Below are 64,939 nucleotides of genomic sequence, written 5' to 3' on the forward strand. Positions count from 1 at the left end.
CTGATTAGGAGCTAATGCTTGCGGCTGCAACCCAGCATCATGAAAGAGGATTGCACCGCATATCACCAGCACAGGACAAGGTAAAAATTCAAACTTTAAATCTCAGTTTGAGGTTGTGGGGGTGGTGTAGCTTAGAGGTAGAGCACTTTCCTAGTACGTAGGAGGCCCTGTGTTTGATTACCAGCACCACAAAAATAAGTAAATAAAGTATAATTTCTACTGAATAGTTTTGCTTTTGTACCATAATAAAGTTGAAAAATCATAAGTTCAACCATCATACATCAGAGATCATCTGTACTACAGTTTTGCATGATGTTACTATTGGGCAAAACTAAGTAAAGGGTTCATAGGCTCTCTCTGTATTATTTCTTAAGACAGTGTGTAAATCTCGAAGAGATTAGTTTTACTTAAACTTAGTCCTTTATCACATTAAAGAACCAACTGAAGTCCAGAATGAGGCTTCTCGAATGTAATTCTTTAAGTACAGCTTGCCATATACAGTTCTCAATCTAGAAAGACAAGTTATCTGCCCTGCCCACACCTAACATACCATCGTGGGACATTTGCATCAATAGAGATATGAACACATCTGTTCAAAGGAAAAAAATGGGAAGCACGTGGAAATGATCAGTTCATAACAATTCTGAAATCCAATAGAGTATAGGTTGGAAATTCCTTGATTAAGAGTCAGTCCTACTCCTGCTGGGAAATAACTCTCCTCTCTTATCTCAAATCTCTAGCAAGTTAGCTTTGCCTTCAGATCCTTCCTTCCTTTTCCATAAAAGACAGTACTGTTTTCAGTTTCCTCAGATTGCTTCCTGTCATAGAAGTTGGGGTCTAAAGACATTCTCTTCTTTTGTATTAACACTATCTCTTTTAGTACAAGATGGTAGTGTTTGTTATCTTCAATTTTTTTTTTTTTTTTTTTTTTTGTGAATCTCCTTCTAGCTTTAGTGTAGTTCATTTTATTAGACAAAATCCAAACCCACAAATCTCTGAAGTTAAGTCCTTTCTACCTTGGGTCTTTGCTGAGACTGCTGAGATACCAAACCCTTATAAATTCCTTAGAATAGTTCTCTAGAACTTCTTTTGATCATTCTTAACAAAGAATATGACACTCATACCTATGGAGGCCTTAACCAGGAATTTGACACTCACACCTCTGGTTTATTTGTAATGCCCTGTATTTGACCTTTGCTCAGAGACATTTATTAATTTTCAGTACCATTTGGTTTTGGACAGGCTGTGCACAAAGAATGCTTATTGCTACTGGGATGATCATTGTTTTTAGGACTGCCCAGTAGGCAAAACTAAGAAATATATTCAAATACTTAATACATCCATAATAATAATTCCAACTACTACTCAAGATTTTATGTAACCTGTTTTTTATTATATCTGTATTTTCTTTCTTCCATGTGACAATTTCAGTGTTCAAGTATTCAAAGAATGATAGAATGATATCTCACCAGTCATGGTGGCATACACCCATAATCCCAGTGTTGGGAGGTTTAGTCAGGAGGATTGTGAGTTCAAAGCCAGCCTCAGCCAAGGTGAGGCACTAAGCAACTCAGTGAGACCCTGTCTCTAAATAAAATACAAAATAGGGTTAGGGATGTGGCTCAGTGGTTGAGTGCCCCTGAATTCAATCCCCAGTACCTAAAACAAAGAAAGAATTAGTATATCTCATAATTTTTCACTTGTAGTATCTCATACAACATAGAAGTCTTCAAATAATAATACTAACACTACCACTAATATTATTACTTAAAACATTTTAAAAATCCCTATGCTCTCCCTATTCCTAAGTTGTGCTATATTTACTTATCACAGCTATTACACACTGTACTCCATACCTCTTAACCAGTGATATGTTATAGCCAGTTCATATCAGCTCAGGAGAGTCAATTGCTAAATTTTGGGAATTTTATAAGCTGGTGTTAAACATATCCATTATTAAAATCAAATTATGTAAACTTATAATCAAATTATATTAAAGGCATAGTTTCAAAATATCCAAACTCATCATTTCTAAATTATTTTATTACATATTATTAGTAGTATACTTTTAGGTTATTTACATCTATTATAGTAGACGGCATAAATAGTATAATTATGGTGTGGCAGTGTACATATCTTCTTAACACCACATTGTTATTGTGTTGATAACCTAAAGTCATCCATGGTGGAAATATTTACACCATAGAAATCAGCAAGTATTACAATCAGGATTTGATTTGCAGTTTTTGATAATTGTCTTGACTTAAGAAATTGATGAATAAAATGTTAATTATGCAAATAAACTTAAGTGGGTAGAGTGAAACAGACATTATTACCTCACGTGCATGTATGACTTCATGACCAATGTGATCCTGCAATATGTATAATCAGAAGATCATACACTATTTATGTATGATCTATCCAAAATGTATAACTGCATTCTACTGTCATGTGCAACTAATTAGAATAAATTTAAAAATTAAAAAAACTTAAATGGGTTTTGTGTCTATAGTCATTACATTTTGAATACTACTCCAAAATGAGAAAATACTTAAAAACTATTTCCAATTCATCAAAGAATTCTCTTATGTTGTTGGCATATGAGTGAACTTCTGCACATCTTTATTGTTTCACCTTTGTCTTACTCATTAACATAAACAAAAATATCAATCAACATTCATATCAAAAGGAATCTCATTCATCAATGACATGAATGACCTCTTTGCTAGATCAGGTAATAGTTAGATATTAATAATAGATTATGCACTTATTCATAATCTCTTTTTTTACACTATTGGAGATCATTTTAAAAACTGGTATGAATTTTTGCAAGAAATAGCATTTCACACTAAAGTTATAGGTACAGATTGAAGAAGTATTTTAACCTAAAATCTATGTTATTTCTGCAATAACATGAAGCCATTCTTATCTATCCATTAGTCTTTGATATAAAGTTAACAATATAGTCAATGCTCACCAGTTCTTATCCTAAAGTCTCTCTAATCATTTTGGTTGCCTGAAGTTCATTCTCTCATAGGTATCATTCATTAGAATACTGTTCACTGAGTTTCTATTTTGTTGACAACAACTTGTGCTCTTTATCTCTACAAGTCAGTTTTGCAGAATATAAAATCCTTGGATCACACTTTGTTTCACTGAGTGTCTTTGACTCTTTATTTGATGATTAGATATTTTAAAATATGTAAATAAAACTTCTCAAGTAAATTTACCTTTTAGAAAATCCTTTACTATCACACAAGTTCTTCAACATTTTTGTGAAGACTATTAAAAATAATTTTGCAGCATTTGTATTTATAAAAAGAAAATATGTGCAGGTACCTAGCCAGCAATATTATTGGAAGCAATCTTTTCAACTAGAGTTTATAGATTCTACTTAGTAGTTTACCTCTTAGCAATCATTTGGTATGATATAAGGAAATAAATATGGCTGACCCCAATCTCTGAACAAAAAGTGACCCCTGATAGCAAACCCTGAGGCAAGGATGTGAGTGCAAGTAACCTACTTGGCAAATGAAAATAGGGAATTGGGAAATTGAGGCAAAGATGTGAATCAACATCATTGTATTATGTGTTGCTAGAGTTAGGATAAATTAGAACAGTCAGTTTATAAAATAATTTGGGCTTATCTTGTGAAAATAAATATCAGTATACCCAATGTAATCAGAAATTCCACTATATAAACAAGTGGAGATCTTGCATTTGAATATTAAGAAACATATATAATCACTGATATTTTTTGTTCTTTTTTAGATATACATGACAGTATATTTTGACATTATACACACATGGAGTATAACTTATTCTAATTAGGATCCTATTCTTATAGATGTACATGGAGTTTCAGTTGTGGTATATTCATATGTGAACATGGGAAAGTTATGTCTGATTCATTCCGTTGTCTTTCCTATTTCCCCTCCCCCTTCCCTTCCCTTCATTCCCCTTTGTCTAATCCAGGTGAACTTCTATTCTTCTCTTCCCCACCCCTTATTGTCTAAAGCATCCACATATCAGAGAGAACATCCAGCCTTTTGGTTTTTTGGGATTGACTTATTTCACTTAGCATGATAGTCTTCAACTCCATCCATTTACCAGCAAATGACACAATTTCATTCTTCTTTATGAATAAGTAATATTCCATTGTGTATATGCCACAATTTCTTTATCCATTCATCTGTTGAAGGGCACCCATGTTGGTTCCATAGCTTGACTATTGTGAATTGAGCTGCTATCAACATTGATGTGGCCACATCACTGTAGTATGCTGATTTTTAAGTCATTTGGGTATATATCGAGGAGTGAGATAACTGGGTCAACTGGTGGTTCCATTCCAAGTTTTCTGAGGAATCTCCACACTGCTTTACAGAGTGGTTGTACCAATTAGCTGTCCCACCAGTAATGTATGAATGTACCTTTTTCTCCACATCCTCACCAACACTTATTATTGCATGTATTATAGATAATTGCCATTCTGACTAGAATGAGATGGAATCTCAGTGTAGTTTTAATTTGCATTTTTTATATGCTAGTAGTGATGTCAAACATTTTTCATATATTTGTTGACCATTCGTCTTTCTTCTTCTGTAAAGTGTCTGTTCAATTCCTTTGCCCATTTATTGATTGGGTTATTATTATTATTTTGGTGTTGAGTTTTTTGAGTTCTTTATATATCCTGGAGATTAATGTTCTGAGGAGCAGGTGGCAAAGATTTTCTCCCATTCTATAGGTTCTGTCTTCATGTTCTTGATTGTTCCCTTTGCTGTGAAGAAGCTTTTAGTTTGATACAATCCCATTTATTGATTTCTGACTTTACTTCTTGCATTTTAGGAGCCTTGTTGAGGAAGTCGATTCCTAAGCCAATGTGGTGGAGATTTGGGCCTATATTTTCTTCTAGTAGGTACAGGGTCTCTGGTCTACCGTCTAGGTCCTTAATCCACTTTGAGTTTTGTGCAGGGTGAAAAATAGGGATTTAATTTCATTCTGCTACATATGGATTTCCAGTTTTACCAGCACCATATGGTTCAAGAGGATCAACACTGAACTTAATAACAAAAAACTGGAGATGCCCTAAATGTTTATGAACAAAGGAATAGATAGAGTATTTATAGTAGTAAAACAATTAACTATAGGTACATGTAACAATATGGATTAATCTTAGCTATAATGTAGAAGGATAAGAAAGCAAGTCTTACTACAAAACTATTTTTTGAAACTCTGAAACAAAAAGTATACCTATGTGTACATAAAGAAGTACATAACACGTCTGTAAATAATGTATATGTATATATTATGTATATATAAATATAAATGTATGTGCATGTGTATCTGTAGTGGGTATGTAATGTGCATACAAGCTTTTTAAAAAAAAATGGAGAATAAACAAAATTGGTTGAATGATTTCCTCCTGGTAGAAGGCAGGGGTAGTATGGACAGACAAGAAAGGAAAATAAAGGCAGAACTCTTGCACAGGAGGCCTACACACCACCACTGCTGCCTCCACATTTTGCAAGTAGTCAACACTAACATAAATGACCAGAGGAAAGCAGCCTTTGCCATCACTGTCATTAAGCATGTGGGATAAAGATATGTTTATGTGATATTTAGGAAAGCAGACCTGAGAGGGCAGGAGAACTCACCAAAGATGAGATAGAAAGTGTGATCACCAGTGTGCAGAATCTTATATCAGTACAAAATCCTAGAGTGGTGCTTGAACAGACAGAAGGATGTACACGGTGGAAAATACAGACAGGTCCTGACCAATGATCTGGAAAACTGTCTCCATGAAAACCTGGAACAACCAAAGATTCCAGACAAAAAAGAGCTATGCCACTTCTAGAGCCATCTTGTCTGAGGCCAGCACACCAAGATCACTGGCCACCATAGCTATATCATTGGCAAATCAAACAAGGCCTCTTCTGCTGATACTTCTGCTAATAGAGAAGAGGGGGAGAGGAGATTGACAATGATAAAGAGAGAGAGGAGGGGAAGGAGGAGGGATTCGAATAAATTATTGGTAATTTTCCAGTTCTTCAAAGATAATTTCCTTTAAATTTACTGTTTACAAATAAATAAATTCAAAAGGATCATGTATAAACCAGGCATGGTAGCCCATGCCTATAATCTCAGCAACTCAGGAGACTTAAGGCCATAGGATTTCAACTTTGAGGGCAGACTAGCAGCTCAGCAAGACCCTGTCTCAACACAGCCACATCAATGTTTATACCAGCTCAACTCACAGTAGCCAAGCTATGGAACCAACCAAGGTTCAACAGATGAACCTTCAACCCTTCAACAAGGTTCAACCCTTCAACAGATGAATGGATAAAGAAAATGTGATACACACACACACACACACACACACACACACACACACACACACCATGGAATATTACTCAGCCATAAAGAAAAATGAAATTATGTAATTTGCAAGTAAACAGGTGAAATTGTAGAATATCATGCTGAAATAAGCCAGTCCCAAAAAATCAAAGGTCAATTTTCTCTCTGATATTTGGATGTTAAACCCACAACAGTGAGAGGGAAGGGAAGCACAGAAGTTCATTGCATTAGACAAAGGGGAATGAAGGGAAGGGAGGGGCGGGAATAGGAAAGACAATAGAATTAATTAGACATAACATTTCTATCCTAGTGTATGAATACACAACCAGGGTAACTCACTTCATGTACATCCACTAAGAATAAGATCCTAATTAGAATAAGTTATACTCCATGTATGTACAATAGTCCAAAATACACTCTACTGTCATGTATATCTAAAAGAACAACAACAAAGAAAAGACCCTGTCCCCAAAATAAAAGGGATGTGGCTCAGTGGTAAAGCATCTTTGAGTTCAACCTCTGGTATCACCAAAAAAAAAAAAAAAAAAGAAGAAGAAGAAAGAAAGAAGAAGGGATTCTCTTTACATATCAGTTATAACGATTAGCACATTCGAATCAAAGATTTTAAGCAGCTCAATTTTTAAAAAGGTAAAAAACAAACAAGCTCAACAATAAAACTTATGTGTGTATGGATTATCTTATATGCCCCAGACCCAAATAAAACTTGTAATTAGGCAACATACCTAAACATTAAAGTATTTTAAATTTTGTTTATAAATGTTCTTCTATTCTTAAATATTTAAAATTATATATACATACACACACACACACACACATACATAAGTATGAGGGTAAATATTGTTTGAAAGGCTTTGTTTGGAGCTTGGGATATAGCTCAGTGGTAGAGTGCTTTGCCCTGGGTTCAGTTCTCAGTACCATAAGAAAAGAATACAAACAAGTAAAACAGAATCTAACAAAAAAACTACTTTGTTTCAGGTGTGTATTGATGTATGCCTGTTTGCATATATATGTATATATTAGACTGTGCCAGTCAAAAGTTTTAAAAACTACCCTAGCTCACCCAGAAGTCTTCCTATCAAGGAAGACTCCATTGCTTCTCTCCAACTTCATCTTTTACATTTAGTGTTAACTCATCATTGATTAAATTAGGCCATTATAAAATCACAAGCTTATATTCTTGGGCTCCATTCAGGTCTCTAGGGGAGAAATGCTGACAGTGGTAATGGAGGTGAAGGGCTAGAAGAGAAAATCCAGGGACTTTCAGCTTCCCGCAGATTTAACTAAACAGGATCATCCCTGGATAGTCTAGGAGTTCGTAAATTGAGACAGGAAGTCATTGGGGTATAAGAAATGTTAAAAATGTCTTTACTCTTAGGAAACAGCTTGAACACAAATAGTCTACACTCCTAGAAAACCAACATTGTGGAATTCTAACATATAAAAACCTCAAAGTGCCCTCTGCTGGCAGCCAGTGTTAACTACCACTAACCAGTAATGAACAAAATAATGCAGACTTCACTGGCACTTAACCAAACATCAAGCTGGTGCTTATACATCAGGAGTTGTATTTTTATTTAATATTATGTTCTCCAACTAACAAAATGGAATTCAAGCCCTATAAGTTAAGATAGATCTAATTTCACAGAATCTGTATTAAAAGACATGCTGTGCTGTAAGTTTTCAAATATTACACAATAAATCTATATACTATTTGAAAATGAAATGCACTAGTAATTTTTAATTGTTGAGAATAACTATTACATTAAAAATAACAATTTTAGAAATTATGTATCACAAATAGATATTCTCCTGATCAAAACCAAACAAATCTATGACTGTCCTTTCAATCATTAGAAAAAATTTCTAAAGAAGGGGGAGGGAAGGATAAGATTACATAAAGAACCAGTGAAATACAAATTAATAGATAAGTAAAGGAAATCTAATAGAGGAAGGAGAAGGTAGGTCAGGAGGGAAAAGTTGGGGATCATGAATTGGGACTTCCATGCATGTATGAGTTTGTTGAGATGAACCCAGCTACTTTGTATAAACACAGAGCACTAATAAAATAAATAAATAAATTAAAATTCCTAACTAGTTAAAAAGATGACTATAAGAATAAAAGTAAATTCTGTAGTTATTAAAATTAATTTACATATATGAATTAATAATGTAGTTTATTTTGAAGATGGATTTAAAAGAGAATTTAAAAAATTAAGTGGAGAGATAAAATAAATCTAGAAAAGTCAGATCACTCAAAATAATTTATAAATTGCACATTTATTCCTGTGTGAACATAGTCACAGAAAGATAAAGTTTCAGTATCATTTCTCTCTCAATAAAATTAGCTACTTTATGTATTTACACAATAACACATACATACCTGCTTAAATTTTGACTAGAAAAATTATGGAAATCCTGTTTCCTAATTCTCAAAGTTCTAACAACCTTGTGTCTATATTTTGAAGTCACTAAAACCTTCCTACACTTCGGTATAACTCAATCAGACAATGACAATGTTTATTCCCCAATTTAAAAAAAAACATAAACAGTTTACTTCTAGATCTTTATGTAAAAAAAAAATGAAGAATTTCATTTTCTAGTATGAATTAATAAATTTGCTATCTGTACATTTCCATATTATCAGTTAGATCATTCTTGATAAATAATATTCTAGAAATTCTAAGTAGATAATTAGGTAAAAACATAACCATACGAAATTTCATTTAAGGTGAAATCAGGAAAGTATGAGGCAAAAACTCATACAACATGGTTATTGATTTCATAGACAAATGTAAACTGTATATTATTTCTATATCCCTTCAGAGCACTTTGATCTGTATTAAAAGTTGTTTCTACAGTAACTCTAAAGCATATAATCAGTTGCAATGTCCCTAAGCCTTTTACATGGTGAATTATTTTCAGTTAGCAAACAGTAATAAAAACATAATCCTTGTTTAGAACTTTATCTTCTTTCTGATATCCCTTAATTAGTATGCAATAGGATTAAATACAACAGCCTCATTATGCAATTTCAAATAATTAGAAAAAAAAGTACAAACTCTAAACTAAGCACTTAAGTCTTGTAGGAATTTACTGCCACCTTCAGGTTTTAGTAAAAATGCATTTAGACTACAACTTTTTCATTTTTAGGAGAGAGCCCCTGGTTAGTGTAGTTGAAGTATTAGTATTATTTTGTTTGGGAAAGTAAAGTACTATCTACGTTATATTGCAGTCATTCAGGAAATGCCCTTTCACTTTTGTCTCTTACGATCTTTCAATAATGTGTAATTGAAAATTAAAGCCTAGGGGCTGGAGATGTAGCTCAGGGGTAGAGTGCTGGTCTAGCATGCTCAAGGCCCTGCGTTCAATCCTCAGTACCACAAAAAGGAAAAGATTAAAAAAAAAAAAAAAAAAAAAAAAAAAGACATGAGGAAAATTAAAACCTAAGTATATTTTATCAATCATAATTATATCCTGGAAGCCCAAAGAACACTGTCCAGAACATACTAAAGTATTTCTAGGCTACATCTAATGAAAATTCTTAAAGCAAAACTATTATAAATATTCCATATGTCAATGCCTTCCAACCAAAGATGACCAGGAGCAAACCTGTGTTGAACAAGTTGGGTTTCTGGCTCATTGCACTGAGGAAGAAAGAAAGTTCACCATGGGCAACTGTGGTGTCTGAGTAAAAAGGTGTTAGGACCAATGAGATTTGGCTTGAATTAGGAGATTTTGAGTAAGGTTCAAGGAAATGGGCTTTGCTTCAAAATCATGGATAAAATACTGTCAGGAAGTGGGGGCAATACTCTCATGTAGTATCTTAATTCTTATCTATAAGGCAGGAGGAATGAAGTGAGGCTAAAGTTTTAATTAGTAAAGAAGCAGCAGTTGTTCACTGAAATCAAGATAGGGGAATACTTAGTATTTTTGTGATCTGCAGATTGACCTTGTTTATGCCTCTGTTACACAAGATTTGAGGAGATGGTATGGATCTTTATTGTCTCAATTTATTTTGATCACAGAGTGGCTTCGTTTGATGTTGGCATTCCATGCAACTGTTGATGCTCACAAGGGAAGACCAAGGAAGGCCTAGTTGTGAGTTCTAGGTAGTTCCTAGTAGAGACTGCTTTTCACTTTCTCACATGTAAATTTGCAATTCTCTGAATGTTTCATTCCTGAATTTTTAGTGAAATTATTATAAAATTTCTGTTAGATTTCTGTTGCTTTAACTAAATAAATGAGATATACAATTCATGAGAAAAATTTTTATTTTGGCTGTTGGTTTTGGAATTTTCAGTTCATGGTGATTTGGGCCTCTGGTGCATCATCTTAGGTGAAGTTCATGGCAGAGGAAAGGCTCACTTCGTGGTGGTAGGGAAGTAAAGAAAGAAAGGGAGGGGCCAGAGTCCCCTTCCCAATGACCTAACTTCTTCCCACTAGGCTCCACCTCCCAATAGCCCCATACACTGGTGAACAAGCCTTTAACACGAGTCTTCAGGGGACATTTAAAATCCAAACCATAATGGTTTACTATTATTTTCAAGATGGAAATCAACAGAATATGAAACACTAGTATTTATCATAAACATTACAAGAGAATGAGACCAGCTCAAAGTAATTTAGAAAAAGATGAATTTATTAGAAGACCCATATAACATGGAGAAGACTGTAGCTGGACTAGAGGTCAGCTGATATCAGGAAATTAAAATGCTAAGAAACTATCCATCTCTCATCTCTTTAGATCTCTCCACAGGGCAAGAAAAACAACTGTGCATGGTTCCCATGTTTATTTACCCCAATTTCACATCAAAGTGAAACTGATTCCTTTTCACAGTTAAACAGTTTTAGAAATTCCAGGAAAGGGCTCTAATTGGGGCAACACGAGTAACATGAACACCTACCTCAGTCAACTGGAACAAGAATGCTGAGGCATTAGGACCATCTGTTAGGTCAGATCAGGAAAGAAACATTTTCTGAGGAAGTAGAACCAGAGCACTAAGTGGTCAAAGGAACTTAAGTAAAGTTGAGAAAGAGGAAAAAAAAAATCAGTTCTGGGGTTTAGAACCCCAAAATAATCTGTGATCTTTACTAACAAATGACATGGTACCATATTGCTTCCTTCTGGACTAGAATGATGGAACTTCTCTCTCTAGGAGAACATAACAATCTGATAAGGTCACCTACCTCAACCCTATACAGGAAAATTGGAAAGGAAAGAGAAAATGACTCTAGAGACTAACACTATATCTAATTTTGACCTTCCTTTAATAAAATGTGTCTTGAAAAAGAATGCACTAGTTTTGACTTTAGGAGCAAAGAATTTCTAGACTTACATATTATAAGTTTTCTATAAGAAAAAAATATAACCAGAAGGTTCTAATACATAGCAAATAAGTAAAGAATAAACATGCCTGAATTCTTACATTTATGTTCATTTCATTTTAAGCATAAAAAATGTTAAATAACAACTTTTCAGTTTCAGTACGGAACAGGCAGTTAAATCACAAGTATTATTATCACTGGCTGCCCATCAGTTAGGGGCCACAGTGGTCCAATAAACTGACCAAAGTGTCAAGGTATATGGCCTAAAAAAAAACTTGATGATGCTGTCAGATGACATGACGCTGGCCCACAAATACCACCTTCAGTACCAACACAACTTCTAAAGTTCATCCACAAAGAAAATGTAACAGACATGCATTTTATCTAACCCCATTCTGAACTTTTTTAGATCACTTCATCTTCAGCAAATAAAATAGTTTATATTCCAGTTTGGCAAGAAACAACATAAATCCTAACTAATGTATTCATTCATCCTACATCCACTTTCTTTATAAAAGAAATTCAATACCATTCAATTTTATTGTACTAGATCCAAAAGCAAAATCTTAGAATAGTCAACTTCCCTGTTCTTCTTTTAAATAATTATCAATGAGGTATATGTGGTTCTGTAAGTGGAGTCCTGAGTAATAACATGTACATCAAAACAACTTTAATATGAAAAGACTGCATGAAAAATACTCAATACCCAGTTCACCAACATGAACGACGAAAAAAGGTAGGAATGAGGAGTATGTCATTAACATTTGTCAATTATTGGTTGATGAATTAGATTAGTGATGATTGGAATACATTTTTTTTTAAATGGGAAATGGCAGGAAAAAGCGAACTGAACATGAAAAACTGGAAGTTTTGCCAGGAAAGTCCCAGGAATTGATTCTATGACAGCTGATCATAAATAGCAGCAGGCTGCTGCCACTACATAACAGCTCAAAATTTCTAACAATTTTCCTAAATTAAACTTCTGACCAGAAGACTAAGAGGAAATTGCCAAAAGCAAAATACATTATATAGTATTTTAATCAATGATGAACATATACTTACCTGAATCTTATATTATGGTAGAAGAGTATATATGACATAAGTATTAAAGTTTGAAAATAAATATACTAAATCATAGTTTTTAAAGATTTTCTATTTATAATTTTAATAGTACTTTAAGTTTTTTTTTTTTTTTTTTTAGTTGTGGGTGGACAAAATACCTTCGTTTCATTTTTATGTGGTGCTGAGGATCAAACCCAGGTCCTCACACATGCTAGGTGAGCACTCTACCATTGAGTCACAACCCCAGCCCTCAACAGTACATTTTTATTAAAGTATAATACATAAGCACATATATTTTTAATTAAGTATAAAGCTTTCTTTAATCTAAATATAATCCAAAAGAGGGTTATATTGTGGTTTAGGGAAGCAGAAACACTTGTACAACTCTAGCACTCCATATCTATTAATGTTAAAACAGTACAAATCCTTCTTAGAAGGGGACAGGTTACAAATAATAGAAGAACTAAATGTGTATAAGTAATTCAATACACTACAAATGACACTCAAGCACATCTTTTTATTATATACTAAATTTAAAAATACAAATCTTATTAAAAATGCTTATCAAACATTGTATACATAAGAACTGTCAAATACTGGATAATGACATTATGTACAGTTGCTAAGGTTAATTAGAAATAAAACAAAGTAGCATAACTTTGCTGATATTGAATTTCAGAAGTCAAATGTTTTAAAATTTGGCAACTGTAAAGTAGTGATCTGCACAGGATGTTTGCAGAGGTAAAACAATAAGAAAACAAACGGAATCATGCAGATATTCCTGCACTAAATGTTAACATGTAGATTTCTTCCTCATCCTCTTATGTCTTGTTGTAACAGAAATTAAAGTGCATAAGACCACCAGGAATACTTGATTTGGTTGTACCCCAAATATATATTACAGCCAACTGTGCTGTCATATTGAGGGTTTCAATTCTTTGTACTGTTCCTGAGGCTTTGGAAGTTCATTTTGAATGTGGCTAAGGGAAGGGAGACCAACATTTTCTAAATTGCACCAAATGGCCCTAAAGTGTAAAAACACCAAAAATAAAAGTATCAATTTGGGAACAAATTCAAGGAAATTATCCCTATTCTGCCCTATGAATAAAATTAGAATAAGGACCTAGTTTTTACCTCTGGAAAATGCTTACTAAAAATCTGTTTCAAAAGATCAGACATGTACAGCAAGCACCACAATACTGTCAGTTACTATTCACCACTAACATACTGCATCATAAATACTAGGCATGAACACCTGCCCTCAAAAGGGTCACAAGAAATACAGGTAAAAACATGTTATCACTTGACACTAATTTTACTAATTAAGTATAATTCATTAAAAAAGGTCACCATCATACAATCAAGGAGAGGAGAAGGAAAGCTATTCTAAAAAGTGCTCCTTTTAGCTTTCAAACCCAATAGTTTAATTTTGGGTAAAATAAGATTGTAAGGTAAGGCCATCCATCAGTTCTAAATAAGCTGATGATGCCATATATACATACTCACATATATATGTTTAAATTTCAATTGTGATTTCACACTAATATACTGGTACAAACCATTCATAGGAAACATTTTTGTCAGTCTTATTTACAAACATGATGAGTGACAAATATGGAAAATTTTAAAACTGCAGATAAATGTAACAATAGTTTGCTAAAGATGAGACAGATTTGCATAATTTTTTAAAAACAAAGAAAAAAATTTTAGAAAGAAATCTCTTCCATATATACTTATTGATCATTTGACCTAAGAAGCAAATAAATGTACTGATCATGATTAAATTGTAATTACTATTTCTTTTAATAACATATCAATAGGAGATCTACTTACAGTACTACCTACAAATACACATTCTCTCAGGATTTGATGAGAATATTAAGTTATTGAATACATTTTTTTACTCCCATGGCACATCACACTTGGTAACACTAATAAGGTAGATTTAGATAACACTCAAATCATGATTACGAATGTTTAATTGAATATTTTCCTTTCTGTAGCTGTGAAATGTAAAGCTTAGATTTGCTTCCATCAGGCCTCTTAACCAAACTTCATCATGGTTAATTGTTGTAATTACGGCACTAAAAGAAAAAAAAAATCAATGAATGAATGAATTACAATCTTCCTTCTTTCATCATTTTAGATTATTAACTGTCCTATCAATAGGGCATGGAGTCAAGAATATCACATTCAGTAACACTTAATAGATAATAATCTTTCTTTTCTTAATAAGAGTTGGTAAGTTTTACTATTAGATCTAGTCATGCCCTTCATGACATTTCAGTCAATAATGGACCTCATATACAGCAGTCAATTCAGTAATATTATAATGAAGCTGAAAAATTCCTATTCCCTGAGGATCATATCTGTGAAAATAGAGCATGATGTATCGCTTGCCTGTTTGTGGTAATGCTGATTTATAAAAACTTACTCAGCTGCCAGTCATATAAAAATAGAGCACGGTTATGAATAATACATAATACTTGATAATAAAGGACTTCGTTACTGGTTTATATATTTACTACACTATACTTTTGTCATAATTTTATAGTATACTCCTTCCACTCACTTAAAAAGTAAAAAAAAAGCTTACTGTAAAACAGCACGTTGTGTTACAAAGGCAGAAGCCTCACACATCTCAAGTATACCACATCTCAAATGCACAAGGCCACTTCAAGTGACTGACCTATACCACCTAAGTTGTGTAAATGCATTCAGCTGTATTCACACAACTGGAAAAATGCTTAATGGTACATTTCTCAAAACACATCCCTGCTGTTATGCAACATATGGCTGTATTAATTACACATCATTACCAATCTATCTCTACTCCACCCCCCAAAAAAAAACAGTGAAACTAAAATAATTACTTATATGGTAATTATACCCCCAACTCATATCAGACTTGACTACAGATAATGTTTCAAATACTAATTCCTAATTGACAGTGTCAAACAATCTACAATATTAAATTGATTTTTTAATACTTCTAACATTTACATAGAATTTTTTTGAAAAAACAGGTTTTATCCTATTTCATTTGTCATCTCTTTTTTAACCACTTTAATGCTACATAGTAGTAAAATGTCTCACAACCAATAAAATAAAGAGAATCCTGGAGAGTTACTACATGATTTAGTAATTAGCTCAATGATTTTCTATGAGAAAAGTTGCTATACACTACACTTCTGGAATCCTAAAAACTAAACAATGAAATTATAATTCAATTAAAACCACTACACTTGAAAAATAAGTTCAACTCAAATGTTTTATTTACCATTGTTACCTAGAAAAAGATGTTTTCTAACTGTAGAAGGTTACTATGAGAATTAAATCCTAAACTACTAGAAGAATGAAAGCAATGATTCACATTAATATTTTCAAAAGGTCACAGCCAGAAAAAATGTAGAAGACTATATAAATAACTAAATAAACTTTATTTAAGCCTAAAGAATGTCCAATTCTTATATTTTGTTTTGATGTTTATATTGGCATGTTTAGATGTCAGGTTTAGTTTTCTGAAGATGAAGTTCAGCCATTTTGTATCAAACAGCACAACCAGTGTCTGTCACTTTCCATGCATACAGTTTAGTGAGATGTTCTATATAAGATCTGATTTGCTAGTTCTTCCTTGTAGAGTTATAAATGGAAAGATTACACTATCTGATTAATAGTTTCTTCATATTCTGCATACAATTTGTAGCTGCAGAATATTGTAATTTGTTGCACACTATGTAACAAAACAACTGAAAATATGTTTAATAAATATTGTACTTATTGGAAGTAATATCAAACTGTATGGTGATAAGTATTGTTTTTATTCGTATGGTTAAAGGGAAATAGAGCCTTGCATCATGCTGAAAACAGCCATTTGTGTGTGCAACCAAGGCACTTGTAGGCCTACCTATAGTGCAGCATCCAGTTATTTGCTTTCTAGATAATAGACCTAATAAATGACCTAGGGCAGCTTCTGTGCTGTGTAGGGATTTAATCAGCTTCAGTGGCTCAAGAAGCTCAAATTGTATGGAAAACAAGTTTAGAATGTATGCTGTCCAGCCCATCATTTCTGATCCTTCTCTAAAACCATTTGAAATGGCTCCAATGATCAAGAGTTTGTTAATTCATCTGTGTAGCAGTGAAGAGCGGCACACCCTTCCTCATTGGCAGATGATCAGATAATGTGCTAAAGTTTCTTCCATGCTGAGTCAGATGTCCATTTTGTCCTTCACAATTATATACTCATGTTGCAGAGTTTAAGCATTAAAGTAGAAAGTAGGAAACTTGAGTGCCCTAATTTTAGAAATTATATTCCTAAAAATTAACTGAAAACATGAATGCTGAGTGGGAATTATAAATGAGAGAAATATATTTATTTCAGTGAAATTTTGCATGTGTGAAAATTTTGTTAAATAGGACCTTCAAGATTCTAGGGTTTGTTTTTATTTTATTGTGGGAAACAAGTCTTTTGCTGACACTGCCATTATAAGGTGACAGAAGTCAAGGATTGTTTCTTTAGGTTGAAGCAGCAGCCAAAACATTCTTCACACAGGGGCTTGGATGTGGCTGTTGGCAACACATTTTATTGTGGGGGTCTTTAATGACAAAATTTAAGTTAAAAACAAGCCAAAAATTATAGGTTTTTTATTTTTCACTAAACAGGCAATTGAAATACATGGTACAAAAATAAGTGGTAAGATTATTATAAAAATGAAATGGACAGAATATTCAATTTAATTTTCCATCTATGAGAATTTCACAATAAAATCATAGTTTACTTCATATTATAAAAAAAAGAATGTCCAATTCTTTATGAAAAGGCAATTTCTAGTTTTCAGTCATACTTTATTATTACTCTTAAATTTTCATTAATTTTCCGTTTCTACTTGATACACATTCATTTCACCCAAAATATTGTAACAGACTCAAAAACTTAAGGATTAATAGGTGTTGTGGTTTGGACATGAGGTGTCCCAAAAAGCTCCTGTATTAATACAGGTGAAATTATTAGATTAAGAGAGATATAATTCAATCAGTATATTAATCCATTTCATAGATTAATAATTTGAAAGGACTACTATAGTGGGTGGTAACTATAGGCAGGTGGGGTTTGGTTGGAGGAACTGGATCCTAGTGACATGCCCTTGGGGATTTTATCTTGACCTCCTGGCTCCTCCTTCTCTCTTATCTCTGCTTCCTGGCTACCATGAAGTAAGCAACTTTCCTCTGCCACAATGTTCTCCCTCACCTTGGGCCCAAAGCAATGGAGTTAGCCACTATGGACTGAACCTCTGAAACTGTGAACCCAAAATAAACTTTTCCTCCTCTCAGTTGTTCTTGCGAGGTGTTTTGGTCACAGCAACAAAAAGCTGACTAACACAACAGGTCCAACAAAAATTCCTAATAGTCTGGTTTAAAGGTCATTATATTAGAATCGCAACAATTCATCTAATGTAAGAATCAACAAACAGTATTGCTTATCTGGATAAATAATTCCAATACTTCCACCTGTATCAATGCTTGTGTTCATGAACATAATATGTACTCTTGTGTATACTCATGTAATCAAATCATATGTCAAGTGATAAAAGGATCCACAAGCAACTAATGATGCATTATAAATACTCTATGAAGGCTATCAATATTTATTGACAATGATACTTTAATAATACTAAGCAACATTAAAATGATAAAAGCTACTTACCTTGTAGGACATTCATCTTTTTTATCAATACATATTGTCTGTCCACGTATGTACCATTCACCATCATAATACAATCTTCCCTCTTCAGATCTAGCACTGTGCAGGTGTTTTTCTAGTTTCACGGGTGCTAAAGGGATCAGTTCAAAAACTGTTATATTAATAAGACATTGTCAGAAGAACAAAAGTGTCAGGACATTAAATGCTAATACCAATCCATGCACATATATGAAAAAAACACTAAAAGTATTTCTAGTTAACAAACCTAAAATCTAATAAAAACAAGATAATCTGATTTCTATATTTTCTTCATAAATTCACTAAGTTTTTAGTATAAATGAAGTTAAAAAGTGAACAATAAATCATCAATTAGATAAGTGCCAGAAGAGGAAGTAGGTGCATTACCTAGTTTTAATTACTAGTTTTAAGTAGTAATTGCCAGTTTTAAGTAATACTGAAAGTAACAACTGCCATATTTCCACTGAAAATTGTATTTTTTTATATTTTCTCTTTTGCAAGGCATCTGATCTGACCCTTCCAAAGAAGCAAAGTTTAATATATATTCAAGCGTTTCCAGGAGCTTTAATTCTAAAAAGAATTAAAGTAGAATTTCCATTTTTAAATCCCAGAAATGGTTTGGCATTAGTCAGATAAACTCATGCAGGGGAAAAAATGCTCCTTATAGAAGCACATGGTCAAAAGCACATGAAGAAGGCACTTCTTCATCATTCAAATGTCACCTCCTCAAAGAGATCTTCTCTAACCACTCTACCCACTCCTAAGCTAACTGTCATCACAACTGTATATTTCCTTCACAACAATTATTAACATCTGGAACTATCTTAATCATTTATTTACATATATATTTTTCCACCTCCCCCAAGGAGGTTCCAAGAGATCTATCCCTTTTCCCATCCTATACACATAAATTAAAATGGTTCCTGTTATATAGAAGGTGTTCAGTAAGTATGCGTTCTTTTGTTAATTCATTCATTCAATAAGTGTCTGAGCACTTCCTATACACAATGAACTGTGCTGGGGGAAAAAACTGACAAAAAGAAACAAGGTGATAGATTTCATGGAGCTTATAATTCCATCAGTAAACAATTAATTTAAAAGTAAAAACTGAGGTAAGTGCTATCAAATAAACAGGATGCAACAAGGAAGATAAGAGGGATTAGGGGAGACCCCAAAATATTGGGAACCACTGCTCTAGAGATTTAGGAAGTTGCCATTCCAGTTAATTCCTAAGGGTGGTACTTCAGTATAACACTGCTGCAATTTCTTGATGTGAAATGAAGCTTACAGGATTCCTTGAGTTAAAGATAAAATGGAAATCGAACTCTTACAGATTATCTGTTAGAATGTGACTAGAAAGACCTTTCCTTTCCTTAGTATTTGAAATGTGTTTTTTAAAAACCTAGCTTCATTAACCACAAAGAAAATCTTCCCTCTAGTGAAAAAAGGCAGAAACAAAGAAAGTTATCCTAGACACTAACGCCCTTTGAAATGCTGGTAGTGATTTTAGACTTTAAAAACAAGTCAAGTCAGGCACAGTGACTCAGGCCCGTAGTCCCAGCTACTGGGATGCTGAGGCTGGAGGATTGTGAGTTCAAGGCCAGTCTGAGCAATTTAGTGAGACCCAGTCTCAAAATAAAAAATGCAAAGGGCTGGGGGTACAGCTCAGTGGCGGAGTGTCCCTGGGTTCTATCCCAGGTACTGTCAAAAAAAAAAAAAAAAATCAAGAAAATGTAATTTGATATAAATTTCACTAAGGCATATCCAAAAGTATAAATCTTGGTGGAGAATAAATTTCTTGGATGGACTCTGCTATCAGCATTCTAATCTCTCTCTCCCTTTGAAAACACACACACACACACACACACACACACACACGAAACTTTGTACACAACTTCAGAGGATCTAAGCTCCCTGAAGTCAATCTGCAAATGCCAAACTTCTCCCCTAAAAAAATCACTAGCCCATTAAAAAATACAAAATAAATACTTTTAAATTACTGATTCATTATTAGCAAATATGAATATTAAAAGAAGAAATATACTGCATCCAGAAATTCTGAAACTTTTACATGAACAAGAGATTCCAGACTTCTTCCTAATTTCAGGTATAGTGTTTGTTGATGAAATGAAACCACTAACGGGGGAGTTATATAGTATGCAGATGATTTAACATCTCTGATTCAACAGGTTTTCTCAAATCATGACTTACGTTCTGTTTTCACTCTGTGTGGACCCAGTGTAGCCATTGCCTTAATTTTAAAAAGGGGGGAGGGGAGAAGTTGTCTGAGTTGAGATTGAAAACACATATTAGTATCTACTTCATATAAATAACACTACTGATTGGCTCAATAACAAATACAGTAAATTGTAACCACCAGCTGCTCTAATAAATTCTTAATGTCTAGGACCATAAAGAATACACAAAGGATAACAATTTTTCCTAGAAGTATATCAATATCTGAAATAATTTCTAACTCTCAAATAAAAAGTTTTTAAAAATGGAAAACTTTGATAAGGAAAATAAAACTCTACTTTTAAACAAGCACAGAAAAGTCTATAATCCTTGACTATTGAATGACAGAATACACAACATATAATAAGGGTTCAAAGTTCACTTTTGTTCATTCAACAAATATTTATTGGGTGTCTTCTATGAGCCAGGACCAAGTTAAGGACTAGACACAGAATGATGATATTATTATTATTATTGGATAAACTAAATGCTCTTCTATATCCTTGCATAAATTATTAGTCACACATCATAGAAAAATCACAAACTGCTGACATGTTTCTAATTCTTAAAATACTTTTGCAGTCCACTGTTATTTGTAATAGTGTTACTTGCCTTAGAGAAAATGTTGTCAAAACAAAGCATATTTACAGTAATTCTATTTTTATATATTAGTGAAAAAACATAAGATCTTTAAAAGTAGACTATAAAAATAAACTTGTGTTCCATCATTCTTTAATCATACCTTCCTAATTGTTGTCCAGTCTTCAAGAATATCAAGATCCTGTAGCATATAAACTATATATGGACGTTGAAAAGTCAAGGTTAATTTAGCTGTAAGAATACCATATTTTGAATTCTATTTTCAAAGTTCCTATTTTTCAGAGAATGGAACAATGATTTATGGACATAATTCTCTGGCATTCTGAATTATGACTGCAAATTATTTTTTAAAATCTTAGTATTAAGATAAGTATATTCTAGTACTTCTAATGCCATAAGCATACACCCTTAATCCTAGGCTATCATTGATTGTAAAATACACCACCAACTAATCACTGTTTTTAAGGTAGAGGGGGAAAAAGGGGCAGCAGGAAGGTATCACAGGAAATGCCAAGACTGATGTATACATTAATTATCATTTAAAGAAATTCCAATTTAGGAAACAATAAATATGTTTTTAAAAAGTACATAGAATTAATCATGCTATACACTAAACAACTATTTCACATCAAAGCCCTGGTGAACTATAAAACCATATTACTTTTCAAAGTTGATAACTAAATTTCTTCTCCCATGCCCCTTTTAATATAAATCATATATTCTGTCTCCAATCAATTTTATAAGTCACCTTCTGTTTATTACATGGCCATTTAAATAACATCAGTGTGTACTGGTCAAAGTTATAAAGGTACACACAAAGCAAAAATGTACATCAAGGAAAAAAGCCCAGAAAATTTGGAAAAGGATATCGGAGACAACAACTGGCTTCTTTTTGTCAGGACTGAAAGGATCCTTCCTCTTTTTTCTTGACTGAAGCTCATCATTCCACAACTCTGGCAATCAAACAAAAATTAAGTATTAGCTGACTTCTAGCACAAAAACAAGAAAAAAAGGACTACATACTTTCATGTTTGTTATTTATCTACATATAAAACATATCCAAAGTTTATATACATAAGAATGCATATAACTAATGAGCATCTATATAGTTATGAATTGTCCTCTGCTTTTATTAGAGTAAAAATCAATTTGGCACTTAGTAATTAATGAGCATGTCAGGTACTTTATCAAATATATGTTACATGCATTGTTTTGCCTAATCCTCAAAGCTCCCCCTAAGGTAGGTATTCTTACTATTTCACTTTAACAAACTCATAAACTGGTTTAGAAAAGCTAAATAACTGTCCATGGGCTACCAACTAGTTGGTGAGGGAGCAATGACATCAGATCTCAGGATATCTGATTCCACCATGCCTATTCTATACCAGAGAAATAAAATTTATTATGGATAAAATTAAACATACTCAGGAATTACAGGATAACCTAGTAAACTATTATGGTTTGGATATGAGGTATCCCCCAACAGCTCCTTTTACTACAGGAATATTCAGAGGTAGAATGATTCAGTTGTGAAAGTTATAGCCTCATCAGTCCATCCTAGATTGCATGGATGACTGAGTGGTAACTGTAGGCAGCTAGAGCATGGCTGGAGGAGGTGGGTGACTGGGGATGTACCCTAGAAGGGTGCATCATTCCTGTAGACCCTTCCCCCTCTCTCTTTCTGCTTCCTGACCCCACCATGAGCTAAGCAGCTTTTCCCTTGATACCCAGAGCAATAAAGTCAGCTGTCTGTGGACTGAGATTTCTGAAACCATAACCCCAAATAAACTTTTCCTCTTCTATGTTGTTCTTGTCAGGTATTTTGGTCATATCAAAGCAAAAGCTGATTAAAACATAAACCTTCCACATAATATAGAAAACCTTTCTAAAATACCCTTGAAATAGCAAGTTTCACAGTGGACTATGTGGGCATCTCAGGAATTTGTAAGACCACATCCACTATAAGGCTCCAGAGCATAGAAAAGAAGTTTCCTTTGAGAACAGATCATGGGGAGTATCTGCTAGCAGAGGTGGTTTTAAGAAGTTGTTTCATCATATTGAGCTGGTTCTGCAGGCATACAGGATGTTTAATTTAGGGTCATGGAGGCTTCCACTGAGATTTCAAAGGAAGGTCTGGGGGGCCAAGCAAAGTGTAGCAGAGTCAGAGTCCCCGTGGGCTGCTCCTAATACAGCATGCATGAAGCTGTGAATGGAGGTCTCAGGAATTAAGATGGCCAGTAACATGAACTGACTGCTCAGAAAAGATGCTGACTGTAGAGAAAGGACAAGTGCGTTAAACAACCAGCAAGGACAAGGGGGTGAAGCTACCCAAGTCCTCTGGAAGTAACGTTTAGCAGCCAAGTGTCCTAGACATGGTATGTGAAGTTATGGGACCTATTTGCCTGGCTGGGTTTCAGTCTTGCTTTGGCCCCCTCCTTTCTTATTATGCCCTATTCCTCCCTTTTGGAATGGAATTATTTACCCTGTGCCACTATATATTGGATATATGTAACTTGCTTTTGATCTTTACAGGAGTTCATAACTAAGAGTTTGCCCAGAATCTTGGGAGACTTTAGACTTGAACTTATGGGCAATGCTGAAAATGTTAAGACTATGGGACCCTTGGAGATGGACTAAATGAACTTTGCATTGGAAGATTTACTTGAGCTTTTAGGGACCAGGGGAAGAATGTTATGGTTTGGATACAAGGTGTTCCCCAAAAGCTCCCGTTCATGTAGAAATATTCAGAGGTAAAATGATTCAGTCATGACAGCTGTAACCTCATCAGTCCATCCTAAATTGCATGGACTTACTTGGTGGTAACTGTAGGTAAGGGAGGCATGGCTAGAGGAGGTAGGTGACTGGGGTGTGCGTGCCCCAGAAAGGTGTGTGTGCCCCAGAAGGGTGTGTCTTCCCTGTGGCCCCTTCCTCACTCTCTGCCTCTCCTTCCTGATCCCGCCGTCATGAGCTGAGCAGCTTTCCTTCACTGGGCCTCCCCCACGATGAGCTACCACACCTTGGGCCCAGAGCAATGGAGATAGCCACCTGTGAACTGAGATCTCTGAAACCATGAGCCTCAAATAAACTTTTCCTCCACTAAGTTGTTCTTGTCAGGTATTCTGGTCATATCAATGCAAAAGTGGACTAAAACATAAACCTTCCACACAATATAGAAAACCTTTCTATAATACCTCTGAAATGGCCAATTTCATACTGGACTGATCTAATTACAAATACATGTTTCCTTTTCCTGAGACAAAAATCTACCTCCCTGTAACATTTTTCCACTCATCATAGTTTGATCCCAAAGAGAAAAGATTTGTATTCCTTGTCTCACATGACAGTCTTTCAAAATTCAGAGTGAAGAACATAAACTGAAACTGTCTACTATATATGAGAATAGTACTACTATACCATTCTTAAAGTAGGTTCTTGTCACACTTCAGTCTGTCAGCACTTCTTTTTGTGTGCTCCATTTTTTTTACATATATCTAGAGTTAAGTTCAAATCAAAGTAACAATCATAATCATATCAAATTCTTTAGAAATCACCCTCTTTCCCCTACTCTTGGAACATTCTGTTTACATAAAATTAAAAGAAGACAAAGATTTTATGAGATACTATAGTAGGTTTGGAGTCACAAACATCACCATCATGTCACTCCTGTCACCTGAGGTAATGTCAATGCTGTGCCTGTCCTCCTCAAGCCTTCTTATCTTCTCCTCCAGCTCACTCTGGACTGTATCATATAACAAAAGCTTTTCACTCTGGGAAAAAATAGATTATACTTAAGTAGAATGAAAATGTTTGTCTATTTCACTTAAGACCAAATAATTTATTCACGAGGTACTTTAACGTATGATGCTTCATTTGTTTGTTTGGTTTTGGTTCTACTTAAATATTTTAAAGAAGAAATGTCAAATAGGTGAAAGAATCAAAATACAGATTTAACTACATGAAATTATATTCTACTTAAGAATATCTAAATTTATATGTTATAAAGAGGTAAATATTACTTTATTAAAAAACACAGCAAGCCCTCATGGCCTCTCACCTGCCACCATAGTGGAGAACCTGACATATAAAATATATCATTATAAAATGGATATTTTCTCATAGGATGATAACTGAGCCTTTACTGTTACAGAATTATATAAAATAGCCTAATATATCACAAAGAGAAAGATTCAAATACAAATTTTAATATAACCATATAAATAATTCAATTCTAGTCAAAATTACAAACTAATTATATTCAAATCTGTCTACAAAACCATAGACAGATTCACTTGCAAAGACAGACAAGACTATTTACTGGAAGATCAAATTAAAACCCAGGTCTATGAGGTCCAATCCATTGGTTTTGATTATATAACACTATATCCCTTATTATAAAAGCCATAAAATGTACATATAGTATACAAATCCACTACATGAAAAGCCTATGACAATTTCCCAACCCACCCACCACATGTTTATCTCTAGTAAGGATATTAGCTATTGGGATATAGCTAGATATAACTGTCTTATGAAAGTTTCTTATAGTTAGACTGAACTTTTTATGGAAGACATTAAGTTACACTCAGGAAGGAAGCACGCCTCCTACCTTGCTTTTTTTTTAATTTTTTTTTTTTTTTTTTTTTTTTAGTTGTCAATGGACCTTTATTTTATTTATTTATAGGTGGTGTCAAGAATCAAACCCAGGCCTCACACATGCCAGGCAGGTGCTCTACAACTGGGCCACAACCCCAGCCCCCATCTTGCTTCTGAGTTTGAAATAATTTACAGTCTATATATGATTGAAGGTTGTTCTACATGGTAGAGAAAAGATAACCTTTGTCAATAAGAGGCAAACCAAGAGCTAGAGAGAAAGCAAAGTTGGAGAAAACTAAAAGTAGATATCATGTATCATATAAAAAAACTATCTTATTAACGTTGCTTTCTATACTTCCCTTTGCTTGTGCCAATTTTGGAAAAGTTTTATGAAATATTCCAGCCTTATGCACATTGTTCTATAAGAACCAGAAAGTGCTATTTATCAGAGTAAAGAAAAGTGTAAGCCGCCTCCATGGTCAAGACCCTATAGCAACTATAAATAGATCCAGTTTCCATGCCCAAAATGACTCTAAACACAAAACTGGAGGGATAAGGCTTCTGCTTTTAAGAACATGAACATTTTACTGGTATATATTCTCTTCCCTTCCTAAGCCAGGCAGAACTTCTATAATAAGTACACTAATCATTCTTATAATTTAAAAAAAGTACACTAATCATTCTTATAATAAAAAAGCCACAATGAGACTGAAATGTTTAAAGCTTTGAAGGCATTTATAAAGTTATTAAAGGTACACATATGAGTTCCTTTAATCTATTCCCTTTCTTGTTTCTCTCCCTTTCTTTTAGAAAATTCTCCCCACCTTACAAGACTTTCAAAAGCTCCCTAAAGAAGAAAGTAAGTCAGAATAGAGCAGCTAGAGGCTAGCTAGAAAAGAATACCTAAACTCCCTGATTTGGTGCCTATAGAGGTTTCTATGTTCAATAGGTAATTTAGTCATTTAAAAATACTACTTACTGGGCAGTGGCACAGATTTTGCCTAACATGCACAAGACCCTGAGTTCAATCCCCAGCACCACAAATAAAACGAGGACAAAAAACTACTCACATATATGTATTTGGATTCTAGATCCTACTACTTTCCACACGTACAACCTGATCACCAGCCCTTTCCCAGACTGACACCTACACTGCTCTCCTCAGTGAAGCTTTAAAGAACCCCAGGAGAGTGGCCCCAAGGTTCCATTTTTGTACCAATCTCACAATAAGCTATGTTCTGAATCAACTCCCCTTTGGTAGTTAGTTGCCTGACTTGAGATACCTCACAGTTCTCAACTTCCCTCAGGATTAAAGCCCTGGAAGATTTTGAAGAGTCGACTAGCATTATCAGAAAGTAACACATATTAAAAAGCTACATTTATTTAAAGTATAATGCATTGAAATTTTTTAAATATGCAGATTTGAATAGAAATCTCAGAAACAGACACTGATTATGGGAAAATGATAAAGATGATTTTTTAAATCATCTGGAAAGCTAATGACACTAGATAAATGAATTTAACTATATCCTGAAAAATAACTAGTAAATTTTTTGCTTTACATTATACATTTTTAAGAATGGCCTAAAGCCAGGCACAGTGGCACACCCCTGTAATTCCAGTGATTTGGGAAGCTGAGACAGGAGTATCACAAGCTCAAGGCCAGCCTAGGCTATTCATGAAAACCCTATCTCAAAATAAAAGGGTGGGGATGTGGCTCAGTAGTAGAGACCCTCTGGGTTCAATCCCCTGTACTAATAAATAAAATAATCCTCTAAGTATTCAGCACAATGAATGAAAAAAAGACTCACACTAAGGTACATCATATTGCTATTTCTCAACACCACAGATAAAGAGGAAATCCTAAACATGTTCAGGAAGAAAACAGGTCAGGATCAGGAATCAAAATGATAAAAAGAGACTTTTCACCTGCAATACTAGAAGCTAGAAGACAATGTTCATGCCTTCAAAATTCTGAGGAGTCAGCCAGACACTGTGGTACATGCCTATTAATCCCAGCGGCTCATGAGGCTGAGGCAAGAGGATTACAAGTTCAAAGCCAGTCTCAGCAACTCAGTGAGACACTCAGCAACTTGGAGAGACCCTGTTTCTAAGTAAAATATTTTTTAAAAGACTGGGGAAGTGGTTCAGTAGTTAAGTGCCCCTGAATTCAATCCCCCATATAAAAAAAAAAAAAAAAAACCTGAGGAAACATGAATTCCATACTATCCATACTAGGATATCTAGAAATTCCATAATCTAGAATTCCATTATCTTAAGTGTAAAAGTGAAGATGTTTTTGGACAAGAAAAGTGTGGAAGTTTTATATAATTATTGGACACTCCTTTGTTAAAAAGTAGATTTAAAAAAATGCAGACTAACTGCTCTCTCCTTGAACGTGGGCAGAAATCGGTGACTCACTTTTAAAAAGCAGGATGTAATAGAAATCTAACTCATAAAAAACACTGTCACTTCTGTTTTGTTCTCTTGGATCACTCGGTCTGGAAGAACTCAGCCATCAGGACACTCAAACACCTGTGAAGAGGACCATGTGAAAAGAACTAAGATTCCCAACCAAGAACCTACAACTGGCCAGCCTCGGGGAAGTCACTTCAGAAGCAGATCTTCCAGCCTCCAGTCCAGCCATCAGATAAGTGCATTCCTGTCAATGTATTATCTTCACTCCAACTTCACGTAATGTCCTGAGCAAGAACTGCCTGTCTAAATTGCTTTCAAATTCCTCCTGGCCACCAAGACTAAAATAATAAATGTAAATGTTTTTTACTGCTTTAAGCCACTAAGTTTTGGAGTAATTTATTATAAATTAATAGATAACCAAAGTAAGAAGTCTCACAAAATTGACTTCTATATACCCTTTCTCAAGATGCTACTAGAAGACACAACTTAAGATCTGGGCAGAAGAGAGGTGAAGGGAATTTCCAGGCTGATGGTGAAGAGATCTCCATGAAGACAAAGTTGCAGTTAGCCTAGAAAACATCTGAAAGATAGAGCAGAGGACAGGGGATGGCAGGAGGGAGTAGAGGAGTTGCTACCAGGAGGGAGCTCCTCAGAAGAAAATGGGATGATGCATTACCTAATGCACTGGATAGCACAGAAAACACCATTAGGACTTTGGTCCTAATGCTTTGGGGATTTGACCCAGCAGCAAATATGAGGGTCTTTTATAGATCATTTTAGAAATCATCAGAAAACACTGTTTACAACTAAATTTAAAATAAAAAGTTGTTTTGACCTTTATAGAACATAAGTTTAAATCCTCATATAATAAAAAATATATCATAGGTTCCATGCTTATTTTGATATTTCTTAAGTCCTTTAGATAACATGCTTTTTATTTTGTCAAATATTCAGACTTTGTGAAAATTCAATAAGATTGTCCACTTTTAGCTTAATTAAAAAAAAAAAAAAAATACCAGCTTTAGCTGGATGTGGTGGTGCATGCCTGTAATCCCAGTGACTTGCAAGACTGAGGCAGAAGAATCGAAAGTTCAAAGCCGCTTCAGCAATTTAGCAAGACCCCCCTCTCAAAATAAAAAATAAAAGGGCTAGGAATGTGGTGCAGTGGTTAAGTACCCCTGGGTTCAATCCTTGATATCAAAGTATACAAATAAAACAACTTTAGAAGGCTTTCTTAGATCTACTGAAGTCTCTAGGAAGAACTGATAAATATGCAGAAAACCAACAAAATATAAATGAAGTAATTATTAATCCCAAAGTGAAAAAAATGTACAAGAAGGGAAATTTAAGCATAGTCCGACTCTTGGCTCAGTGAATAATACTTATAATTAAGACAAAAACAAAACCTGTGACATAAGGCCATGTGTGGCGGCACACACCTATGACCCCAGCAGCTCAGAAGGCTGAGGCAGGAGGATCAAAGCCAACTTTAGTATCTTAATGAGGCCTTAAGCAACTTAGTGAGACCTTGTCTCAAAATAAAATACAAAAAGGGCTAGGGATGTGGTGATTAAGTGTCCTTGAGTTCAATTCCCAGTACCAATATTAGAAGAACAGGATGAAGGGACTAGTGGAATTCTCTTTTTATAACAGGTAACCAAAGGATATATTCTAAAACTGATATCATTCAGAAATATGAGATTAATTTCCAGAAGCAACAGCTAAAGCAATAGATAACTGCCACTGGGATGCAGGATTTAGAAGTAGGACAGGGGACTGCTGTTTTTCATTGTAAGCCTATGCCTTCAGAAATATATGTACACATTACCTGCTGGAGAAAAAAAAATTTAAGGGTATTTAGAACTATAGCATGCTCAAGAAATGCTGTTTGAAAATAAATTAGGATGCAAAAGAATATGTACAGAATCATACTAGCTATGTTAAAAAAAATATATATATATAAACATATGTTCAGTTATTAAGTGATTACCTCTAGCTGGTAGATTATGGTTGATTTTAGTTCTTTCTTAAAATAGACTTATTTCTCAATAGGTACTTATTAATGTTATTATCAGAAAAAAAAAATAATTAAATGACTCGATGACCAAAAGATCAGAGCCCTCAATAACTATTACCAAACTTCTCAAGAACTGGAATCCTAACCCTGAACCCTGAAAGCCTCTGACTAAGACCTTGTTACCCCCGCTGTTGGACCTTAATAGTCACCTCAAGCCCTATGGTAAAGTTTAAATGACATAACCTAAATAAAACACCTGTCTTAGTGTCTGACAAACTATATTCCATGCATGTGACTACCTTTCTTAACCCATTACCTCTATCCCTTGCCTCTATTGTCTCTGTGATTTTCTGATATACTTTGTATATGGATGTCCTTGGGAACACATCCCTTCTCTGGCCCTTGCCTCTAGGACACAGAATTTAGAAGTGGAATAAGGGAGTTCATGATCCCTCTCTCTCCAAATTTTTATTCTGATAATTGGCAGGGTGTCTTCCTTCTTCCTACTTCCCTTGCCTCTCAGTTATTTCTGTATAAGTCAAATGTAAAAACTAAGGAATAAGCAGATAAAAAGCAAATTCAGATTTAGTGGTAAACTGCACAAGTGACTAGAAAGATCAAAGGATTTCAATACCAGCTTTTCTGTTCATTAATTGTGTGACCCTAAGCAAATTACTCAACCTCTCTTAAGCTTTACTTAACCATTCACACAATTAAGATAATTTTTATTCCAAACTGTGTTGAAAGGATTAAAATGAGAACATGAATACAAAGTACATAACACTCTAAATATAAAGTTCCTTTTTACCCTGTTTCCTCATTCTGTAATGCCCTTGAACTACTGATATATTCTAAGTAATTATATAATTAAATAGATTATTTACAACAGATTCATTATATGTTAAACAAAAAATACCAATCTATAACTAAACTAGAAGAAATTTAGGTAAATACTTAGCATCTCTATGGAGAAGAGAAGATTTTTGAAGCTAAAAAATGATGGAAGAGAAAGATTATCAATATATATTCATCCAAGTCAAACACATTACAGGGCTGGGGATGTAGCTCAATGGCAGAGTGCTTGTCTAGCATGCATAAGGCCCTTGGTTCAAGCCCCAGCACTGTAAAAACAATAAATAGTAATAACAATTACTGACTATAGTTTGTTCTTTAAAATTTTTGTATCTTTGTTTTATTTATTTTTTAACTTTATTTTGTTTATTTTTTTAACGTGGTGCCGAGGATCAAATCCAGTGCCTCATATGTGTGAGACAAGCACTCTACCAGTAAGTCATAGCCTTGCCCTCATTTATTTATTTTTATGTGGTGCTGAGGATTGACCCCAGTGCCTCACACATGGTAGGTAAGTGCTCTATCACTGAGCCACAATCCCAGCCCCAACTTTAGCTTCTGACAATATGGTAGACCAGATATTCTGAAAAAATAAAAACAAAACCTCCAAATACACTGAGACATATATCTTGGATAAAGTACACAAATAAACATCCTTTTAAAAGTATAGGAAAGCTCTTAAGAAAATAAGTATTATTTCCAAGGAGCAAGAAACCTATTTTTAAAAACAATATGCATAAAATGTAAAGCCAGAAAAAGAGCACCCAAAAAAAAAAAAAAAAAAAATCAAAGAGATAAATGCGCTCCCATCTTCACCACAGCATTATTCATAATACCCAAGATATGGAATCGCTATCACTGGATGGATTTTTTTAAATGTGGTGTATATTTACAAGAAAAAAATCCTGTCATTTGTAACAACATAGATGAACCTAGAGGACATTACACTAAGTGAAAAATGTTGAGTACAGAAAGATAAATGGTACATGATTTCAATTATACATAGATTCTTAAAGAAAAAAAAAACTGAACTCACAGAAACAGAATAGAATAGCAGTCACCAGGGGCTGGGAGGGGAAAGGGGAATGAGAAAAGCTGGTCAAAGGGTCTGAAGTTTAAGTAAGGAAGAATAAGTTCTAGAGGTCTACTGTATAGCATGGTAACTATAATTAACAATAATTTATGTAAAATCAGCAAGAGAACATATTTTCAGTGTTCTTATCAGACAAAAATAAGTATGTAAGGTGATGGATATATTAAGTAATTTGATTTAATTAATCCATAATGTTTTTATCAAAAGAGCATGTTATATTAGGGAGGCTAAGGTAAGAGGATTGAGGTTGAAACCAGCCTAGATAACATAGTAAGACTCCATCTCAAAAAAAGAAAAAAATTTGGTATACCATAACTATACATAATTTTTCATTTGTCTACTTAATAAATAAAAATAATAATCAATAAAAGAAAATAGTATGGCTTGCCTTCAAAAAATTAAAACTAGAAATAGTATATAACCCAACAATCCTACTTCTGGGTATTTATCCAAAACAATTGAAATCTGGATATCCAATGTTCATGGAAGCATTAATTCACAATAGCCAAGATGTGGAAACATTCTAAATACCCACAGATGGAAAAGGAGGTGAATACAACATGGTACAAATATACAATTCAGTCTTAAAAAAGAAAGAGTTTTTGGTAACAATATGGATAAACTTTGAGGGAATGATGCTAAGTGAAATAAGGTATACACAGTAAACAGATATTGCATGACACCACCTTCATGAGGTATATAAATTAGAAAAAAACTCTGAAGGAAAAGAATAGAATGGTGTTTGGCATAGGCTAGGAGAAGAGGTTAATAAAAGCTGCTATTCAACTGATGTAAAGTTTCAGTTATGCAAGATAATTAAGTTTTGAAGTTTTGCTGTGAAACCTTGTACATACAGTTAACAATGCTATATAGCACACTTTAAAAATTCTAAGAGGTCCAGGTGCAGTGGCACTTGCCTATAATCCCAGTAACTTCAGAAGCTAGGGAAGGAAGAACAGAAATTCAAAGCCAGCCTGGACAACTTAGTGAGACCCTGTCTCAAAGTATAAAATAAAAAGTGCTAGGGATGGAGCTCAGTGGTAGAGAGCACCCCTGGGTTCAATCCCTGATACCACAAGACAAACCATTTAATAAAATCTAACAACTATTCATGGTAAAAATTCTTAGAAAACAATAATTAAAAGGAAATCTTAACTTGCTAAAAAGTATTTACCAAAACTCAAAAGAAAATAGCATACTTATTGGAAAACTATTAGAAGCATTTCGAAGCATTCTTAAGATTAAGAACATGTGTCAGGGCTGAGGTTGTAGCTCAGCGTTAGAGCACTTGCCTAGCCTATGTGAAGCACTGGGTTCAATTCTCAGCATCACATAAAAATAAATAAATAAAGGTATTGTGCCCATCTACAACTAAAAATATTTAAAAAAAAAAAAAGAACATGTGCCAGGCATGGTGGCACATGCCTATAATCCCAGGTACTTGGGAAGTTGTGGCAAGAGGATCACAAGTTTGAGGCCAACATGGATAACTCAGTAAGATCCTGTCCCAAAATAAAAAAATAAAAAAGGTTGGGTCTGTAACTCAGTGGTAGAGCACTTGCCTGGCATGTGTGAGGCCCTGGGTTCATCCCCAGTAACACACACACACACACACACACACACACACACACACGCACACACAAAAGACCAAGAACATGCCAATGATGTCTGCTTTTATTTCTTCTATTCCATGTTGTACTGGAACACATGGATGGTCCTATCAGTGCCATTACACCAAGTAAAACAAATATGAGGAAAACCAGAATGGAAGAAACAAACTGCCATTATTCACAAATCTCAAAGAATCCATAATCAAATTATTAGAATTAAAAAGAAAGGTGCTGGGCTGGGGTTGTAGCACAGTGGTAGAGCACTTGTCTCACATGTGTGAGGCACTGGGTTCAATCCTCAGCACCACATAAATAAAAAAAAATAAAGGTACTGTGTTCATCTACAACTAAAAACAAAAAAATTAAAAAATTAAAAAGAAGAAAGGATCTGGGCATGGTGTAATGCCCATATATAATGCCAGTGACTCAAGTGACTAAAGCAGAAGGATCACAAGTTCAAGGCCAGCCTCAGCAACCTAGCAAGGCCCTAAGCAACTTAGTGAAACACTGTCTCACAATAAAAAATAGAGGGGTTGGAGGTGTGGCTCAGCAGTAGAGTGCTTGCCTAGCATGTGTGAGGCACTGGGTTGGATTCTCAGCACCACATAAAAATAAATGAACAAAATAAAGTTCTAAAATATATATTTTTTTAAATTTTTTAAATAAATAATAGAAAGGGCTGGGGATTGGCTCAGTGGTTAAGCGCCCTGGGTTCAATCCCTGGTGCCCCACCCTACCCCCCCCCAAAAAAAGAAGAAGAAAGGTAGGTAAGAAAAGAGGCTGGACACAGAATCAATACACAAAGTTAACTTTTCTGTACAAAATATAAAAAGCAGTTTTTAAAAAGTTGTACTTAAGAAAAATTCACAATAACAATTTTAAGAAGGAAAACAGCAAGGTAGAGTATCATGTTATTAATACTTACTAGACTGAAAGTTGTAGAAAAGCTTATTGTGATGCTAGTACAGAAATAGCCAAAAAGACCAATGTAACATTAAAAAAAAAAAAAAAAAAAACTAGAAACAAGCCAGTATATATGTGAACATTTAATACACAAGAGATGTATTGCTGATTTGTTGGAAAATCATAGATTAAATAAAATGTTGACCTTACCTACCTATATGCAAAAAAATAAAATTAGAACCATACCATACCCAAAAATTAATTAAAGATAGTTTAGCAATCTTGGAAGCTGGGGTTGTGGCTCAGTGATGGAGCACTCCCCTAGCACCCAGCAAACACTGGGTTTGATCCTCAGCACCACATACAAAATAAATAAAATAAAGTTATAAAAACATTCTTTTTAAAAAAAAAGATAAGTTTAGCAATCTCAATTTTAAAAGCAAACTTTCAACTTTTAAAGGAAAAATACATTTACCTCAAAATGGGGAAGATACAAAAAGTACTTACCATAAAGCTAAGATAATAAATTCAACTACATTAAAATGTAAAATTTGGGAACTTCAAATCATCAAAGAGTACAAAGTTGCCATTGCCTGGGTAAAATTAAGTGCAAAGCATATAACCGCAAACACTTTATATCCAGAATAAATGAAGAACTTCTACAATCAATAAGGAAAAGACAAAAAGCTCAACACAAAGACAAAAAATATGAACAAGTATTTCTGAGAAAGAAAATCCAAGCAGCTAGGAAACATCAAAAAGATGTTCATTTCAATTGTAATCAAGAAGAGTAAGCTACATAGCTCCACTGATTTTATACCTATTTACTTTTGGCATATGGTTTATTAAAGTGAGATAAGAATAAATATAAAGCTTGTCCTCTCATTTCTACCAGTATATTTACAATCTTGAGAAGGGTTCATGAAAACCTACCTGCAAAATTAGTAGTATGTTTTTAAACACTATTTGAAATAAACAGATCACAATGAAACACTTATTTTTTCACATAAAGAATGCTGTATATGTCTACAGTGCCAGAAATTAATTCTATGGCCCAATATTCTAACTATATCATTAGAGTTAACATTTTTTAGTCTAAAAGTCCACATCATACTAATTACACTAAAATTTTCAGTAATGCCAGATGACATAATCATCACAGTCTTTCTAGAGTATCACTTGAAAACTTTTTAAAGTTATCTCAGTTCTTTTCTATGCTCCTCTGTGCACATTTTCTAATATAGCTTTCAGTACAACTCTATTTAAAAAAAAAAAAACTCACACACAAGAGATGAGTTAAAGTGCTATTTAATTTGTTTTACTTATTTTATTTACTTTGTAAACTACTACGCTCAGAAGAGGCTCAAAGAGACACATATGGCTTAAAAGTTAAGCAAAATAACCTACCTCACAATGTTGGCGAGAAGCTTGAATTTCACACTCATATTTGTTCTTAACAGATTCTAAGCAGAGTTCTCTATAGATTCCTGTAACAAACACAATTACTCTGATTATGTTGGCCCTGAAGAGTTTCATTATCACTTTGCTAAAGGAATTCGGTCCTCACCATATTTTAGAAGATGGATCAATAAGAAATTGACAAGAAGGCACACATCTGTGATCCCAGTGACTCAGGAGACTGAGACAGAAGGATCACAAGTTCAAGGCCAGACTGGGCAACTTACTGAGCCCCTGTCTCCAAATAAAATAAAAGGGGCTGGAGGTTGTGGCTCTGAAGTAGAGTGCTTCCCTAGTATGCGCAAGGACCTGAGTTCGATCCCCAGTACCACAAGAAAAAAAAAGAATAAAAAGTGATTCTAACATTATTTTAATAACTAAAAATAAAAAAGCTCATTTAAAATATACATCTAAGACCAGACACTAGAGTTTAAGAACTAGAAAGAAACTACACTGATAATTTTTATTCTTACTCTATTCTTATACTCTTAAATGTTTCATAGAGAATGATAAAAAAATACAATAAAATCCTTTTCCTACAAAATATACCAGAATAAAATTGACCAAATTACATTAAAATGTGTGCTTGTACAAATATGTAACAATGAATTCCATTACTATACATAATTATAATACATCAAAAAAAATACGGGGAGAAAAAATCCCTCAGGTTTCTCACAGTAGAGACAATAGACTCTAACAGTTAGATACTATTCCCCTCAAAAAACTATTATTTAGTTTCAGAGTCCAAAGATTCCAAGGGAATTCTATGTATAAATTGTAAGAATAAAATTCATGATTCACAGTATTCCTAACAGGGCTTCACCTGGATGACTGAAGCCCAAGAAAATTTAACTTATAGGTAACAAGACAATGTATAAAAGAGGAAACAATGGTCATGCAAATATGCCATCACAAAAAATCCTCAGTACCACATAAAAATAAAATAAAGGTATTATGTCCACTGCAATCAAAAAATATATTTTTTTTTTTAAAAAAGTAAGGGGGCTGGGATTGTGGTTCACTGGTAGAGTACTTGCCTAGCATGTGTGAGGCACTGGGTTCAATTTTCAGCACCACATATAAATAAATGAATAAAATAAAGGCCTATCAACAACTAAAAAAATTTTTAAAAAAGTAAGGGAGGCCACAGAGTAGAAAAGTGAACAATTTACTAAAGTAACATTTCCTGATAATCCATTTAGTCTAAAATTTTACTTTCAAGGATAAGTCAAGTCAATATGCAAAGATAACAGGTTAATTATCATATATCATCTACATAGTTAATATTAAGATCTAAAGACTAAAATTTCATTTAAGGTGAGTTTAGAATTATCAACAATGATTAGGTGTTATTTAACAAGTACGAGGATTTATAACGAGGATTAATTAGCATCCCCAAAAAGAAAAACAATCAACATCTCCATTAATTAAAGTTCACTTTCTAGTTTCACCATGAAAAAATTATAAGCATTTTTGATTTTTTGTTTTGTTTTTTTTTTTTTTGAGATGGGGTATTGCTGTGTTGCCCAGGCTGGCCAAAACTCCTAAGCTCCAGTGATCCTCCCTGCCTCACTCTCTCCTATAGCTGGGACTACAAGCATATACCACCACACCCAGTGCCATAGTGATCTTTCAGTGCACATATCCCTTGATTATGAATGCTAGGACTCAACACTGAGGTTGGACCCCAGTTATAAACAGATTGAATTTTTTAAAATATATTTTTAGTTGTAGATGGACACAATGCCTTTATTTTATTGATTTATTTTTATATGGTGCTGAGGATCGAACTCAGTGCCTCACATGTGGTAGGCAAGTGCTCTATCACTGAGCTACAACCCCAGCCCTACAGATTGAATTTTAACCATATAAATACAGTACATCTTCGTTTATTCATAGGCACAAATAATTAACCAAACTTATCAAAAATAAAAGTAATTAAATTATCTGGTTGAAGGCTATTCAATCAGATAATTTACAATACTCTACAATATCCTCATCAAACCTTTTTTAAAATGCTTTTATAGACAAAAAAAAAAAAAATCCACTACTTGGAAAAATTGAGGCAGGAGGATCACTTGAGCCCAGGAAATTGGAGCCAGTATGGGCAACAGAGTGAGACCTTATCTCTTCAAAAGCAAAATAAAAATAATAAATTCCTTCTCACTCTTACAGATAAAAAAATAAAGAGTACTTAATTAAACTTTAGGGACTGGGGCTGTAGCTCAGTGGAGGGTACTTGTCTAGCATGTGTGAGGCACTGGGTTCAATCCTCAGTACCACATAAAAATAAATAAATAAAACAAAAGTTTTATGCCCATCTGCAACTTAAAAAATTTAAAAAAAAAAAAGAGTACTTAAACTTTATTCCTTAGGGAGTAAGACTGTGACAGTAAAAGTATTTAAATCAAAGTATCATGGTTCAGATTCTCCACACATAGGTAGTATCTTTTCAACAACATTGTGAGTAACCTAAGATTGTTTTTAAATCCCCTAAAGCAGCCCATAAAAGGTTTTAAAAAAGAACTGGGCCAATAATTAATGTAAATATATTTGTAATCTATCCACAGTGTAAATATATTTGTGATCCCATCAACAGCAAACACTTCACAAACCCCTTTAAAGCTAAGAAGTATAGAATCTGCTACATGGAAAAAAATATTTTACTTTCCTACCTGCTACCTTTGTACGAATTTGCATATTTTCTTGCAAAGTTGCCAGTGGTTCCAAATATTCTGGTGCTTTTCCAGCTATGACTTCTTGTAGTTTTGCATCCACTTGACTTAATCGTTCTTTATAAAGTCTTAACAAAGCAAAAATGAAGATGTTAATTTAAAAATTGCAACAAAGATCAAAAATTTCTGCTCCTGTACATTATTTCTTCCTAATGACATTCATATTCTAAAAACCTATCAAATGTACTCTTGCCTTAATCTCGAGTGGGGAATTCAATTATATTATTTTACTTCAAACATATAATGATAAAATAGATATCTGTTCATGATTTTTTAATCAGTATCACACTTCAATTGTTAATTCACAATACACAAAATACAACTAAAAGCCAGGGACTTTGGCACATGCTTGCAGTACCAGCTACTCAGAGACTGAGGCAGGATGATCACTTGAACATAGGAGTTCAAGGCCAGTCTGAACAACATAGTGAAATCAGTTTCAAAAAACAACAACAAAAATTGAAATAACTATATTTGGCACTCTCAATTTTTTGTTTTTAATTAAAAAACAAATAGATCAATTATAAGACCATTGAAACACCAAGAAACAAGGAAACCATGAGTAGTTTAAATAGAGACATAACTAGTTGTCAAATAATTCCCTGGCTTCTGTCAATATTTCCTGAAAATGACTCAATATAATATTTAGCCTACTTAATTCTTAAAAAGAACAGAGGAAGTAGAGTGATGAAGTAAAGATAATGAATGATTTTAGAACCTATGATCTGGCCCTGCACAGTGGTGCACCCCAATAACCCCAGAGGCTTGGGAGACTGAGGCAAGAGGATCACAAGTTCAAAGTCAGTCAGGTTCTGTAATTTAGCTCCTGTCTCAAAATAAAAAATAAAAAGGGCTGGGAATGTGACTCAGTGAAGTGCCCCTAGGTTCAAACCCCAGAACTTACCACCACCACCCCCACCAAAAAAAAAAAATAATAACCTGTGATCAGGCATACCCAGTTATCTCAACTACAAGTGAAGAAGCTTTAAGAAAACAGTTAATGAAATGAAAAATGGGGATGAGGAGTCCCTATTGCCCCTATTTATGAGTCTACTTATAGATACTTCAATTTGCCAGCTGTCACAATACTTTAGTTGGATTATCAAAGATTGATTATGTAAGACAATTCAGTGTTTATTTTTGGCAAAAATCGAACAGGATAAAACTAATTCTTTTTTACATAGAAATGCTTACATTGTCCTCCATGATAGCTACTTCTAATCCTGGTATTGTGGCATTTTTAAGGATATCCTAAAAAATTCAAAGCAGAGTAACAATTTAAGATCATTTTGTAAATTATTTTCTAATTATTACTTTTATGATAAGCAAAAATATGTGATAATATGTTCAGAAAGAAGGCATGTACTAATTTCCAAAAGAAATCACTAACTATGCTTGTAGGTGTTAGTATAACCAGCATTTGCCTTTTGAAAAACTTAGGGAACCTAGCTTTTATATTAAATTCTGCTCTTCCTTCTTGAAAATATCAACCAATACAATTAAGACAATCAATATTAATTATCTATCATTGACCATTATAATTAGTATAAGAGGCAAGGTAAGTTTGAGGTGTTAATGCTGTAAATATTTCTTTTTTGGTTTTTTGGTCCCTTAGCAACCACAATATTATTTAGAGAATTACCTGCCAAAACAATACATTATCATGTCTGGTTCACATTTTTCCAAAACTAATGATACAGTGACAAACAAATGTATAAAGTCAGAAAAGTACAACATGATGCTTATCTTTTTGAAACTATAACAACTATAGGTAAAACAACAAAAATGCTGACACAAAGGTAACTACACCTAAAGAACATCAAATATATACAAAATATTGATAGGTTGCAAATTTGTGAACAAGCATCCTGAATGAAGAAGATATAGGAATTACCATTGGTCTATTAAATAACCTTTTAAAAGAACAGATTTCTCAGAATCGGTCCAATTTCTATAACTTGGGATTCAAGTATAAATTCAACAAAGGCAATAATCATCAGTCCTTCAACAGCAACCACAATATTTAGAGTAGATGCTCAATTAATGTTTGTTGGATGCTGAATATTAAAATAAATGGAAACCTAAATGATTTCCTTCTACCTTTTTTGAAAAATATTTTCTTAGTTATAAATGAACACAATGCCTTTATTTAATTAATTAATTTATTTTATTTATTTTTATGTGGTGCTGAGGATCAAACCCAGTGCCTCACACATGCTAGGCAAGTGCTGTACCACTGGGCCACAGCCCTAGCCCTTCCCTCTACCTTTTGAGGGAAGTGGAAAACTTACCTTACACCACTATAGAAACTACAAATAGTGGATTTCCTGCCTTATGAAGGCAGACTATTGTGCCCTGTAGTGCTAGAACTGGAGAAGCAGCATAATTATATTAACATTGCTACTTCCCCACTTCTTCTAAAGGGGATTTGAGACAGCTTACAAAGATAAACAATATGACAAAGCAAGAAGAAAACACAAGCCAATTAAAACTAGGTACAAAAAATTAACTTTTTTCTGAAACATATTTCTGGAAACCAATTCCTTAAGAAAGAAACTTATTAAATGCTGGTCATGTTCTACTTTTAATACTTTCAGAGATAAATAAAGCTGGCAAGGAGAACTAGTTTGTGGTTGTAGTGAGCCATGAGAGAGCAAAAATTAAGGCCCTGCCCCAAGATGAACAAGATGAGGTCTAATGACTAACTAGTTGCAAAGTTCTCTTGTGTAATACATTATATTATATTAGAACTTACAATAATTTTCTTTTATTGCATAAACATAAAATACACTTTAAAAGTGTAATAGGTAAATCTTAATAACGTGACAAGTATTCATTTGAGAATTACTTGTGCTAAAATATAAAAACACAAATTTAATTCCTCTTTTCTAGAATAATCCTAGATGAACTCACCCAAATAATGCAAATAATGAATTCTTTGGGGATCCAAACTAATTTTAATTTAAAATTAAAGACATATTATAATTTTTAATTTAAAATTAGTAATATAAATTTTTAAAGAAAATTATACCATGTTTTTCAAAGCCAAAACTTTGGTTGGATAATTTTGAATTATTGAACTAGTTGTTGAACTAGCAAGGAATATTATCTATATATTCATCACTAATGTCAATGAAACAGAGAGAATGGCATAAACATTGGATTAATATGGTAAATAAATCTGTCCCATTTTAGTCCGGTAATTCCAGATACATTAAAAGGGTTTTCATCTCTTATTTTGGCCTCTCTAGGAAAGGAGGGGAAAAAAAGAACAAGCAAAAAAAAAAAAAAACTTTGAAGAATTCATAAAGTGAAAAGCTAGTTCTTTCTTTTTATTTTCTCTGCCCCCTGCTCCCAGGACTGGGGATTGAACCCAGAGGTGCTTACCACTGAGCTGCATCTCCGGTCCTTTTTACTTTAAGACAGGGTGTTACTAAATTGCTCAGGCTGTCCTCAAACTTGCAATCCTCCTGCCTAGGCCTCCCAAATTACTGGGATTAAAGGTGAGCTCCACCGAGCCCACAGAAGAGCCAGCTTCTGAATAAATTAATGTGTCTATATTCTCAGAAATTTCTCTCTTGCATTTACAATCCTAACATGTAGCTATGTCCTTGTCCGGGCTGAAACTTCTTCTTTAGAAGGTGGTATTTTTTTTTTTATTTTTATTTATTTATTTATTTGCTCTTTTTAGTTATACATGGCAATGTATTTTGACATATACATTAATGGAGTATAACTTCCCATTCTTGTAGTTGTACATGATATGAAGTTACACTTTTTTTGTAATCATATATGAACACAGGAAAGGTACATCCAATTCATTCTACCGCCCTTCCCATTCCCATCCTCCCCTCCACACGCCCTGCCACCAATTCAGCGAACCTTCACTCCTCCCCGCCTATTGTGAGTCAGCACTGCATATTAGAGAGAACATTTGGCCTTTGGTTTTAAGGGATTGGCTTATTTCACTTAGCATGATAGTCTCCAGCACCATCCATTTGCAAGCAAATGCCATAATTTCATTCTTCTTTATGGCTGAGTAATATTCCATTGTGGATATGTACCACATTTTCTTCATCCATTCATCAACTGAAGGGCACTTAGGTTGGTTCCACAGCTTGGTTATTGTGAGTTGAGCTACTATGAACATTGATGTGGTCAAGTCACTAAAGTAACTTGACCATATTTAAGTCATTTGGGTATATGATGAGGAGTGGGATAACTGGGTGAAATGGTTGTTCCATTCCAAGTTTTCTGAGGAATCAACATACTGCTTTCCAGAGTAATTGTACCAATTTGCAGTTCCACCAGCAATGTATGAGTGTATCTTTTTCCCCTCATCCTTGCCAACATTTATTGTTACTTGTATTCTTGATAATTGCCATTCTGACTGGAGTGAGATGAAATCTCAGTGTAGTTTTAATTTGCATTTATTTAATAGATAGTGATGTTGAACCTTTTTTTCATATATTTGTTGACCATTTGTATTACTTCTTCTGTGAAGTATCTGTTCATTCCCTTTGCCCATTTATTGACTGGGTCATCGTTACTATTATTTTGGTGTTAAGTTTTTTGAGTTCTTTATATATCCTGGAGACTAATGATCTATCTTAAGTGCAGGTTGCAAAGATTTTCTCCCATTCTGTAGGCTCTCTCTTCAAGTTCTTGTTTACTTTGCTGAGAAGGTTTTCAGTTTGATAAAATCCCATTTATTGATTCTTGATTTTACTTCTTGTGCTTTAGGACTCTTGTTGAGGAAGTCGGTTCCTAAGCCAACATGATGGAGATTTGGGCCTACTTCACCTTCTAGTAGGCACAGGGTCTCTGATCTAATGCCTAGGTCCTACTCTGAGTCGAGTTTTGTGCAGAGTGGGAGACAGGGGTCTAATTTCATTTTATTACATATGGATGTCCAGTTTTACCAGCACCATTTGTTGAAGAGGTTACTTTTCTCCAATGTATTTTTCTGGTGCCTTTACCTAGTATGAGATAACTGTATTTATATGGGTTTGTCTCTGTGTCTTCTATTCCATTGGTCTTTATGTCTGTTTTGGTGCCAATACCATGCTGTTTTTGTTACAATAGTCCTATAGTATAATTTAAGATATGGTATTGTGATGCCTTTTTCTTGCTGAGGATTGCTTAGCTATTCTGGGCCTCATTTCTCCAAATGAATTTCATGACTGCTTTTTCTGTTTCTATGAAGAATGTCATCAGGAGAAGGCAGTTATTTTTAATTTGCATTTCTATCTATTCTATGTTATATCAAATCATAGGAGTCCATTCTTGTGTTGCCAATCTCACTTAAGAGTTCTGGCATTAGAACAGGAGGTTAAAAATTTTAAAATAGTATCTATTTAGGTACCTACCGCATGCCAGGCAAATAGACAAGAATCTTACACATGCTTCTCAATCCTCACAGTAGGTAATAAGAACTCCATGATTAACACCTTTAAATCAGTCAAAAAAAGCATGGATTCAGAGTTTTTATTTTTTTCGACTGTACCACATTTCCTCCAAAATAATGGGCTTTACGTGGAAGGAACACAGTAGCAGTGGAAGGCAAAAAGCCTGGCTTCATTCCTCACCTTTTGATTAACTAAAAGTAGTTAACCTCTCTAAGCATCCGTTTTCTCACAGGTAAAATAGAGATAAGATGATTAAGTCTTTCAACCTTACAGAGTTGGTGCAAGAAGCTAAATAACACATATGAAACATGTAATATATATATTATCCAATGTAAGATCTAAACAAAATGACTTCACCAGACATAGAATCTTTGGGAAATATTCTATTTTATTTTCAATTTTTTAAAATGCTCTCTGTAGGGATTTATTCAACAAAGGAATGAATGAAACAGATTAGAACAGATTTTAATCACCAACATCCACACAAAAATCTTAAACTCCACCCCACCACCCCAAAAAAACTGCCTCAAAACCCTCAGTTTAGTTAATGAGGTCTTTGGCAGGTAAAGGATAGTTGAAGCCTCTTTCAAACAGCCAGCCCCATAAAATACAAAGGCAAAAAGTTGAAACAATGTAACTGCTCTTGTGCTAGCATATATGTGACACATTTGAGACTCAGTGACAATGACCTTCTAAAGTCACTACTTACTGATCTTTGAGATCGGTAAACTGTTTTTCAAGATTGGACATTTCATCTAAACATTCCATTCTTCTTCTTTCACAGTCTTCGTCATCCATTTCTGTTAATTTAAAAAAAAAAAAAAGCAAGTATCAAAGATAATATTGTGTTTCAAATATATCTGAAGTTAATTCAAAAAGAAAAAAAAGGAGCTGGGTGTGGTGGCAACTTGGGAGGCTAAGGTAGGACAATTTCAAGTTTGAGGTCAGTTCAGCAGCACAGTGAGGCACTAAGCAACTTAGCAAGACCCTGTCTCAAAATAAAAAGTAAAAAAGGATGGGGGATGTGGCCCAGTGGTAAAGTGCCACTGGGTTCAATCCCTAGAACCAAAAAAGGAGGAAAAAAGAAAAAAAAAGTAACATGAAGTTGATGTGCAAGATCTTTATTAAGCTTTAAGAGAAATTAAACATTTATCCAAAATAATTTCCATGACAGAATCTAAAATAAAGATGAGAGTTTAAAGTGATCTCTACACCTTATGTTTATTCATTTTTAAATTATGCCAAAGGACTTACTGTAAACTATGACTATAAAGTAATTAACCCACTTTTGGTTTGTTTTCCACAACTCACCAGAACTTAGCACCAAAAATGACTATGTCCTTTAAAGGTTAATACTGCTCAAAAATACTTTTGGAGTTCTTCCCTCAGAATTGCTCACATAGTTGATTTGCCAGTCACATAAGAAAGAAAACTAGCCAGGTCTAGAGTGCACATAATCCCTGCTACTCAGGAAGCTAAGGCAGGAGGATCACAAGTTCAAGCCAACCTGGACAACTTAGCAAGAGCCAGTCTCCAAAGAAAAAATAAAAAGGATTGGGGATATAGTTTAGTGGTAGAGTGCCCCTGGGTTTAATTCCCAATACTGGGGGAAACATTTTCTTCTTAAGAAAACTACTCTCATTATGTTTACCACAAATAATCTTGGATTGACATTCATGCTTCCATTGTGTCCTCTCCCTAAATTTCTGTCAATGAGAAAGAAGCAAATGAGGAAAAAGAAAAAGCAAACTGTTTTAAGGAAAACAACTGTTAATTATCAAGTCTGTCCTATATTTCACATCTTCTATTTTCATATCACATATTCAACACATCAAAATAAATGAAGTGCAAACTGATGTGCATCTTAATCTTCATCAAAATAATGCTCAAACTATGAGAGTTAAATTATGTTCAGTTATTTTCATATACCAAGTATATGGTTCATTTTAATTTTCTAAAACAAATTTAAAATAGTTCTGGTTTTTACTAGCTTACTCCTTGGCTATTTAAAATTTGGTGCCGCAAGATGACTCACTTCCCAAATTCTTTGGCCAGTGGAAGTTCCTCTGTAGTCTTAGGATCTGCTCAAAACCAAGGTTTGAAAGAAGAATAAAACTGGAAGTTTAACATTCAAGATGTCTAGTAGACTAGAGATGATTTTACAAGAAGGAGAGCTGAAAAATGTATTCAAATAATTTCTTAACACTTAAAAAAATCTGACTTGTAGGTCAATGTAGTGATGCATACCCATAATCCTAGCTATTCAGAAGACGAGGACAGGAGGATTGCTACTTTGAGTCCCTTTTGGGCAACGTGGCAAGACCCTGTCTCAAAAAATTAAAAAGGCAAGGGGTATAGACTGGTGGTAGATCACCACTGGGTTCAATCTCCACTACCAAAAAAAATTTTTTTTGACTTGTAGTTCAAATTATCCTCTAAGGTGAGATTAAAAATAAGTTAAAATCACTACAAAAATATAAAATGAGAGTGGGAAAACTTTAACAAATAAGATGTAATTTTGTGAGATCCTAGAGCCCAATAAAAAAAGCAAAGAATGGGGCTAGGGATGTAGCTCAGTGGTAGGGCACTTGCTTAGAATGCATGGGATCTTGGGTTTAATCCCCAGCATTGGGGGGAAATTTTTAAATAACAAAAGTAAAGCATACTTGAAAATGAAAATGCTTTACATATCTAGGAAATATATTCACACAATCTTGATGTTCTTTCTCTATATTCCCCACTTTTGAAATCTTACCTACTTCCATGTCTACATAAATGACTCAGAATTACTCTTCCCATTCCAGGCAGATTAACTCTTTATTTCCATCTGTCAGTTTGGGCATTCTTACTTAAATATACCACAATCCCCTCAAAAGCAACATGCTCACCAGGCTCCTTGCAGCAGCATGGGAGGCTGAGACAGGAGGATCTCCGTTCAAAGCCAGCCTTACAAAAGCAAGGTGCTAAGCAAGTCAGTGAGACCCTGTCTCTAAATAAAATACAAAATAGGGCTGGGGATGTGGCTCAGTGGTCGAGTACCCCTGAGTTCAATCCCCAGTACCAAAAACAAAACAAACAAAAAACCTCCAAAATCAACATGCCTAAAATTCTTTACCTTTCTTCATCTCAAATGTTTTGCTTCGTTTTTTCTGTTGATGCTACACCCATTCTCCTTATATCTGAGTTTTTCTTACTTTCACTCCTAAACTTGCATTCATCAATCCTGTTTTGTGCTTTCTTTGAAATCTTTCACACCTATACCTTCCTTTTTCCTTTCCTAGCTCAAGTTCTTCTAACCAAACTGGTTTTCTCACTCTTTTGAATAAGTCCTAAGATCTTTCCTTTGCACTTGTACTTACATTTTCTTTGTCCCATAGGAACAATGGAACATTATTCCCCTAATCCAAACTTTACTCATTCTTCAAGATAATTAAGGTGACCCCCACCTTCTTCAACTAGCCTTTGCTGTCCACCCAGTTCTCAAAGTATTTCCCCTGCCTCTGAATTCCTACAATATTGTTTATATTTGAGCATTCACCTGGCAATTTAATCAAGTGGTAACCTTTGAAAGCTCTTTAAAACCAGATCATAACTATTTATTTATACCTTATACTGGGTAGTGCCCAGGGTTACACAAATAAGTCGCTCATATTTATTTCTGGACGGCTGATATATTGACAGATATAACAATCTTGCATGGAGACTTTCTGAAAAGAAGGCACGGGGTGTTAACAGTCATCAACTCATCGTCAACGTTTCCCTTATGCGGCCAAAATCAGGCAAAGACAAAGAAGTCAGTCTCAACCTCATATGGATAAACGGGAAAGAATCCAGATAATCACAAATTCCACTCCTTTTTGCATAACCATTTCTAAAAGTTTGCAAAATGTATACTGTTAATCTGTCTTATCCATTCACTTCCTCTAATCTGAAATAACTCAAAGGTTAGGAAAGATTGAAGGAAAAGATTAGAGAATTTCAACACTGCCCCAAATCAGCCAGTTTACGAGCTTATGAAGAGTTAAAATCACCCCAGATGTTGGTACCCTGCTCTCAGATTTGAAAACTTCAGGGAGATACTACAAACTGGACAGCTCCCAGGTTAGCCCCCGAAAGAGCACTGGAATAAAGTGCGGATGACGGGCTGATTTGGAAGCGAAGGATAATTCGTTCTAAGCTGGCCACGACTGATACAAATCTATCCCTATCCTCGACAACGGATCCTCGCTGAGAAGTACGGGTGGCATATATGAAAATAAGGAAAGTAGGTTGTCTGGGAACAGAAAGCATTTCCTCGGTCTTTCTGACAAGTTGCGGGGCGTTCACGCCCGGGTTCGTAGTCCTAGGGCACTGCCAGGAGTCCCAAAGGAGGGTCCCACTGGGAGCAGGATGCCTTCGCGTCCGGGAGCTGGGCAAGCCCAGGCCCGCGCCCGCTCTGCCCCGGGGACTGAGACCTGCCAGGAGCCGAGCAGAGCCCCGCAACCGGTCCGGGTGCAGCCCGGGGCCAGGAGCCAGTCTCCGCCCCTTCCCTCTTTCCCCGCCCCGCTCTCTGCGAAGGACGCAGCTACCGGCGTGCGGAGAGCGGCCTGTCGCGCGCCCGGCGCGGCGACTCAGGATCCCAGCTCCGCTGGGTCGCGCACCTGAGCTATCTCCATCCTCAGAGACCGACGAGCTCTCAGTGTCCTCGTCCTCCGAACTGCTCCCCTCATTTTCGGCGTAGTCCACCTCCATCTCATCGTGATGGTTCGTCTCTTTCTTATCCCCTCGGGAATGGACCGGCATTTTCCAGCCGCGCCGTCGCTTCCCACTCCCGGCGCCCAGCCCGGCCACCGCCGCTTCAATGAAGGGCGCGCGGAACGCCCCAACCCACCCAGCGGCCGAGCAAGCTCTGAAACCCCTCGGCTCCTCCCCGCCCCCGGCCCGGGCCTCACAACCTAACCCGCAGGCTCCGCGCTGGGAGCTCTGCCATTGGCGGAGGCCGTCCCCCGAGCCGGGGGCGGGGCTTGCCCTGCTGGGGCACGGTTGGTTGCTCGTAATTACTGCGCGGCCTTCCGGTATGTTTCGGGAATTGTAGTCCATAGTATTCAGACCTACAGGGGCTGCAGGCTTCCAAGGTTCAGCAATCTTGAGCACGTCTTGCGTCTGGACTTCAAGTCCCACAAGGCACGCAAGCAGACACACTCGATCGCAATTTATAAACTAAACAGAAACAGATTGTGTGAATTTGGTCTGTATTTATCTTTTTCCCGCCAATTGATTGGCTGACATCCCTAACTATTTGAGACGCCACTGTAAGATCAAAGGATCTTTACCTATTGTTTGAGCCTGGAGAACTGGATCATCTCTTCGATCTTACTGTCTTAATTACCGCCAATAAACTATTACGTTGATTAGTAACTGTACAAAATAAATAGCACTTTATGTTGCACAAAAACCTTTAATTTTTTCTTGCAACTTTTGCAATAAAAAAATGTAGAGAGGAAGTAAGTATTGTCTTGGCATTTTCAATCTAGTATTTTTTGCATTTTTTTAACTAGATGCGTCCAGAAGATACCACCAGTAGTGATTCAACTTTAGTTATCAATGAAAAATACGTTTGATTCAATGAGAGAGTTTCTCCGATATAGGGTACATAGACAAGGAATATTCAAAAAGTATCACGATCATCATAACTCATATTACTTTTATCCTGTGTCCGATATCTTTACATTACATGGATTATATGGTTCAGTTTTACATTTAATACCCTTGATTCGTGTGCCATTATTATCCCCATTTTACAGATAAGGAAATTTCATTTACATACAAATCTTAAAACTACATTATCAGTTATGAAGTTGAGTAATTTGCTACTGATGGTTATTTAATAGAATAGTGTGCATTTCCTTCTCAGACGTGAGATCCAAAGACATTTGAGGAAGGGTGGTAAAGAACATCCAGTCATAATTTCATTAACGTTAGTTTGTAATTTAATGAAACATTTCAGAAACACTTTCAAGAGCTACCCATCTCCTACAGAATTAAGGGACTCTCTTTTTAAAGTCAACTTACTTCTTCCCTTCTCATTATAGTCTCCAAAACTGAACTCTTTGGAGTTGCTAAACACATAAGTTGTTTCCTATTTCAATGTCTTTTCACTTTCTATTCCCTGTGCAAGCCTGCTCTCCTCCTTTTCTTTTCAGCACATATTCTTAACAGTACATATCACCACCAGCACCTCCACCATGTGTACCATCAGAGTACTGTTGTGCTTTAGAGTTGGCAACTTTGTATTTGTTTCTATCACACTGTTTTGTGAATTGTTTAGCAGATGCATTCCATTTGTTGGATTCTGAGTTCTTTGAGAGCGGTGATTGTCTTAGGGATACAAATTCAAAACCAAGCAGTAAACAAGTGAATGAAGTTAAAAGATGGAAATATCATGTGAGTAATACGGAATAAAGCAGGCAGCTGCTTTATTACTACCAGCCAATTGTCACTACCTGAGAATTCTGGCCTAATATGTCAGACCTTCCCATTTTCAAGAAAAACTGGAAATTCAGATCTCTATATGAATTATCCAGATTTGTAAACATTATCTCAAATGGGTTTGTTGTTGTTGTTGTTCTTGGTTTGTTTCTTCAACTCCAAATCAAATAAAAACAGTCGTGGGTAAAATCTGGTCTTCTCTTAATCTTTGTTATATCAGCAACTACCAGTGTGTGTGCTAAATAGTAACAATCGCTTAGATTTCTGATCATTCTTTATGTACTAAGCACTGCTACATACTTTAATTCATTTAATCCTCATAACAACTCTGTGAGGTTGATTACATACTCCATTTTATAAATGAAGACACTCAGGCATAGATCAGTTAGATTACTTGGCCAAGGTCACACAGCTAATTAATAGCAGATCTAAGATTTAAACTCAGGTCGTCTGACATTAGAGTCTGCATACAACCACTGACCTACAGTGCACCTCTAGTGGGTACTTTGTGTTTCTGCCATTTAAAGAAAAACAGAAGGAAGTTGGAGAGAAGGAGGAACAGGTACAAGTTCTGAACTAACTGATTAAATCTGGCAAAACATATAATCTGTCAGTTGTAAAATGAGAAGTTTACATTATGTTACCTTTAAATTCTCTTCCAGCTTTAAAATTCCTGCCATGGTTAAATTTATGTTTAAGGCAGACAAAATAATAGTTTAGCTAAGCATGATGGCACATACTTATTGTCCCAGCATTTAGAGGCTGAAGATGGAGGATTACTTGAGCTCAGGATTTTGAGCTTAGTAGTTCAAGGCCAGCTTAGGCAACATAGACTGTCCAAAAATTACAATAGCAACAGAACATTATACATGATTGTATTTCTCCTAAGGGAATAGTTTCTCCTTCCCCAATCAGATTTTAGAAAAGATATGTACAAAATATAAGAGAAACGATAAGGGAGAAAAGTTTCTCAAGGAAAGAATATGGACATGGAAAATGCAAATTAATTCATGAAACCAGAATGAAATATCCTCAATCACGGCTGTTAAAGAGGTAGTATGTGGACCCAGTATCTTTATTTAATTTTATGTGGTGCTGAGGATCAAACCCACTGCCTCACACCGACGAGGCAAGCACTCTACCACTGAGCTATATAGTCCCAGCCACTCAAAGAGGTAGTAAGGATGCCTTGTATTTATGCAGCACTTTGTACTTTATATAGGGCTTACACAAACATTGGTTACAATTTAATCCTCACTTTTAAAAATTAATCCATTCATATTTATACATTTCTTGAGAGCCCTCTGGTCATCAGCAATGCCTCCTATATCTTCGTCCTCTTCTTTGAACTGTCCCTTCTACTTTCTTGTTCTAAAGGAAATATGTCCCTTCCTTAGGACCATACTTCCTTTGTACTCTTTCTCCCACTGAGTCTTGTCATGTAGTAAGTATCCTCATTTTTTCAATGTTCCTTCCCCTCTCCTTTCCTAAAACTTCCCAACTTGGCATTAGGATAAACTATATAGTATCTCTATCGCGACTGTCACCTATATACCTCCAGGGTCATTTCTTTCATTTCTCTCTCTCTCTCACTCTCTGGTGGGGGTACCGGGAATTGAACTCGGAGGTGCTTAACCACTGAGCCATATCCCCACCCCTTTTTATTTTGAGACAGGTTTCCACTAAGTTGCTTAGAGTTTTGCTAAGCTGCTTAGGTTAACCTCAAACTTGCAATCCTCCTGCCTCAGCCTCTGGAGTTACTGGAATTGCAGGTGTGTGTTACCACATTTGGCATCAATGTCATTCTTTCTAACAATATGTATATCAATTCTTGGTCATTTTAGTATTTATGAAGATAATCCTATACCACTGGATTTCCTACTGGGTTTATTCTGGTACAAAGTAGACAAAATAATTGTGGCATTTTTCTTCTAGTGTTCTTCCTATATTTTTTGAGGGTAAAGTATTTTCTAACTGGATTTATTGAAAAATTTAATATTACATAATGAGGCAAACGCCTAAAAAGGTATTAAAAATATTATTACACAGCGTTTTGTCAAATTTTCACATTTTACCACCTTCACTTCAGATTCTCCTTAATTCCTAGTCTCTCCTTCCCTGACTGGTGATTACCTTACATATGTACATACTATTTTATATATCTACATATCCATAAATAATACATAGTATTTGTTTTAAGTCATGCTCATATTTTTAAATGATGTTAAATACTATGAATCATGCTACAACTTAACTTTTTCCTAATCAGTTTTTGACTTTTACATTATAAAGGAGATGGCTGTTAATTGTTATTATTACATACTCTATTGTATTCATTGGTTAAATTATGTGTCATTGGATGAATATTACAAATTAAACATTTCCCTGTTAATGAATATTTAAATTGCTTCCAAGTTTTTCACTATTAAAAATAGCTGCCTCAGTGAACATTGTTGTCTGGATCATTTAGGGCAGATGTATGAGAATTTCTCTAGGTCAGTGGTATTCAAAATGGGACATAGGTATCCAGAAACCATGATGGGCAGGAAGGAAATATTAACACTTCTGTTTGTAAAATTTTCAATTTCATTTGTGGAATAAAGTAGCTAAATGGAAGCAGCTAGAATTCCATTTTTTCTTCTGATTTGTCCTCATTGTATTCCTCTTATACTTGACTTTTTTTAATCTCCAGGCTTCAGTTGTTACCAACACATAGTCAATCTTTTGTTCATCTAGCCCTCCACCCACTCTCCTCCCCCATCCATACATTCCATCATTTCATCCAAATATATGTTAGTACCTATCTCTAAAAGATTAGAACTCTTGTTGACCATGTAACAAGACTTCATTCCTGGTTCTGGTCTCTAATTTCCTCCATTCACTCCCTTGGTAAGGACTGAGGATGCTTGTTCCAAAACAGGACTGCAGACCGGTCCAGGATGCTCCTTGCTATAAGTGGCTGCCCACTTGATGTCCCTCTTCACTTCCTGTTCTCCCACCACCACCAGCAGCCCATTCTCCACATAGCAGCCGTCATACCACCCCCTGCTTTTTTTTTTTTTTTTTTGTACCAGAGATTGAACCCAGGGTTGCTTAACCACTGAACTATATCCCCAGCCCTTTTTTATGTTTTATTTTAGGGTCTCACTAAGCCTTTAGGGCCTTGCCAACTTGTTAAGATTGGTCTCAAAATTGTGATCCTCCTGTCTCAGCCTTCCAAGTCCCTGGGATTACAGTAATGTGCCATCACATCCAGTTGATACATGTAAATCATGTAAATTAGAAGGTGTCATTCTGCTACTGCTTACTTGTTTTTAATCAACAGATCCCGCCTCTCAAAGAAAGCAAACAATTCCAAGCTCTACCACATGGTGGAGCTAAGACATCAGCTGCACAATCCACAAACCTTGTCACTACTGGTTGACCTAGGCCAAGGCTGATAGCTGCAAAAACAAAAGGCAGGAGACCAGAGGCTGAGATTAATAGTACTCAAATCAGGGTAAGCATTTTCATCATTCAATCTAAATGGACTTTAGGGATCTACACTGACCATAAATGAGACCAATTTTTAATTATTATTCAAGACTGATTTCAATTGCTCAGGAATGAAATAAAGGAGCCTGAAATAGCCTTCTCATTGGTTACAGGAGCTATCCTTATATTAATTCTCTAATTGCCAAAGTTCTACAATTAGCTCAATTATAAATCTGATAACACTTGTGTTAACATTTTCATTATATTCCATGATCTCGTGACAAATTATCATGTCCTTTTCTGTAATCAATACCTTATTTTTTAAAATAGAGGATTTTCTTTTCCTCTAATTTTTCTCAAGAGTAAATATTTTATATGCAATTTTTAAAATCTATGTTGTTTCTCTTCAGAGAATTTTTGGTATAGTTGATTGAGTGGGCCTCCTGGTATCCATCCCCATTTTTGAGATAATAGCTCCCTGACTTTCAAGAACTGTCTCTGCTCCATTGAGCCCATGTGGTTCAGATGACTAATCAGAAAATTACATTTTCCTGGTTTAGGAATGGACACATGAAACCTGGGTCATGACGAGCATTGTTAGAAATTTTATTGGAGCTATCAGAAAGAAGTTCTCTTTTTGAAATTAAAAATCCTATTAATTCTGTAAGCCTAGGTTTGCTAGGGCCATTTCTTCTTCCATGTGTGACTATGAATGGGGAATGGGGTGATCAACACAGAAGAAAGACAAAGTTGAAATACTGTGAGAAAAAAATTCCTGATGTCATTATTTAAGCATCTGGATGCATGCATGTCTTTCAGTTACATAAACCAATAATTTTCTCTTTTTATTGAAGTTGTTTTGTTGTTTGGTTATTACTTCCAACTTAAAGGGTTCTGATTAATATAAGCAGCTGGGTTTTTTTCTTTAAAATGTATTTTTAATGGAAGCAATGAATAAACTATTTTAAAATCTCCCATCATAATTTCTTACCTGTTCTTGCTTTAAAAATCCCTTCTCATATTCATTAATATATTAACTATTTATTGATGTTTTCTATATATGCTAATTTCCAGAGATCATTTGGTGAAACAGACACAGCCTATGCCTTCACAGAGTTCAGAGAAAGGTAAAACGGTATTAAATAAGTATACAAGCTGAGGTGTATTTTCTGATGGTGTTATGAGCATATATGTCACCAATGATAAAATTTAGGCTTCTCAGTTGCCAGGATCCAGCACTAGCAGCGGTCGGGGGTCCTAGGTGGATGGGAGGCATCAGCGCGGTGGAGAAACAGCAGACAGAGACACCACGTGTTCTGAGGCTGAATCTCTATCTTTATTTTTTCTGCCAGCCTTTTTAAAGATATTTTTCTTTAGTAATGATTATATCATTTTATGGTTAGTTTAAAATAAGAAAACCGTGCTCTGATCAGTGATAATGCAGGGAGAGGAATTGCTGAAAGCCATTTCCCGTGTTTGGAGGGTCCAGCCTGTCCCTCTCAAATGCTGGTACTTTCACACACTCCCACTTCTTTCCTGCCAACATAGTCTGGTCTCATGGCTTCTGGGGGCTGCTGTATGAGAGTCAGTGATGGGAGACATTATAGCTTGGCCTCCTGTTATCAGAGACCAAACTGATAGTGCCAGACCTTGCCACTGTTGCCTCAGCACAACATGGAATGATCAGGGCAAGGAAAGCCTGGATTCTGGGAACTTGGGGTTCAGAGGTGGAGTCCCTTCACCTGGCTTTGCCCTCCTCAGCAGTGCCACAGATCCGTGGATGGGAAGATTGGTCTCCATTCCGTGTGTGGCCAGCTTCTGTTGTCTTCTTGCCTACTCCTGGTGTAACTGCTTAGATACCGTGTCCTTGTCCTTTTGCCTCAATAAATTTTGAAGTATGAAAAAAAATAAAATAAAAAATAAAAAAATAAAATAAAATAAGAAAACCTTCAAAAGTACAATCTATGCTTCTTCCCAAAGTACACATTCTCTCTGTATGACAGCCCAGACCAAAACAACCTTATTTCCCAGCTAGATTAAAACAACCTTGTCCCCCAGCTAAACTGAGGGCACCATGATCTGCCAGCCTTCAACCTTCAGAACAACACATCACTAGATTTTCTGAGAATCTACTCTCACCATGAACTCCAGTGTTTAACAGTGAAAAGTTTTTACTATTATTAACGAAGGGCAAAGAAATCAACTTATAGTTAATATTTAGTCTATTCGATTTTATATAATGGCAGACTACAATCTTATTCTGATTCTCAAAGAATTAGACTAAACATAGGAAAAACACAAATTATATTTATGACTAACCTAAATATTTTTATTATGTAAAGTATCTCTAGAATCAACTATTAAAACTAGGAAAGCAACAAAGGCTAAACACGGCATCAAGCTCAGAGGAATGCCTCTTTATCCATCTATATTTAGAAATTATTATACTAAAGCAATCACAGGCTCCTTTTAACTTGAGCATAGCTACAATTATTTATTTTTATATATTTTATCTATGTATTACTAATAAATTTATATTGTGTACTATTTTGTGTCCTAATACAGTAAAACCTTCCCAATGTTTTTCCAATAAGTGCCTAATGATATATTGATTATTAATATTAAAAAGCAACTACACATGGAGACATGCCACGCCTATGGCCTCCAAGAGGGAGGATGATCAACAGAACCATGTCAAGTGTTGAGTCCTCTACTCCAACAGAACCGTGTCAAGTATCGGAATGGCAGGAAATAGATGTGGCACCAGTGAAAATTAGGAATTTAGACAACCACAGTGAGTATGACAACTTTCCAATATTTAAAATATTCTTTTAAACACCCCCCTCCCCCAGTACTGGGGCTTAAACCCAGAGCCTTAGTCATGCTAGGTAAGTGCTGTACCATTGAGCTACATCCTTAGCCCCTTGGAGTTTCTGATTTTTAATTGTTTAATGAAATTTAACTTTGATAAATCTCAAAACTCAGTGAACAATTATTTTCCAAATGACAAATGTACAATATTATAAAATTGTGCATGGGTAAAAAATATATTCAAAGTTAAATATTTTAATATAGAGAGTAGAGAAAGTTTGTTGATATGCTTTCATTCCACATTGCAACTAATCTTCAAGAACCCATCACATGTTGACTTTTAGTGTAATATTCACAACTATCTGAAAAAAATTCTTAAAATACTCTCCTTTCCAATTGTAATGATATAATCCAGCTGTATTCTATTAAGACAACATTAAAGAAATATGGAAAAAAGAAAAGTGTAGAACAATGATACTTTTCTCACTAAATACTTTTATATAGAAAAATTATTTTTAATTTTTTCTAAAGTAGATTTTTCCAAAAAAGCACAAATGTTATCACACAATGGCTTATCATTGTTATTTCCAAGTGATTTAAAAATAGTTTGGGATTGGGCGTAGCTTAGTGGTAGAGTGCCTATCTAGCACACGCAAGGTCCTGGGTTCAATCCCTAGCACATACACAAAAAATAACGTTTTAAATTTCTCAGGTTTGCCTGGTAGAGTGGCACATACCTGTTTTTAGGTCTAAGGCTTAGCATCTATGCAGCCATTTTAAATTCTTACCATAAGTTGCTTTCCCGCCCTAGAGGGGTACTTACAGAGAAAACAAGAGTTAAAATGCAATTTCACCTCCCCACCCTTCTAAAACCACCCCAATGGAACATCCCCTTACTTGTCCTGTCAGCCACCATAAGTTCTTACACAAGCAGCTCATACAAGTTCATGGGACCTTACACAAGCCAACCCCATAAAACACTCCAGAGCTAAGTTTTTCCTGCCTCTCTAGCTTTTCCCAAGTAATGGCCTTTGTCAGACCATGAATGGCAAATAAAACTTTCTACATGTGGATCTCCTCGTCTGGTTTCTGTGTTGCTCATCTGTGTCACATTTTCCTTTCACATGTAATCCTAACTACTCAGGAAGTTGAGCCAGAAGGATCACTTGAGTGCAAAAGTTGAGACCAGCCTAGGCAGCTTAGACACCATTTCAAAAAATGAAATTTCTCAAGTTTAATGTTTTAATAGGCTTTATTTTTAAAAACAAATTTAGATATATAGAAAAAAAATTGATCCAATGGCACAGAATTCCCATATGCTTATACGCAGTTTCCCTTCCTTACAAATGGTATTGTAGATATGTTACAATTAATGATCAGACTGTTATTAATTAAGCTTCATCAGATTTCCCTAGTTTATACCTAATTTCCAGTTTTCTTTTCCCATTCAGAATATCATATTACATTGAGTTGTCATTTTTACGTAGGCTCCATTTGGCTATGACAGTCTGACTTTCCTAGGTTATAATAACTATGATGAGTATGACACTCCAGAGGAATACTGACCAATTGGGATTTGTCTAATGTTTTTCTCATAATTAGACTGGAGTTATGGGTTTTGTATCAAGGATACACACTATCAATGTGACTTATTACTGTTGATGTTCACCTTAATGATCTGGCTGAGACAGTGTTTGTCAAATTTCTTCATTTTAAAGGAACTTTGCCTGTTTCTGTTCTTTTTTGGAAGAAAGTTACTATGCAAACAACACACCTAAGAAATATGAAGGTGCTTTCCATCTCCTTGAGCACAGAATATCTTCACAAAATTTTGAAATGATTTTGTATGGAAGACTTTGTCTTGTCTCATTTATTTATTCTGTCATTTATTTATATTATTATGAAATCCCAGATAGTTATTTTATGCATCACCAGGGCTGCGCTATCTCCCCAGACTTTTATTTTTTAATTTTGAGACAGGGTCTCACTCGCTTAGGGTCTAGCTAAATTGATGAGGCTGGTCTTGAAACTTACAGCTGTCCTCCTTCAGTCTTAGAGTCACTGAGATTACAGATGTAGGCCATCATTAAATGTATTATTTTTTAAAAATATTTTTTAAATTATCAAAGGATCTTATTTTATTTATTTATTTATAGGTGGTGCTGAGAATTAAACCCACTGCCTCACACATGCTCTACCACTGAGTTACAACCCCAGTCCCCTAAATTCATTCTTAACTGATACATAAAAACATAAAAAATTATACACATTAATGTAGTAATACATGTTTCAATGCATGTGTATATTGTATGATGTTTATCATTACTTTTAAGGACTACAAAATGCTCCAGATTTATCTTGCATATGTTCTGTTTCAGTCCTAGAAGAAGCCATTATTCCAAAAAGCTGTGGTTCCTTTTATTGGAAAAATGGTATTAAATCCCAAAATCTTGCAGTGCACAGTGGTGCAAGCCTGTAATCCCAACGGCTCAGGAGGCTGAGACAGGAGGATTGCAAGTTCAAAGCCAGTCTCAGCAAGCGCAAGGCACTAAGCAACTCAGGGTGACTCTGTTTCTAAATACAAAATAGGGCTGGGTATGTGGCTCAGTGACTAAGTGCCTCTGAGTTCAATCTCTGGTCACTGTACCCGCCCCCCAAAAAAAAGTCTGGGTAGCTGAGTTTACTTGCTATTACTAGGATATCATTATTTTTAACTCTCCCAACTGACAAGAGCAAGGAAATACATATGTGTTTACTGACAATCTATATACACATACCTATAAATATCTCTATATGTAACTGTGTCTATATTGTCATATGTGAATTCCTTCCAATGGACAATGCTAATCAACTACCACATAAATGAACTGTCACATGGGTAGATACTTTTGTCACATTTTATTCCAACCTAGGTCCTCAGACCTCACAGAATTCTTTAAATTGGCATACATTAAGGTGGTTTTTTTTTACATGTGCTATAAACACATAGGATTGTGAATGCACAACTGCAATATCATATAGTATAGTTTCACTACCCTAAAATTTTTGCTATTCAACTCCCTCCCTCCCCACAAGCAGGACAACCAATGACAACCAACTATCTTTTTGACATCACCATGATATTCCCTTTCCCAGAAGGCCATATAATTAGAATTATACAGTTGATATTCCCTTCAGAATAGTTTTTTTTTTTTTTCACTTAGCAATATGCATTTAAGATTTATTCACATCTGCCCTGGAGCTGGGGAGCCCGCCCAGGGCCCTGGGAAGTGTTGGGTCAGCAAACCAACTGGCCTCAGGTCCCTGAGTGAGTGTAGCTGTCTCCCGCTGTAGCTCAGGGAGGTGGTACTTTCTCTGAGGGCCTGTGTTTGTGGCCATCCCTGGTGCACCATGCCTTGGCTGTTTTCATGGGGCTTGTGGCACATTGGGTGCATCCAGGACCAGAGACTGCCCTGAGCATCTGCAATGCATTCTGGACCACATGTACCTTCCTCACAGCTATTTGCACTGTCAGAATGGAAAAAGTGGCCATTTTTGTTTCTTCTCATGAAGTTGTGTATCTGGAATGAAAGCCATGGAATTAATTGTAGGACCTTTCTTAAGACCTGGAATGGCTTTGGGCAGCATCAGGAGGCCATGAGAGAACTAACTGAGGGTTCAGAACTACAGAAGAGTTTGCCAGAAGAAGGGCTTATGGGACACAATTGATTAGAAACACCATTAGAGAAACCTTTTGAATTCTTTAGGTAGTTGATTCTTGGTTCAAATTAAGTAAAACCTACACTGCAGAGAAATCAAAGTCTCAAATATGAAAAGTGTGTTATTTAACATCCTAATATAAATTTAGGAAAACAAATGAAATGGTACATCTCTTTTTATTTTTTTTTAAACTATGGCATAATATTTGTAAAACTTTCACACTCACCTCTAAGAACTTCCATGATTCTGAAACTTAATAATATCCCAAATATGGAACCATTTCAATGAAAAATAATACTTGAGAACACATTTGGGATACTCAAGGAAGATCTGAGATACTAACAATTTACATATAATCTTGGCAATATAATAGACACTCAGGTTAAACTTTTGTCTTTGAGACTACAATATTAAATTCAATAAATGTTGGATTTTAGTCATAGATACAACAGAACCTACTAACTTTCTTTCACTTAAAGATTCTACGCAACTGTTCTCAAGTTCCAGTTCTATAGAAGTTCCAATGTCAGGGTGCTAGATTTTGGAGTCTGCACAGGTAGATGAACTATTGCCTGGTGAATGCTACATACAGAACAACGAAGAGCACTGTTTTCTTTTTAGGCAGTGAGGTAAAATCAGGTCATTTCACAAGAGGAGAAGCCAGACTTCGTCTTTGCTGCATAAGATTACTTTGCCATTGCCTTTGAGTCTTTCATTCTCCCGTCTCAAGCCTCAACTTTTTATTAACTTAACTCTTGATTCTGTTCTTGTGAACATATGTCTCCCAAAGCCTCCCCTTGTCCTTTTGTCTCCTTTCCTCTGGCTAGTTAGGGAAAGTATGCATGTATCCCTGTTATTCCTAGAAAAAGCAGTGGGGTTCCAAAAACTGTCTTGCAGTAGCAACACCCAGGCAGGACTTTGGCAGTGGCAATTTTCTGAGTACATAAGACAAGCATGTCAGTCAGGAATCCTTATCCTTTTCAGTCCATTACCCGGCAATACAAATGACTGTACCATCTGGAACTTTTCACTAATTATTTGTTGTTTTGAAATATTTTCCCCAATTTAGTAAGCCCTTTCCTTTTTTTTTTTTTTTTTTTGTTGTTGTTGTTGGTTGTTTGAAGTCAAATTCAGTATAAATAAGGGAGGGAAATATACAACACTGAATTTGGAGGGGATAAATTAAGGTTCTCAGAAGAACTGAAGCTGGACCATGTGTTAAAAGTGTAATAGAGACAACCCCTTCCCTGCTGCAGATGGACGCCAGACACCTAGCCCCCCCACACCACTGTGCTGACTCAGTGTGCCCACACTGTGGCTTTCCAGCTTCTTTGGAAGTTGGTGCAGACATTTTGAATTATTCTTGAGGGCGTGGCCACCATCACTGGAGGGCTGGCGCCCTTCCTGAGACCTACAGAAGCCTGGAGGCCCTTTGACAGGTAACTCTATTTATTCACTTACATCCTATACTCTTCCCCATCCTCTTCGTTCAAAACTAGAAATACTGTAAACAATAATCGAAATTCTGTTTATTATAATAATGTTAATGTCTATATAGGGGCTAACTAGTTCAGAGATGCATTTTCTTTGTATTGGGTGCTGCTAATATTAATCTTCCCTTAAAAGGAGAGGTACTGGAAAACCACAGGGTCACAATAAGCCTGCAGGGGGTAAATTTCAACCTCAGATCTTCACTGCTAGAGGGGAATATACAGAAACAATATGAAAAAACAAGGAAAGAAAGTGTCCATAACAAACCAAGATGCTATTTTGATAGAATCCAATGACAGCATGGCAGTAGAAATGACAGAAAAAGAGTTTAGAATATGCATACTTAAAATGATCCGTGAAGCAAACAATGAGATAAGAGAGCAAATGCAGACACTGCATGATCACGCCAATAAACAGTTAAAAGACCAAATGCAGGAAGCAAAAGAACACTTCAATAAAGAGAGATTCTGGAAAAAACAAATACTTGAAATGAAAGAAACAATAAACCAAATTAAAAGCTCAACCGAAAGAATCACCAACAGAATAGATCTCGTGGAAGCCAGAATCTCAGACAATGAAGACAAAATATTTAATCTTGAAAATAAAGTTGAACAAACTGAGAAGATGTTAGGAAATCATGAACAGAACATCCAAGAATTATGGGATATCATGAAAAGATCAAATTTAAGAATTACTGGGATTGAGGAAGGCACAGAGATATAAACCAAAGGAATGAACAACCTGCTCAATGAAATAATAACAGAAAATTCCCCAAACCTGAAAAATGAAATGGAAAATCAAATACAAGAGGATTACAGAACACCAGGTGCACAAAATTACAACAGATCCACACCAAGGCACATTATAATGAAAACACCTCACATACAAAATAAAGATAGGATTTTAAAGGCTACAAGAGAAAAATGTCAGATTACTTATAACGGGAAACCAATACAGATATTAGCAGATTTTCTCAGCCCAGACCCTAAAAGCAAGAAGTACCTGGAATAAAATATTTCAAGCTCTGAAAGAACATGGATGCCAACCAAGAATTCTATAGAGCAAAACTAACTTTCAGAATTGATGATAAAATAAAATCTTTCCACAATAAACAAAAGTTGAAAGAATTACAAATAGAAAGCCTGCACTACAGAACATTCTCAGCAAAATATTTTGTGAGGAGGAAGTGAAAAACAACAATACAAGTCAGCAAAGGGAGGAACAACCCTAAAGGAAAAGTCGAAGGAGAAACCAAGTCAAGTTAAAAACTAAAAATAAGCCAAAATGACCAGGAATACAAATCATATCACAATAATAACCCTGAATTGTCTAAACTCAATAATCAAAAGACATAGGCTGGCAGATTGGATTAAAAAGAAAGACCCAACAATATGCTGCCTTCAAGAGACTCATCTCATAGACATCCACAGACTAAAGGTGAAAGGATGGGGAAAAAATATGATGCTCATGAACTCACTAAAAAAGCAGGGGTCTCCATTCTCATATCAGATAAAGTGAACTTTAAGCCTAAGTTAGTCAGAAAGGATAAAGAAGGACATTTCATATTGCTTAAGGGAAGCATAAATCAGCAAGACATAACATTTTAAATATTTATGCCCCAAATAATGGAGCATCTATGTACATCAAACAAACCCTTCTCAATTTTAAGAATCAAATAGACCAAAACACAATAATAGTGGGGAACTTTAACACACCACTCTCACCACTGGATAGATCCTCCAAACAAAAACAGAACAAAGAAACTGTTGAACTAAATAATATAATCAATGATAAAGACTTAATGGACATTTACAGAATATTTCATTCATCATTGAGTGAATATACTTTCTTCTCAGCAGCTCATGGATCCTTCTCCAAAATGGACCATATGCTATGCCACAAAGAAGCCATTAGTAAATACAAAAAATAGACATACGACCTTGTATCCTATCAGATCATAATGGAATGTAATTAGAAATCAACAATAAAATAACAAACAAAAACTACTCCTACACCTGGAAAATATAAATAATATGCTATTGAATGATGCAATGATAACAGAATTCATTAGGGAAGAAATTAAAAAATTCTTAGAGGTAAATGAGAACAATGACACAACATATCAAAATCTCTGGGACACTGTGAAAGCAGTACTAAGAGGAAAGATCATTGCATTGAGCTCATACATTAAAAAAATAAAAAGTCAACAACTAAATGACCTAACATTATATCTCAAAACCCTAGAAAAAGAACAAATCAACACCAAAAATAGTAGAAGACAGGAGATAATTAAAATCAGAGTTGAAATGAATGAAATTGAAACAAGAGAACTCAAAAATATGACAAAACAAAAAGTTGGTTCTTTGAAAAAGTAAACAAAATTGATAAACCCTTAGCCACACTAACAAAGAGAGCGAAAACTCAAATTACCAGAATTTGTGATGAAAAAGGAAAGATCATGATAGACACCAATGAAATACATAACATAATTAGAAGCTACTTTGAAAATCTATACTCCAACAAAACAGAATATATTGATGACATTGACAAATTTTTAGAGACATATGATCCTCCCAAACTGAATCAGGAA

At 35.1% G+C, this 64,939-nt stretch overlaps 1 protein-coding gene across 1 annotated transcript; it reads right to left on the minus strand.

Moving 5' to 3' along the window:
* Positions 1-13,259: 13,259 nt before the first annotated feature.
* On the minus strand, positions 13,260-51,066 carry BRMS1L (BRMS1 like transcriptional repressor). The gene is given in 11 exon segments (XM_079120573.1): positions 13,260-14,809; positions 14,812-14,846; positions 18,467-18,593; positions 20,693-20,732; positions 21,459-21,547; positions 22,186-22,269; positions 24,987-25,083; positions 36,210-36,289; positions 38,939-39,066; positions 45,116-45,206; positions 49,047-51,066. Coding segments are annotated over 11 exon segments (1,290 nt in total). The 5' UTR covers positions 49,486-51,066; the 3' UTR covers positions 13,260-14,729.
* Between the last annotated feature and the right edge of the window lie 13,873 nt (positions 51,067-64,939).

This window comes from Sciurus vulgaris (assembly GCF_902686455.1).
Source record: "Sciurus vulgaris genome assembly, chromosome: 2".
In the NCBI taxonomy this organism is placed as follows: domain Eukaryota; kingdom Metazoa; phylum Chordata; class Mammalia; order Rodentia; family Sciuridae; genus Sciurus; species Sciurus vulgaris.